Here is a 72,089-nt window from a genome sequence, read left to right on the forward strand (position 1 = left end):
AACTGTAAGATTTAGACATGAGAGGTTTACATTTTATAAATAATTTAGTCAAAAAATTAAAAAAGGTGTGTATTTAATTTATTTACACTTTTTTTACATATGTCGATATTTGAAGAGATATTTTAGCGACTCGAGTATGAAGTGGCACTATGATATGATTTGATTTGATTTTTTACATGTGTAAAAAAGTTTCAAATTATCAAAGTAGAGTAATTAATCTCATATAGTATTCTGCTTTGTATCAAAAGAAAATAATTAATAATTTTTTTATGAATGGTTAGTCAAAAAAATTATGAATGGAGAAAATAATTAATAATACTATTTGGCAATTTGACTGATATAATGAAAAGATAAAGGTGTGAATAAAGTTAGCTTAAAGAAAAATGAGATGCATTTGATTTTTTTTTTAAAGGAATAAAGCATTTGATATATCCCTTAAAAAAAACATATAATATATATGAATTAACAACCCCTCAAAGAAGAAAATATGAATTAACAACTTACTTAATAATCTAGTCAAAGTTCTCCCCTTGAAAAAAAATCCAGTCAAAATTATAAACAACTTAACTTTTTGGCAGGGAAAAAAACAACTTACTCTATATGATATTATACTAAATAAACAAAAACATAAAAAAGAAGATAGGCATGAACAAAATTTAGATATATTTTATTAGTTGCTTTATGTATGATTCTTAATATAACTACCCATGATTTTATCAAATACATAATTTTTTTAAAGTTTGTTATAATCATAAAAAATGTATTTTCAATGAAAAATCATACGGAAATACTTAAGAAAATAAGCATAAAGGTGTGAAAAAATAGTGATGAATAAAGCATGGTATCACTCCTTAAAAAAAACATGGTGTCATTGTATAAATGTTTATTCATACAAATAAACAATTCATATTATATCCTTGTGATCCATTATCTGATAGCGTTGTAAAAAAAAAATATAAAAACAAAAAATATTTATTATTTGAGCAATGATATTTAGACACAAAAAGTTGATAGTGTACACTATATAAAAATACATTTAATTCAATTAATGATTTAATTGTAAAGGAGAGAAGAAAATAATGTCAATTTTATATGTCAACATAACATTTTTGTTACTTTTTTTATTGGAAAAATTAAACTTAGGTACTATTACAATGGGGAAGTAATCCTCTAAACTTAAGATTTCACTTCATAGATTAAAGTGAGTAATATAAATTCTTGATTGACACCTTGTGCGGTTGGAAGCACCTTTAAGTATATATATCTTTTTGATTTGTTAAAAAAAATTAATAATTCATATAAAAAATAAAAATTGACAGTACTCTCTAGCCCCTAGAAGAATTAAACGTGTATTTGCAAACAAAAACAAAAAAAGAAAAACACGACAAGCCTCGACACATTTTCCACAAAAGATCTATGTATGTGACCTCGAATGATGAAGTTATGGTTATACTTTCTCTGTTTCAAAATGAATATCGTTTAAGGTTTTTACAAATATATTAAGAAATGCATTAATTAAAAGAAGGTTAAATTGCATTTTTGGTCCCTTAACTATTTAGGTAGTATCGCTTTGGTCCCTTAATTAAAATTCGATTTATTTTGGTTCTTTAACTTCTCTCAGTTACACATTTTGGTCATTTTCGTTAGTTTTAATTCAAAAATGTTAGGTTGACATATAAAATGCCCCTGAGATATTCGGATTTTAAATTCCGAAATGATTTTTCACTGATTCGGATATTATAATCCGAAATATGCTTATTTATAATCATCAATCAGAATCTCTGCAATTTCAGCAGTTTTAAAACTTTGCTTTTAAAAACAACCAAAAAACAATGTAAAAAATGATAAAAACCTGTCAAATAAAATCATAAAAATACCACCAAAAATTTCTAAAAATCAAATAAAACTAATGCAAATTTTATGAGAATATGAAAAATTAAAAAAAGGTCTAAACAATGGAATTTTGAATTTTTCTTGATTTTCTGGGGAAGTTTCGGAGCAATCGGATCAAGTAGCCCGAAAATCGGATTTTTGACTAATAACAACTAACAATGACCCAAAATATAGGAATGGGGGTTAGGAAGCTTAATATTGTTCTTAAAGTGACTATCCATGTTACAAACATGTTCAGAATTTGTGCTGATATAATTCAGATTATATAATCCGAACTGTTTTTCCCTTGAAAAGGGGTGTTTAGAGGGTGTTCGGATTTTATAATCCGAAAAAAATCAAGTAGCTTGCCCTACTTTTTGAGGTTTTCGGATTATAAAATCTGAATTGGTGAAAAAACTCATTTTTCACCCTATAACAAAGGAAAAACTCAGTTCGGATTCTAAAATCCGAAAATCATAGGGGCATTTTTGAAAAATTTACAAGGCACGCGAGAATGATATAGGGTGGGAAAAGTAATAGTCAATTGAATTTTGGAGGCTCGTCAAGGTCAAGGCCCGTTAAGGTTCAAACAAGTACTTACAAATCACTCATCAAATAAATACTCATGTCGATAGCAACTAAAACAACTTACATTAACATAAATTAATATTTTTCAAGCATATAATATTAGCCCAACAAATTGTTAGCTTTTAAAAGGATTTAGTATCAGTGAGAGAAACTTCATCTTCTCTCTAAGTTCTTTTCTCTTTCACTCGTTGAAGATGGTGGTTTTAGGTCATTTTTTTATATCTAAAATCATGGGAGTGGATCCTCTCCGGTGGAAATCTCTCATGTTTTCTGCAGTGGCTCGTCATCCACCTTTAATTACACTCTCTCTCCCTTTTTAATATTACAACACATTATCTCACCTATTTAATGGAGGGCCTGGATTACACATAAGAGAGAAAGCACCAGAGAGACAATCTCCTCCCTAAAATCATCTCTCTGCATCTTTTTTTTCCTCTTTCTTTCATTCTAAATAAGCGATTTCCACATATATCAAGTTTTTTTTTTTGTGATTTAGTCGTCCGAGTGCAACGTTGTGTTATTCGTTGTCTTGCGCGTTGCTGTTTGATTTTACGTCTTATGGAGGTGTTCGTTTGGTTCTTATTGAAAGATCAACTTCAGTCAATCATAGATTCAATCAATGATTTGGGCGTCAACGTTGCAGATCCGGAAGCATGAGTGAGTATTCTGGTGATTTAGATTTTATCATATTATTTGTAGACGTTTTGTCGTTGTATGTTATCAACTTGGGTCCTATGAGTTTGTTCGCAGATTCACTCTTTATATTTTTAACGATGTTGACCATGTTATTATATCTGATGTATTCTATCAATTTGAATGAATAAATATCATTTTGCTTTTGTTAAATAAAAGGATTTAAAACCATAGTTATACTATTTGGAAAAACAAAATCATGGTTATAAGTTTGAGTTTCGCTACTTCTCTGGAAAAAAAAAAAAACTAATTTGATTTTCGCTATTACGTTTTTATGTAGGAGGATGGAAGAAAGGAAATCCCGCTGCTGCGTTTTTGGGAAGAAAACAAAAAATCAAGGTTAGTATTCTATATTTTTCAATAATTTATTTATTTTTTGAATAAATGTTTTAATATTATTTACAGCTTCCAAAAAAAAAAATACAGAATAGTAAAGTTAAATAATATTTGCCTTTTTTTTGTCAATTTTTTTTTTCTTTCTCTTTTCCTCAAAATTATTTTGCCACCTTGCATGCGTTTTATACTTTGAAACTTTAGTATTTATTTATTCTTTCAAAATTAAATAATATAATAACTTTAAAACACATATACCCCCGTGCCCCCGGAAAAAAAAACTTTAAAAACTGAGAAAAGGTTCCATGCAATTTTTTTTTTTTTTTTGAAGAAAAAAGGTTCCATACAATTATAAAGTAGAACTCTTAACAATGAGTTGATACCTCTTACAATAATATTATCATATTAATTTACTCTTTTTTAAACGAAAATGTTGGTACTATTTATTTTTTATGTCGGAGGTGGAGGTCAATCCCTTGAGCTCCTTTTTTTTTCTTCTAGAAAATTCCTTGAGAGTGCCTTTCATATTAATTTACTTAATATTGATTATAAATATTTTCAATTAAAGAAATTAATAAAAGTAAATAAATCTTATATAAAATAATTAAATAAATCATTGAAAATAAAAGTGTGTTGACTTAATTAAATAATTTTACTTTTTTAATATATATTATTCACAATAAATTACAATTCAATTAATCAAATTCATCATATATGAAAATTAATATATAAATTAATTAAGAAATTTAAATTTTAAACTACCATATTAGTCAAATTTTTAAATATATTAATTGATTTAAAATATAAAAAAATATTTCATCTTTTTTAATTAAGTTTGTCAAATGTCCTATTTTAATTAAATTTACCAAATATCATATTTGTATTATTAATCAATTAAAAATATAATAAAATATTTAATATTAATAACAAAATATTTAATTTACTATTTGAGAGTAAAATTAATGAAATTATTAATTTAAGAAAATTTTTAGAATTTTGAATTTATAAAGTAATTGAAATTATTAAAATAATTTACATAATACCTATTGTATTCAATGAATATTATTATTTGTGTTATAATTTGTTTTGAATATTTTCTATATTTGATTAATTTCAAATATATAAAATAATTCTTAAATTTCATCAATTTTTTGTTTGACTCAAAATACCTAATTTGAAATGGTTTATTTGTTTAATAAAAAATTGCTTGGCTTATTTTTATGTTTCCAATTAAAAAATTATAATCAATATTGACTAAATTAGTCTTGAAATGTTTTTTTAGGGATTTTCAATGAGGTGCAACACAAGGATTTCCCACGAGATCACCCATCCTAATATTACTTTCACCCAAGCACGCTTAGTTGCGGAGTTCTGATAGGATCCGGTGCATTAGTGCTGGTATGCTCGCACCTATTAGTCTTGAAATGTTAAATACCCAAAATATGCTTCAATTTAACTTAAATTGCTTGGCTTTATTTTTCACTTCTCTGTGGACTCTCATGTGACCACTCAAGGCATTAGCCCTTGTAAAAGTTAGGTTACAAAACTTACATGCATGAATATCCCTATGATCCATAGAGAAAAAGCAAAATGTGTGTGCTTGGGGTCTAGGTGAAAAAACTTGATTTTTTCTCCCCTAAGAACTGTAACTTGATAACTCACTAGGCACAAACAAACAAAATTTATAGAATTTTGAATTCATAAAGTAATAGAAATTATTAAATTAATTTCTATAATGATACCTATTAGATTCAATGAATATTGTTATTTGTGTTATAATTTATTTTAAATATTTTCTATATATGATTAATTTCAAATATATAATATAATTATTAAATTTCATTAATTATTTGTTTGACTCAAAAGACCTAATTTCAAATGGTTTATTTGTTTAATAAAAAATTGATTGGCTCGTTTTTTTTTCTTTCCAATTAAAAAATTATAATCGATTAAATATTTTAATTAAAAATGTAGTCAAAGGAACATGTTGACTTTCTTTACTAAGTTTTAATTAATTATTTTAATTTAATTTAAATATAATAAATTATATATTTTGTTTGACTCAAAATATTTAATTTATTATATTTAAATTAAATTAAAATGTTTAATTATAACTTATTAATATAAATTAGAAGAAAAATATTTATATTTAAAATATTTAATTTATTATATTTAAATTAAATTAAAATGTTTAATTATAACTTATTAATATAAATTAGCAGAAAAATATTTATATTTAAAATATTTAATTTATTATATTTAAATTAAATTAAAATATTTAATTAAAACTTAGTAAAGAAAGTCAACATGTTCCTTTGACTACATTTTTAATTAAAATATTTAATTGATTATAATTTTTTAATTGGAAAGTAAAAAATGAGCCAATAAATTTTTTATTAAACAAATAAACCATTTGAAATTAGGTATTTTGAGTCAAACAAATAATTAATGAAATTTAATAATTATATTATATATTTGAAATTAATCAAATATAGAAAATATTTAAAATAAATTATAACACAAATAACCATATTCATTGAATCTAATAGGTATCATTATAGAAATTAATTTAATAATTTCTATTACTTTATGAATTCAAAATTCTATAAATTCTGTTAGTTTGTGCCTAGTGAGTTATCTAGTTACAGTTCTTAGGGGAGAAAAAATCAAATTTTTTCACCTAGACCCCAAGCACACACATTTTGCTTTTTGCTCCATGGATCATAGGGAAATTCATGCTTGTAAGTTTTGCAACCTGACTTTTTCAAGAGTGAATGCCTTGAATGGTCACATGAGAGTCCACAGGGAGGAGAAAAATAAGGCCATGAAAGAAATGATCACTACTCTCAACCAACATGAGGCGAAGAACCAAAAAGTCACCAATCCAAGTCCAAGTCAAGGAGGAGAAGAAATTGATTTGGAACTAAGACTTGGTCCAACCAAGGCTACTCCTAGCACTAAGTTGGACCTAGACCTCAAGTTATAAGTCTATGAAGAATGTTGTTCGCACATAGTGTTTGGCTAAAAAACACCAGTATTTTATCAATATAACGCCATCGGGAGTTAACTGCCGATGAATTTTTAATCGGCGGCAGTTAACTGCCGACGGGATTTTTTGTCTTTTACTTGTGTTTTTCAGCCAAAACACATGTGTCAACAGCAATCTTCTAAGTTTATTTTATTTTTGTTGAAATGGTCTCGAGTTTTTAAATTATGCAATAAATTATGGATGTGTTCTTCAAAAAAAAATTATGGATGTGTTTACTGTTTTTTTTAATTATGTCTTCAGTTGGATAATATGTGTGTCGTATTTTGAGTATGATAATGTGTGTCGTATTTTGTTTCTCAAAAAAATGTCACTCTTCTAATATTTTTGTTGAAACCCACTATTTTCTTTTGATGGAATTCAAATTTCCTGCGATAGGGATTCCATTGATACATTAATGGGTGAATGAGTGGTATCATGGTATGCCTGCAGCGAATCTAATTCATCTTATGAGTGTCGATCTCAACTCATATAAAAAATGTTTGTTCCACCTTTTATCGGGCACATCTCGGGTTTAATATATCTACTGCAAACGTTTTTTTTTTTTACGAAGGTAAATTAATCCACCAAAATTAATATCGACTATATTAGCATCGTTTTTAAATTTGAAGCATTAACTGGTTTCGAAAGGGTTGTGTAGTTAAGAAGATGGTTATTATTACTACAGATTTAAAAGAGATAAATAAGCCTCTTTAAATTGTTTGAATATTTAAAGAGATTAATTTTTATGAGCCAGACCACCAGAGGGGAATTAAACAAAAGCTTGTATTTGAATGTTTTTGTACAATTTCTGTGAAGCTATGTAATAAAATTTGCATATCATCAATTGAGAAAAGACTGATGTGAGATGAATTATAACATTTATATTTCCTTTTTACCCTTGTTTTTTTAACCCTCGTTCACAAGAAAATAAATCACGGCAATTGATTGAAATATAAGTCTGTAATGAAGAATTTTTACGTCCAAAAATCGCAGCAATTTTTTTTAAAAAATAATTCGTCTTTGTGTGTAGTTCATTAATCATTTGAGTTCAATCACTAAGTTTTCTTACCGTTATGTAAATTGCACAAATATAATATATTGAAATGGTTAATTTCGATTCATTTATTCTAACTTGTCCAATGCCTTAATTTTTTGGCTAGCTCATTTTAATTAAGCGTTTTGACCTTCGGTATGTGCCCGAATGTGTATAAACACGATATAGGTCTTTTTAACTCTTATTTTAGGGTCCGTTTAGATTGACTTTTTTTTTGGCTTATACAAAACAACTTATGCAGATAAGTTTTTATGAAAAAATTGTTTATGAAGATACAATTTTCATTACCGACAACTTACGAAGGAACATAAAGTCTACTATTTTGCTTTAGCTATTTTTAATAAGCTCAAAAATAAGTCAATCCAAACAGGGCCTAATACTCAATTAAAAATAAATTAACACGTAAGTTCTTTGTGAAGGTTTACTGATGTGCATCGCAACTTGTCCAACTTTTTTATTTGAAAATAAATAAACACATGAGGTTCTTTGAGGGTGTTTACAGATCTGCGTCTCAGCTTGTCCAACTTCCAACTTCTGCAACTTAAACTTCAAAAGCTTCATACCTTAATTGATCTCCAATCAACTAAATGATAACATATTCTCTTCATGTTTTATCTTAGTTTGTGGATGTAGTACCATCTTTACTTTCAATATATGCTAATTTTGCTGTTACAAAAATAAATAAATAAACCTATAATTCTACAGACATTTGTACTCTTGCAACATAAATAAAAGATTCAGATTATTCTAATAAATCAAGTAATGAAATAGGCATGGTCAAAAACTGCGGTTAATTTCACTAATAGCACAAGGGATTTTGCCATAATGGCAATCTCACTGGTGAAAATCATACATTCTGTTCTGATGACAATCCCTGCAGTCAAGCAAATCAGCACTATTTCCACATGTCCATATTCAACAAATCAGTCACAACCATCCAATTTTTACCAACGAATAAGACACCCCTTAAATCACTTAAAGCTGTAGGTGTAGGGAATCCAAATCCGCAATAAACAAGCCCCAAAATCAATTGTGCAAACATAAAGACGAACATAAAAATTGATACTTCAAATTTTCCATTTAGCTCCAGCATACTTACAAGGCAGAAGAAAGTAAAGCAAAAGGAATCAATACTAAAATTGAAAATACCATTGTATGTAATCTGAAGGAAAAATACTACTTAAAAGAGTTGTTTTCAATATTTGACACACATAAATTCATCAAACAGCATCCCTTCAGCACAGTTGACAAAGTAAGACAACAAAACAACTCTGAAGCCATAGAGATGGAAATAGGAGCATTCCCCAACATGTTCTTGAATTCAGAAGGATCCACAAAGCATTACACATTATATATTGCATACTGCAAATGCAATATGATCCAACAACTATACGATCTTGGATGCTAAAAGTAAGTTCCTTCTGGAGGCTGGACAAGCTTCCGGTTATGAGGGGCTGCCATTTCTTTCTTCAGCTGGGTCAGTATATCCTCCATGCTGTACTCTCTTTGCCAATTTGCAAGAAGCCCAAATTTCTTTGGTTCAACCTGTTTCATATAAATCTTGATTACATCTCTGATAACAATGGATTCAAGGTTATTACCAAAAAGCAGAGAGATTGTGTTAGCACAGTTTGCAACTTCATATACACATCAACAGCATGAACAAAAAAATATTTAGATGATGATATGAAAGCATGTGGAAATTGTAACTGATACCACTCCAGTTTCATGGTTAACACAAGTCATATTGATTCGTGAATGAAACCGAACACTTGGCGGCTTTTCTGGGTAATCTTTGTCACAAAACAGCTTCAATTGATATATTCTGCCTTCATGTACAGTCTGAAAGTAAGAGATAAAAGAAAACATTATATGACCTGAAAACCACCTGTTAAGTACGCACAAAATGAAAGTAGATACAACAGACATAAAAATCAATTCTGTCCGAACTTTCAGATTTCCAGATACACCAATATTTCATATTTCTTTACTGTGCTGCATTAATGAAGCAATGAAAAGACCCGCCAGAACATAGGAAGGGCATATGTATTGTATATTAAAAAAAAACCAATAAGTAAGAAGTGTTCATGTGCTTGCTGCAGAATTGTAATCAAACTTTCAATTATGATATTATGCTTGCTGCATTTGTTGAATGATTGCCAGTGTTCATGTGCAAATACAGAAGTATAAGCTCACAAGCAACTAAACACAGGACTAAATCAGAACAAGAACTCAAAAAACATGCCGGTGTAAACACTTCGCATAAACTACAATTTTCAAGGAAATATGCTGTAACATATGTTCTGTTGCTTCAAGCTGGAAGTAAGAACTTGAGAATATCCAACTTCCACATAAACTGGTTCTATCAAATTAGGCAAATTGATGCATTTGAATTTACTTGTTCAAAGTTCAAACGCAATAAAAAATCTGATATTACGAACACCTAACAATGGATGCAGAGAAGTTACAGAGAAATACTTACATTATGGGGGCCAATGATGGTGCCAGTCCAAGAGCGCATGTAAATGTCATCACCATCATCCATTCCATAGCTAACAGTGCCATCGCCAATACCTTTTTCACCTCGTTCAAGCTCCTCCAGCAATCTGAAGTTCCTTGGAACTACATTGAAGCGCACACACTTAAACTTTGAAACAAACTAAATATAACAATCTTTATCTTTAATTAGCACAAAATCATACTACAAATTTAAGTATGGGAGTAGTAACTATGCATTGTACATACATGCATGTCAGTAATGACTACAAAAGAAATATAACCCTTTCTCCATGTTTTAACCACACCCAATTCGAAATCCTAAAACTCAAGGGCCGGAACAAGTGCACTCGTACTTCAATAAGTTCTTCAAACGTTTAAAAATTCTTATTCAAGTATTACAAAGACATAATTAACTCATACAACAGTTAGAACCCTTTACATTCACAAGACATCAAGAATGGAATTTTCAAATATGTACTGCCTCAGGATAAACACATGATGTGTACAAAATATTAGCCGGAAACAAGAACAACCAGAATTATAATTCAATTACAGAAAACTTGCACAAAGGCATGAAGATCAATCCCACCATTTTACCATTTTTCTTTTCAAAGTATCATTTCAAAGCCTCATCACACTTATCTCGTAGCCGGAAACTCTGAAGTACGGATACTTCAAATTAATGATCCGTCAAAGTGTCTGACACGCATCTGAATCCGAATCCTAACACCAACTACACCGACACATGCAGTAACATTCATTGATTTCTATTTCTTTAAATTATATCGATGTCAATGTGTTGTATAATTACTTCATAGCTTAAACTTCATACAGAAACATCAAAATCACCTCAACAAGAAACTACTAAAATCAGTCTCACTAAACAAAAACAGCAATGAAATATAACACAATTCACAAGCACATAAAAATCCAAAATGATCGAACATTTCAATTAATGTAATTATGATAAAAAAAAATAAAAATTCAAGACAATTATGACAGTAATCTCATCAACCGAACAAAATTCACAGCTCGAAGCTTCAATCACCGATCCAAAATTCCATCGGTAAAAAAAAAACAAAAAAAAACCCAAAATTAACAATAATTACATAAATTAAAAAAAAAAAAAAAAACTACATCGATGATTTTAGGTCAACGGAAAGAATCGCGTATCAAAATCAACAGAGCAAGAAAAGAAGATTGAAACAAAAAAAGTAAAAAGCATAATTGAGTAAAAAAGAAAACGGCGATGAGTTTGACATGTAACTAACCGACGACACTGGATCCGGCTGAGCCAAGCGTCATGGATGAATTTTGTTGAAGTGAGTGTTGTGGATCTGATCGGAGAATCTGTGACTGAGAAGAAAAGAAGAACGCGAATTGTGGAGAATAAACAAAGAAGGGATTGAAATAGAAAAAGAAAATGGAGTGCTGATCGGGTTAAGATTTTCTTGAAATTTGGAATGGTCCTTTGTACTTTTCTTTATGGACCGGACCTATTAGCCCGTTTTGTTTTAGGCCCACTATTTTGGAAAAATATACATTCTCACCCCAACATGATGATGTCACATGTGCACATTTTTATGAATAGTATCATGTACATGGAACTGAAAAGATTAATTGTTTGAGTTATGTAGGATTATGATGAATGATAAAGCTCTATTTAAGGATTTAACATTGATGTAATAAATAAAATCAACGGGACACAACACTTGTAACTCCATCTAAAATCCAGCTAAAGGGATGATGAACCAGTCTTACTCTACCATGGACTTAAGACACAGAAGACCAGGACAAACCCCCAAGACCCCACTCAAACAAGACCTATCAAGGCCCCCACACAATGGGAAAATCGACTCCTACATGGGATAGGTATCACTACCCACTGATAATAGGAACAAGGGGACTAAGGGTGGCTCCTAAAAAACCAGTACCACAAGAAACTGGATTTGTCAACCAATTGCTCTTCATCTGAAGTCTTATTAGAAAAATACAAGATCATTATGGGTTATCCAGATGGACCAGCCAATACTATGTCAGATCAACAAAAGATCCTGCTTAATATTACCCCCGACTAGGACAAAAAACATCTCAAAAAGACACATTGGACCCCTAAACAGCACCAACTCTCAACCTAGCCAACGAAAATTCTTATACCAAACCTCAAAATCCATCCATATGTATCATAAAGATTATTAACATACCTTTTCGACACCACGTAGAAAGCACAACGAGATCCTATTGGATCGGAAAAATCTATGCCTTAACAAATTAGCTCTAGTTGGAATCCTATTAAGAAGAAGCAACCAAGAGAACACCTAAAATTTTTGGGGGGGGGGGGCTCTTCCAAACCAAAGGAAAAATATGTGACAACTTAGACACCTTGTCGGTGGCCCCTAGAGACCGGCATCCCATCAAGTGAAGCCTTCCAAGATCAGGAGTTGGAACCCAGTAAAATGGGATGCATGCTCCCAAACAAACAAACGACACCTCCATCTAAACTTCTACACCTACACACCATCAACCGCAAGCATCCAACGCACCAAACAAACACAGAACGCTGGACCAAGATCATGAATAACATAGAGACCATTGCTTGGAGGGTAACATCGCTAACCAGACATCTTCTTAGAAAGAAATCAAGAGGAAAACCCTCACCACACCATCAACAAACCAATTTGAGAGGAGATTCATTCACCCATCTATATAATGTTTTAACATGCGTGTAAAAAATCATTCGATACTTTAAGTTTAAGTATATTTAAACAAAGAAGAGAGATATTTTGACTCCAAGGACAAGTCTATAAACTTACTCCAAATTTTGACCTTCAATTCCAATATCAATTAATGGATAGGATTGAACAAGAACAGCAACAACAACAACAATAATAGTTAGGATGAGGTTTAATTCTTTTCTCCACTTAAAAACAATGCAAACTCACGATCATCATTATCGACTCAACCTCTTCTTCATTCCATGATTTGAAATCAATTTTCAAATCATGGTTATCTTTAGAGTGTCTCAAAATTTTATTCTATATAAGTGGTTTTTCAAACTTCCATAAATCTCAAAAAGTACTTCTTTCGTCAATTTTTGTTTAGATTCCAATAGTTTCATTCTTCTTCTTTTCGGTATAATTATTGAGGCAATAGATTATGGAATTCATAATATGAACGAGTTATGCATATATCGTACATATGAAAGAAAGATTTGAAACTGTTTTGTGATAAAGAATTGAAATAACCAAGATGCTCGCAAGGGTATGCAAATTTGTGGAGTGTGTTTAGAGGAAGGAAGGGTAAAAGTGGTGCATCTTAAATAAATTTTAAAGCGTTAGATTAAAAATAATTAAGGACTTAGATTTGGAATAAATCTATAGACTTACACTTCAGTCAATATATCTCTCCCCTTAAACAAAATTTAACAAATACTAAAATCATCTGCTGATTTTTTTTATTTTATTTTTTATAAAAATCAATACTTGTAACTTTTTTATGGGAATTAAAAACGAAATTTATCCTATTTATTTGAATTAATGGTTAAACACTTATGCAACACCAAGTAAACGAAACGCTGACTGTCCAAAATAAAAAAATAAAAAAAAAAAAAAGGAAAAAACGAAACGCCGCAGTGTACTTCACCTCCAAGTTACAAAAGCAACATTCCTTCTCAGTTAAGTTCTCACATTCCATTACTTCACCAACGCCTCTTCATTCCTTCTCACATTCCCCATTCACATTTTGACGATTCTACCCTCACCTCACCCGTTCAACTTAACCGATTCTACTCGTCTTAACTCGGAAGCGTGATCGAGTATTAGTTCATAGACCAAACGCACACTCTCTTACTCTTCTAGAAGGTTCGTTTCATCACTCTTTTCGCCACACTTTCTCTATGTTGTTAAATGTTAATCACCGCATTCAACTAAACATGTTCGATATTTTCCTGCCTTGTTTTTAGGGTTTATCTTTTCTTACTATTTTTATTCATGCATTTTAACCTCTTCGATCAAAATTACTCTTCCATTTTTTGTCATTGTAAAATAAAACCAAAATATGTTATATCAAGTTCGTCTATGCATACATTTTTACACTGTAGATGAAATTACTTTCATGTTTGTCGTAGTACTGACACCTCTGATCAAAGACGTGTTGTCTGAGTCTGACATTGACATGACACCGATACATACATGTAATTACGTTCAAATAATTTATTTTTTCAAATTATTATTCGTGTCGATTTGTGAGTTATGTCTGTGTTGGAATGGAATTCAATATTTTTTTTCTATGTACTAAATGTGTTTGTTTATTGTAGATGTCATTGTATATCGGTAAACTGTCAGAACGTGTTCGGAGAGATGAACTTGAGCGAGTTTTTGGTAGGTTTGGGCGTTGTAATGTTCAGGTGAAAAAAGAAGGTTATGGTTTTGTTGTATTTGATTTCCGTTCAGATGCGGAGAAAGCTTTGAGAGAATTGAAAGGTAGAAAGATATGTGGGGAGTTGTTGACTTTGATGTGGTCTAATCAACAGCCGGAGTCAAATTTTGCAAAATTTGATAGGGGTGGTGAAAGAAAAAGAAATACCTATGAGTTGCAAGGTAGGAGGATTTTTGACAGATTGGGCGAAAGAGAAAGGAAAGAAGGTTTTGATGGATGGGGGAAATGGAATCCCAATACGGATATTGTTGAAAGGGGTAAGTCTGTTGAAGAGGGGGAATATCGTCAAGATAGTTTTAAGTACTGCGATGTAGAAGAAAAAGATCGCCGAGGAAACTTTCCAGATGAAGGTGGCTATGTTGTTCCTAACCAGGATCACAATGGTAGAGGGGCCGAGCCAACTCATGACAAGGCAACTGACTGTGGGAATGCGAATACTTTGGAATTTGATCGCTACAAACCTTCCCGTGGCTATGACAGAAAGGATGACAAAGAAGATTACTCTAGTGGTTCTCTTTTAGCAAATTCCCAAGAGAATGTGGGCAGAGCACGGATTGGTGAGGAAACCTTGAATCGTCCAAACAGTTCAAAATTAAAGCATACTGGTTATAGACGTGGAGAAGCAGGTCATAAGATGCAAAATTGTAGGAAAGAACACTCTTTGCGGAGAAAATATAACAGATTGGATGATGAGCATGCTGATAAAATAGACAAAAAGCGTAGAGTTGAAGATGACATTGAGTCTGGATGGGGTTCTTGGGTGAATCCGCAGTCAAATGGAGATGCTTTATTGATGAGCCACCAAAGAGATAAGTGGAGGGTGTCTGGTTCAAGGAATGACTGTGCGCCATTGAGAAATGAATCATCCCCGGTAGCAAAGGACACTGAGGAGTATGAAGGAAAAAAGCAAAGCAGAAATGAAACAGAATCACCTAAAAGATCCAGGGAGAAGAAGATATCAAGGCGATCAGTCTCATCCTCTTTGCTATCAGATCACTCTGCATTTCGTTCACTTACACATTCTCAATCATCCAAATCACTGCCTAGGTCTACTTCATATTCTAGATCAAGATCAGTGTCTTCTAGATCACATTCTTCATCTTCAAAGTTAGCATCTTCCTCAAAATCTCAGAATTGTAGAGGAAAAAAATTGCATTCGATGAGGTCGAGCTCCCCTACTTTGTCTGTATCACTCAATCAGTCTTTACCGTCTTCTCCAAATAAAATCCAGTTTAATTCAAAAAGCTCATCCATTAATGGCGCTGCGCTTAAGTCTGTGGATCATTTGGTTGCTCGGGGACAAGGGATTGGGAGTACAATGGAATTGGAGAATTTACAATCCAAGGACTCAGATATTGCTGTAAATGGACAAGCTGCAGTGTCCACTACAGCGGTGGATGCCAAGGAAAAGGACCAGCACGTGCAGGAGGACAATAATGAGAATTTAACCAAACCAGTTATTGCAGAGAAATTGTCTCCCAGAAGGGTAAAATGGGAAGAGGGCTTTCAGCATCCTAGAACACTAATAGCGGATGATATTCCAACTGAAGTTCAGAAGCCAACTCTGGAAACTCATATTACTCCCCGTTCTGGCTGTTCAACCATCATATCTACAGAGGAAATGTGCATGGTTCTGAATAAAAGCGGCCTTGAACTTCCAGATGGCCAGGACATAAAATTAACAACAGATGACTTCTTTGGTGCTGCTCGGTTGTGGCCTTGGTATATTATTTATTACCGTAGGTTGAAGAAGGGCCCAATTTCAATTGAGAACTATGCCAGGCGGGTTGCTCAGAATCAGGAATTTGGCATTGTCGATAAGTACATAAGAAGTAGCAGTGGATGGGGAGAATTCAGTCCCGAGAACTCCTGATAGCTGACACTGACACATGATGCCCTGTTAGATTTGCCCAGGTAACTTTGCAAATCATACTTTAAATCATCAAATTGCCTTGCTGACTTCTAGTATCCATAGTTAATGTTTGTAACAAATAGTAGTATGCTAAATGTTTGAATGATGGTTCCGATTCTGGAAGGACATGATATCTACTCTATTTTTATCATCATCTGTTTGTTTTCTGTGCTTGCTTAAGGCATTCATCTAGACTCGCTAGTCGCTACAAGTATTTAAAAAACTAATCTATTACAATTTCTTGATCCACTTTACAGTTTCTATGTTTTTATCTGAAATGGTTATAACTTCTATTGCTTCTATTTGTTTGAGTAACGATAGCAAGGAATTTGTGGTAAGAAATTTGATTATGTAAGCTTAAGTAGTTAATGAGGAATGAGTTATTGGTTAAATAATTTATGGGTTGCAAGAAATTTTATTACCATAGGTCCATAACGGATACAGTGCAACTAGTTGGATGATATGCCTCTTCCGAGGGCAGACCTAGGTAGTTGGAGGGAATGTAGTTGGGGAACTTACGGTGGCCGAGGTGGTGATTATTTTTGTTGTTTTATGGGGCACGATTCACCTCAATCAAAGAAACTGAATTTATCTATTTACACCTCTGAGTACTTGGTTCTGATTGTTGTGTACAATTGATGTGGTATATGGGGTGCCTAAGTTTCAAATTGAGCAGTATGGGATGCTTAGTGGAGTATGTAAGTGGCTTGGTTCCTGTCCCTTGATAGCTACTCCTGCCGTTTCTTTTTAGTTGTCGTTTTTAGAACTTTTTAAACATTCCAAGACACTTTTGATAAAATTATTAATCTTTCCTCAATGATACCCTTACTAATTTATTATTTCATTTTATCTATTTCTTTCTCACAATAAATAATCAAGGGTATTATTCACAAAACAATAATTAGTTTTACATTGAACTTTGAAAATGACTCGGAAATTGGAGGAGAACTCTTCCAAAAATGCAACAATAAAAAAGGAACGGAGGAGTAGCTTTTAAAGGAGGGTTCCCCAGTACTTGGATACTTATTAGTTGCAAGTGTCATCCATTGCAACCACTTTCGACAACCCAACACCTCATAATTCTCTAATCCGCCATCTTATTTATCCATAAACAAATTGCATGCTTATAGAAAAAGGAACAGAGGGTGAATTTTGTTTTTTATCTTGTTAAGAATACGCTAACCAAATATAACTTTGTTAAGATTTGTTATTCAATTCACAGTATGAAATTAAGATTTGATCATGGATAGAGGTCACATACGCAGCAGCTGTAGGTGTTATACTAACCTGTCAAAAACAAACAAGACAATAATTGTTTTGGTGCACTCTTTTGTTCAAATGTAGTTTTTGTGATTATTTTTTCCGCTTTTGATATCTCAACCATTTGATTAATCCAACTATTAAAATTTGTGCTCTAAAGATTGTTAGAGGGAGTGCCAGAGAGTAGTTGGACTATTGAAAAATTTGATGTTAACATTGCTAGGAAAAAGAGCCAAGTGATAAATCTTCAACTTCTTATAACAGATGCCTAAGCCGAACATTGGTAGACTTTTTTTTTTTTTTTTTTTTGGTAAGGATTTCCCAAGAATTTGATTGGTTTCTTTTGCAAGTAGATAGATCACTGAGGTTTCATAAGTCATTGTCCAAGTGAATACTCTGAACATATGATAGGTATTTCCTATTTGGAGCAAGTTATGATTTCTTAGATTCAGGGGGCATGTATTCATGGCTTCAGATTTTATGTAGTCTATTATTCTAAAAAATGAAATCCAATGTCTAAGACATGACATCTTATCGACAACCTGATGATTTTATGTTGTAATCTAAGCATGTAATTGATATGCCTTTGTATGCAATCTTGACATCCTTAGAAATCAGACTCAACTTATTTCATCCTTAATAAATATGCTGTGACATGTAATCTGATCAATGAAGTGATGACTTGTTTGTACTTTTACAAATTATGGACATGAATTTATTGGTATCAAGGGACATTTAGTGAGCTTTTATGTTTGCAGGTTGGGCGTGTCATGGAGAGAAAGAGGTGTGCTCATCATCCAAATTTAATCACTTGTCTGGTATACTATTACTATAGCTGTTTTCTTTCTTTTATGAGGAGGGTGGGTTTTGGATTAAATATTCGTAGCAAATCTACGTGCTAAGTATAAATCTCATGTATATGGGCATCCCCTTGTTATTTTGATTAACATGATATGTTATAGAAGATGGAAAACACATTGGTATGGATAATGCAAGGGCGAAAATGTGTTTGACTAATGTTTACCAAAAAGTATTTGTTTGCCATATGACTTATAAACACTAAAATGAGGAAAACCAGATGTATAATGAAACGTATAAATAATATACTATATAACTTTTCTGGTGGGATTTGAACTATGTCACTTTAGGTTACAAAGTCAAACTGCCGACACCTCTTGGACTACTATAGTACTCCTATGCATCTACAACATGTATGCAAAATAGCAAACTTAGCTCTAAAGTCAGACGATTTTTGTTTCCACAATTGTTCTGTTAATTTGAGTTTAGGGAAAGGCAAAAAAAAAAAAAAACTAATAAAAACAATGTAATATTACAATTATTAATAATAATAACACAAAAAAGTTAAGTAGATAGATACTAATGCTTATACAAAAATAGATTGATAGATAAGGTTTGCCAAAAAAAAAATATGTATAGATAGATTTTTTGTTCGTAATATGCATGGATAGAAAGATGAGGATTGTCCCCCGTAAAGTTAGCTCAGTTACTAAAAACATTGCATTATATATGCCGGGCTATGGTTCGAACCACAAACATCCTACTTATTCAAAAAAAATAAAATAAAGGTGAAGATTACACTAGCCGATATCATCAATTACCATTATCTTGTGTAATGATTTATATGAGGCTAAGGACTAGTATCACCCTGCAATTCTAGGACTTTACTCGCATTGATGACTGGTTTAATGCATTGATGTTCCTTTTTCGACCCTGTGTTTTGGTATAGTAGTTTTGAAAAGGAAGGTAGGGAAGGGTTATGATTTTATGATGCGGACTTCATTTTGTTTGGTATCATTATCATATCAAGGAAATGAGACGGGTGGATTAGTTTTCTGCGGTGCTCATTAAAATTTGTATTATTTTCATTTCTTCTCACTTAAGGAAAAGTGAGGCGGAAAATAAATTTTTGTAGTATTGTATTATTTTTTTATTTATAATTTATTTGTATTATTCTATTTATTCCTAGTATAGAAGTTTTATTTGTATAGTTTGTTTTTTTTAAATGATGATTTTTTTTTTTTTGAGGAAGTTTTTTAAATGATGATAGAAGCTCGGTATTTAAGTTGATTATGTAAGCTATCTTGAGGATTTTAACAAAATATAAAGAAAATAGAAATGAATTTGCAAATACTTATACTCCTCCACCTTTACTTTTTAATTGTTGTATTTTCAGAATTTTTTTACTTTTATTTACTTATCATTTTCAAAGATCAATGTAATATTTATTATTGTTTTGCCAATTTTACTCGACAAATAAATAGCTGTCTTGACGTGTTTAAAATACCATAAAACGATAGCTAAAAAGAAATGAAGATATTACTTGATAACCATCAAAACTAAAGTAGGCAGGGCTCGATTGGTGAGTTAAGAGATAACCTTCAACACCAGTAGATAGTTTGGTTAGTGAGTTAAGAGAAATCAAAGTAGTATTAACTAGGAAGTTCATGGTTTAAACCCTCAAAACTAACATGACTAACCAACATTTACATTAAAAAAATAGGGTCTTGCTAACAAGTGCCCTTATGGTACTTGTTAAAGATTCAAAAAATGGAAACAATTGATAAATAATATATAGGAAAAGCTACTTTTTGATGTTTTAATGTGTTGAATACATAAATTTCAAGGCAAAGTTTTCATTCTTTCAAAAAAAAAAAAAGACAAATTTTTCATTTTAAACTTCTTATCAAGTGTCCTGATCGCATTTTCCTAAAAAATATATCTTTTAGGCTTATCTTTTGTTCCGTATTTTTTAAGTCTTTAGCTAAATAAACCCCTTATAATATTTTTAGTCGATGTTCAGTTAGTTGATGCCCAAAAGTGAATGAGGGAGGCCCTTTCTTCTCTTAATTCCTTTTCATTTCCCTTATGAAATCGACCTAAATTGTATGTAGTTTCAGTTGAGCCATTGGACCCTCCTCTTGATGACCTACCCCATTACTTTACTTCTCTTAGCTGTGATCCTTTGCCAAATTGCACATCATTTATTAATGTTAATCACAAAATGATTACTTGAGTAGATAGATGATACGCAAAACCAAATTGAAACAGATTAATGGAAGGAAAATAAAAATAGATGTAGGCTTGTAGACAAGTGTGGACAGTGAGTTTTTACTTTTGATTTGAGAGGTTAAAATCTAAAGAAAAAAAAAATGATGATCATAGCACAAAGTAAGGTTGAGAAAATGGATGGAAAAAAAGGGTGTGGGCATTTATCATAGGGAACAAAATATCTCCTTCATTATTCTCAACTGTCTCAATTACTCTTGCATTTATGTGATTTAAATGGTCTTAATAGAGTCGCCTTTTTTTTCAATGCTTGGAACTACCCAACCGACCCTCTACCATCCTTCAATTCACCTAATTGATTATCCCTGTCTTTCAATTCAATCCTTCAATGACATTTTCTATACTATACTTCGTACAGCACAGCACATATTATTATGACTTTCATGCCTTTCCTCTCATTATACTTGTGTATCATGATTGTAACTTATAACAGCTTGGTCTTCAAACTGTGTCTTTGTGTTTGAGTTATCCTTATTGGCAAAACTTGATATTTTGACCACCTTGATTCATGGCAAGGGGAAATCAAACTACCTATACTCTCTCCGGTCTCATCAATTATAAACAACATTTCACTTTTTAGGTTCATATACAATAGTTAATCGATGAATCTAAAAAGGGATTTTGTGCTTATAACTGAGACCAGAAGGAGTATATAATATGGATATAATTTGTACTTATATTATCAATTAAATTGTACCATGTAAAAAATATGAAGGTGATTCTACTATGGTGATTTTTTTCACACTGCCCATCATTGTCACTGCTGGACTTTAAGATCGATCTTAATGGTGATTGAGATTTATATCCAAATCACTGTTGATAGATTATGCATAGGATTAGGATGTACTTCTTCAATTTTTTATTTTTTTTGAAGCTCGGTATCCGACTGAATAACCAACTATTTCTCTAATCTAAATATACAAAAATGTATATTTTTACACTTAAATTGTTAGCAGGCATACTACAATACTAGAAATTCATCTGAGTATTCTCCTGCCATTCGTTGTCAACCATTATATATCCTTAGAACTTCAACTTACATTCATATTTGGGTCCCATCCAAGCTTAGGATATAAACTTAGACACTTTTATATTATTAGTTAATCTTGCAGAAAAGTTACGTGTCAAAGTTGTTGACGTTCACTTGAGTCACACTATTTAGCTTCTCAGGTGGTCAATTTTGTAGTGGACCTAGCTGTATACATCGGTTAGATTGGTTTACCAGCCATCATGCTTCATGAGATTTTACAACAACCAAAATGTGGGCCATACAATCTATTTTAACTGGTTACAAAGTACATTAGATCTACATGCTCTGTCACACAATATAAACTTTTGTTGCAGCTGCTAATTTTATCTAACTTTTTAACCAATGATGCATCATGAACACCTCTCTAAAGTGTTGTGCCAATATATTTGACATGTTTGAGACACTAATACATCGTGGACACGTATTTCACATCTCTTAACGGTGTTCAATTAAAGGGTGGTAAAACAAATTTTATTCGTCTTAACCTTTAATCTATGATACATGGACACCTCTCTAAAATGTTGTGCCAATGTATTTGACATGTTTCAGACACTAATACATAGTGGACACGTATTCCACATCTCTTAACGGTGTTCAATTAAGGAGTGATAAAGAAAGATTGGTGACTAGGATGTAAGAGTTAAAGAGTGAAGTCATTTGAAAGTCAAAGTTTCAATAACTAACAATTGTCGATTCAAAAAAGAGTGTTCAATTAAAAATGCTTTTTGATTTAGACACCTTTAGATACGTCTTAGACACGCATCAAGTAACTGAGTTGACACTTCTTTTGACCATACTACTTTTTAATACACCTAATCTCAAATTAGATCTTTTACTTTTTGAGGCAATTAACAACAGGCTTTCTTGGTTGGTTGGAAGAAACAGTAAAATATCAAAAAGAAAAAAATACAGTAAAAAAATAATGATACATAGGTTGAATCTTCATCTAAAATTTCAATAAACATACTAAGATGGCACCTGAAAAGGTCAAGTCCTATTACATCTTTGCTGCTAAAAAGCAGAAAAGTTGAACCCAATCCCAATAGAGCTAAATAGACTTCCCTACCATTCCCAAATTTCTGACTACCTTCCCTTCTAGATTCTATATATAATAACTTGAATAGTGCTATTTACGCTCCACTCTTATAACTATCTGCTTTTCTTGCTATAACAAGATTTTGTGATTATTTTCCCCTCACAAGTAGATGTAGGGAATGGCAAAAAGTGGAGTGCAAGTAGCACTATTCATAGAATAAGACACATAAACAAGGATTAAAACTAATAATAGAAATGAAACATATTGAAATGGAGATTCCTAGGTTAAAAGCTAACATGTCCTACTAGCAGAAGAATGCAGAACTGGCAAGAGGGTAACCTACACTTAATGCATGTTTGGATTGACTGTGAGTTTTTTTTATAATCACTGTGTGCTACCGTAATTTTGGCAAAAACTACATTTTGAAGCTTCAACCAAATGACGGCGCTACTGTGATTTCGTTAAACTCACTGTAATTCCAAACATGCAGTTAATTCTTCCTTTTGGAGTTGTTGTTTTCATGATGGAAATCAAGTAAAACAGTGCTTTTGCATTTAGGGCACTTTGGATCATCTTCAGAAAGCATGACATACATAAGACAACGAGGACAACCAACCAAAACCATGGAAGTGGCTTCAGGGCTGTTAGAGTATCTCTGCTGCTGGTTGTTTCCATCTTCTTGGTTTAGCTCAGTGGAGACACATGAGCTTGGTGGGGATGTAGGTGATACTGTTGCTGATCTTGTTGGTGATGACTCAACTCTTCTGTGGTCAACCCTTGGTGGTGATAGGTTAAGTTTCAAGTCAAGTTTTGGACCACTTCCATTTCTTCGACTCATTGTTTTTGCCCCTTTTTCTTTCTGCAAAAGTATGTTACCTGTTTTGGCACAAACCAATAAGCACAATATAAAAGGAACACAAAAAGAATCCTAATAAAAATAACAAAGAAAGAAAAAATAATCACTGACACTAATTTTGTCATGATCATGTAGCTCGGTTGGTGAGTTCAGAGACACTAAAAAGTAAAAGGTTCAGAGGTTAAACCTTGAAAAAAATTTAGTTATTTGTTATATATCTTCTTTTAAGAAAGAAAAAAAAGATGATCATTGCTAACTTCGGTTGGTGAGGTAAAAGACGTTAAAGAAGTTTTAAGTAAAAGATTACGAGTTCAAAATCCGAAAACTAACATAATTATCAGTTTACTAACTAATATTTGATGTATAGATTTTTTTTTTTTGTTGTTATATGTACCTTAAAAGAAGGTTGAAGGAGGAAAGTGTTGCTAAAGGTGATTAGAAAAAGCTCCGGCAGCAGCAAGAAAGTGAACTGTGTGAAGTGGTTGGAACATGTAGGCCATTTTATATAAGAAAAATTGAAGGGGGTGAATTAAAGCTTAATTAAATTGAGGGAGAGAGGTGGAGGGTATAGGGAGTGAATGAATTAGAGAGAGAGGAGAGAGAGAGAGAAAGTGATAGAGCTGAATTGAATTGAATTGAATTGTTGGGTAGAAGAAGAGTGTAAATTGTGGCCAGGAAATGTATTAATTGTTTGGAAAAATCCCAAGAAGTATGCAGAATGAGGAAATTTGGAGTAAATATTGCAATTACAAATTGCAGTGTGAGGGCCTTTCTTTTCATTCATTGCTTTATACAAGAGTGAGTGAGTCGGTGTTTAAGACTCTTTCAGAGCAATTGTAATATCAATACAGCATAGTAGCATGGGAGAACACACTATTGCTTTTAAAGCTAATTAATCCTCTATTTCAAATCACCCACCTACAATATTTAAAGAAGCAATGCAAATATTCATGTCTATTAATAATACTTAGAATCTCATATTTAAATATTCAAACATCAACCCAAGAACATTTGGATGAGATGATTCGAGTTTCTTTCAGTTTAGTCAGAGATACTGGATTCGAATCCAACTATGAAAATGTCGTCAATTATAATCATACACGGCTCAATTGATTAGTCTCTACATTTACGCGCAGAAGATATCCTGTCCACACCAACAAAAACACAATCTCCAAGAAAAATATCACAATCTAGTGACTGAATTATGACAGTATTAATTTGATTAGAAGTTTTAGATACAATTATTTTTATTTTATTTTTAAAATAAATATGGATTTTTTTTTTGGTTTTGGATTGAGGCGTTGAGGAAAGGATTTGTTGTTTGGTTTCTTTTAACAATGTAACTAGATTTAACTAAGCAACTATTTTAGTTAATGGAATTCTTATGGTTCTGAGTCTCTGATGTTCTTTTGAGGAATATTTAGTTTAGTTTTGATTTGGTTTGTAAAGTACAAAACATGTGTTGAATTGTTCATCGCCCGACAGACATTACAAGATCTCCTTCACGGGCACTGAATGGACCATTTGTTGTTTTGAAAAACACTGTCCCAATAACCAAACACTGAATTTTTATTTTGTTGTCTTTTTTTTTTTTTTTTTGTAAATTTTATTCACGAAATTGTTTATGTAGCAAGAAACCAAATATAAGGTGCACAATGAAAAAATGCTGCATTGGTGCTCAAATGATTGATCATTGTCACCGCCACGCCACCATTGTTATTAGGATGTTCTTGTGTCATTTTGTTGTCATTACTAGCCTTCTCTTATTTTCACCATAATCCTTGGGCCAGCAGATGCCCTAATTGAACTCACATCAAATACCTTCCATAGGTTGACCGGTTGAGGTGCTTTTCCCATTAGTTTTCTTGGTACCCATCCCTTGAACTAAGGGCCTCAAAACAGTAAGTTGTAAATCATAAACGTCACCTCTAGGCTCTAGCCAGGGACGGATCAAGACTTTTAATATTGATGTGGTTAAAATATCAAAGAAATTATATATATACTAACAAAGCGAATTAGTTGCACATGAAGTGCAATAGCAAAAATGTTAAAATAACCGAATGTTGAACCCAAGACACGATGATGGTAAAAACACTTTCTGCTAGGTCAAGTAAGAATACATGAAGCAAAATACAAGTGTGGCTACAACCACACTATGCCTTATGGTGGGTCCGCCCCTACCTCTAGCAAGAGCATTTTTTTTATTTTTTTATATATATATTTTTTTAAGCTAAACCAACCTATTAAAATTGACATCAAGAGGATCAATTCTAAAACCTTAAGAAGAACACACTTCAAAGTTCTAAGCCAACACTAACATGCTAACCTTAGTGGATTCGGCAAGAGTATGATAATAAGGTGACAAATCACTTCAATCATGTTCTCCTTGACTTCCTTTGAGTTTTAGTCTAGTTTTATTTTGTGATAATAGAGTAATGATATTTGTACAATCATTTGGTAATATTTTTTTTTACAATCTTTTTTTCTCTCTTCTCATTGGTCAAAAACAATAGAAAAAGAGTAAAAACATAATGTAAGTATTAAAGATAGTTGTCCACAAGTTGTTACAGAATGATTGTACAAATATCATTGCTAGTGATAATATAATGTAGTAACTAGTGTTGGATGAAATATATGACTTTGAATTTCACTTGGGTGTCATTAGTCATTGTTGTCTTTGTTACCATCCCACGACCAATCATTTTTTTTTACAAGTTTCAAGTAATTGTCATCTCTTATTTAAATAATTTTTTTAATGATTCATTGATCATTTTCTCTCATCTTTTTTTGAACAAGCCAAAATGGAATTAATAAGAAACCATAATCTATCCAGCACAAGGTGTGCCAGAGAGATTACCCTAACATACAATCAGTCAGACAACAAAAGCGTCAAGCGTCAGGCAAAAACTAAATTATAGACATCAAATAAAGACGAGGATTCGACCTCCAAAACTGATAATCAAAATCAAAGGTAGCGTGTTTTGATTTCAACCACCAATACATTTGAAGCTTAATTCTCTCAAGTAAAGTTTGAATTGACTCCACCTTTTGCTGGAAAATTTGACCATTATGTTCTTTCCAAATAGTCCAAATTGTAGAAGCCCAAAAAACAGACATCATAAGATGATCCCTTTTAGAGAAACCGCCTAAAGCACAAAACTGATCCCTTTGGCTTTGTTCATGAAATAAAGCCATGTCCCACAAAATCGTATCCCAACCATGCGGCCACCAAATTCCTGTTGGTGTAAGCCCTAGAGGCCAAGAGTTTATGTTAAACATTATTTTATGTATCATGACTTTTATTATTGAATAATATATGGCACTCTTTATTATATTTGTGTAATGATAATAAAGTCCTTAGAATAGATAGTTCGTGTAATAATATATTAAGTGTGACTTAATCATGAGATTACATTATCATAAAGAACGCTATTCTTAAATGTATCCGTAGTCAAAGCTTTAATATGAATAAAGGATAATAATAAAGCGTCGAGACTATTAAGTACGTAGACTGATGACCGCATCTCATGGGTCATAGATATGAGATATTAAGTCTATACATAGGTATAAATATTAGGAGTAATATTTATACTAATTGACCCACCGTGAGAATACTACATAGTAAGTTATGCAATTGTCATAAGATATTCTCACAATGATAATAGTGTATATCGCTCTTAGACCTGAAACCACTATGATCCCTAGATGTGGACTCAAGTGCTTTGTTGCCATTCTAACGTTGTCTGTAAAAGGATAACCATAACGTTGGTTGATGGGTACTTGATGAAGCATGCTGAGCGACATGAGTGTCCTAGATGGGATTTGTCCCTCCTCATAAACGGGAGATATATCTTTAGGCCTCTTGATGAAATATGACTGTAAAACTGCATGGCCATGCCGAACTAAGTCAATATAAGATATTGGACTTATTCGTTATTCAGTATATTTCGGAATCAAGAAATATAAACATTGATCTATACAAGGGTGACAATATCTATGCCTTGGGATCAATAAAGATATCGAGACAAAGGAGTAATTGTACACATGAGTATTATCATGGAAAGGTTTCGTCAGATCACTTGACATTCTTGTCACTTGGGTAGCAATGATGTGTTGCTAGATACCGCTCATTGTTTATAATATTAAATATTAGATTTAATATTATTGCCAACGTGACTAGAACCTATGGGGTCACACACAAAGAACAGTCAAAAGAGAAATATATAAATATGACTTATATAAGGGGTGCGTTTAGTAAATAACGCTAATTAGTTAGCAAAATTACTAAACTCGTTGTTGGGCTTACTGAAGCCCAATAGTGACTTCTGACTTGCAGAGCACACTAGAAGTTCTATAAATAGAACTCTAGTGCTGAAGTTTTTGGTTACACGTTTTTGGAGCAACCCTTCTTCTCTGCACTTCTGATTCCTTGACTAGCACCGAGTTTTGGAGGAGCGTTGTTCGTGTGGACTTGCTAGAGGCTTTGCTGCTTGCTGCTTGCTTGGCTGTGATCGAGTTTCCAGTTTCCAGCTTTCAGATTCCACACTTCGAGGTAACAATCGAATCACTGATTCATGTTTGAATTTCGTAACGATCCAAGGAAAGAAAATCGAAAATTTTCCGCTGCTTCTACTCTGTTCTTGTATTCAATTTTCCTTCAATTCCATAATCTACTGAAAACATTACATTGGACAGAGATTTACATTAGCGTGAGTTAACTCACGCATGAGCATTTTGGTCTTTTCAGTTGAAAGCGAGCAATTTCTGTTGGGTAAAGAGCAGAATTCAAAACTTTGGATGAGTTGCGTCTACAAGCCTTATTAGGATATGATAAAGCCTCAACATAAAGAGTATTACTTTTCCCACCCTATAGGATTCTCGCGCGCCCTGCGTTTTTTCCAAAAATGCCCTTGAGGTTTCCGGATTTCATAATCCAGAATGGTGTTTTCCTTTGTTATAGGGTGAAAAATGGAGTTACGGATTTTTCCGGATTTTGTAATCTGAAAACTTCAAAAAATAGGGCGCGTTACAAGATGTTTCCGGATTACATAATCCGGAAACCTCCTAAACACCCTTTTTCAAGGTAAAACAGTTCGGATTATATAATCCGAACTATATCAGTACAAATTCTAAACATGTTTGTAACATAGATAGTCATTTTAGGGACAATATTAATCTTCCTAACTCTCATCCTTCTGTTTTTGGGTCATTGTTACCTGTTCTTAGTCAAAAATCGGGTTTTCTACTTGATCGGATTGCTCCGAAACTTCCCCAGAAAATCAGAAAAAATTCAAGGACCATGACTCCCCTAGAAGGGACTTCTTACGGGACTTCGCCCCTCAAAATCCAAAATTCCATCGTTTAGACCCATTTTTAATTTTTTTAAATTTTTCATATTCTCAGAAAAATCCGAAAAAATTTGCATTAGTTTTATTTGATTTTTAAAATTTTTTTGTGCTATTTTTATATTTTTATGATTTTATTTGACAGGTTTTTAGCATTTTTTTACTTAGTTTTTTTGTTGTTTTTAAAAGCAAAACTCAAAACTGCTGAAATGTGAGAGAGTCTGATGACTGATTATACTTAAGAATTGTCCGGATTATAAAATCCGAAATAGTAAACATGAATCCGGATTTTAAAATCCGAATTGCACAAGGACATTTTTGGAAAAAACGCAGGGCGCACGAGAAACCTATATGGTGGGAAAAGTAATACTCCAACATAAATGGTGTTCACAATCACATAGTATGCACTTGCATATTTCACCAACAAAATTATCACTAGAACAAAATTCAATCGTAGTACATTCTTATAAAATACTCACGCTGGTATAAATAAGTTGATTCCTTACCAACCGGATCTACATTCATCCAATACCAAAGTAAAATGTATTTAAACAAAAGTACCCTTCTTTAATTATATTCATTGACTTCATGTTAGGCAAAATGTGACAGGCGAGGAAGGATTTTCGATACATAAATATAAAGGGTCTTTTCATTTGGTTTGTCAAAGCATAAATGAGGGAGAAAAAGAATGTGAGAGTGATTAAGATATTTCAATGGTAGTTGTTCTGCAATATAAATAATTTACACTGGTTGTTCCCCATGAGGATGAGACTAGTTACATAATGCCAGGTATATAGTTTCTGTTACCAAGGAAGGGAAAAATTACAAAGAAGAAAATCATTTGTTCAGACATATAACTGAAATAAAAAATACATTTTTTGAAACAAACTGAAATAAAATATTTAATATGTCAAAAAAATGAAACATTAAAAAAATATTTACTTAATAAATTTTTGGCTTAAAAAATATTGAAAATGTGGTATTTAATGTGCCTGTGTGCAAGACGAATGGAGTACGTGCGAGGAAGACGATATGATGTGAGGCGGTTTAATAACGACCAGTTTTGTTTGAGGCACATATGCGGAGGATTCACGATGCAGATGCCTCAGGAGTGAACTTTTAGAAAACTTAGAGACTAATGGTTAAGTGTCTTTGAGTGAGATTTTTAGGTCGAGAAACATATTTCGAACACATTGGTAGTGAAATTTTAGTAGAGGAATGATCAAAACTTTCTATTAGAATCTCTATATGGGTTTTGAGTGACTTGAAAAATGGGTAGAAATTAAAAGTTGTTCTTTTTATGCTCTTGGATCTAATTTCATGTAACTTCTTTGCATCACTCTTTTTATGGTGGATTGAAGAACTACTCTTCCCCCATACGTAGGTCATATTGGGTCAAAATGAATAAACAAACATTGATGTGTTGTTGCTTTAGTCTCTTATTTATGTTCTTTGATTATGTATGTTGATTTGTTTTGAACTAAGTTACTAGGTGTGTTGTTGTTGATTTGTTTTGAGACTGTTTAGTTATTGGTTGCTGTCGATTTTTGCTCAACACGTCCCAGTTTATTGGTATGATTTAAGTATGAATTCACAACTCGAGAAATACATTTTCTCCTTTCATATTTCTTCGTCTCATAAAAATGTCACATTTGTAATTTTTTGTCTCAAAATAATTATCACTTTAGAATAACAATGCAATATTTATTATTTTTTCCGCTAAAACACCCTTATCTATCGAACTTCATTTCACTTCTCTTAACTACTCCACTAACTACAATTAAAAAATATGTTTAGTAAATGATATCAATTTTACCATTGAAATCAACTCAACTAATTATTTTCTTAAGAATGGGGTACAACTCAATTGTGATATTTAATCTAAGATGAAGGGAGTATCTAATACACCCTCCGGTCACTATTATAAATAAAAATTTATATTTTACATTCATTCAATTAATGATGTACGTGGTCTTTATTATAAACCACATACATCATTTAATGAATGAATCTAAAATGTTGATTTTTGCTTATAATAGTGACCGGATGGTGTAGTTCCTACAATTGCTGCACCATGCAACTGATGTAGAGGATCCAACTCCATAAATATTTTGGGAAGTTGATGCATGATAAATGTATCTTTAAACTTTTGACATAAGGTAGAATTGAGAAAATATAACTTTAAATTGTAAAATTGACAAGCAAAAAGGAACAAAAAAAGTTTGTTTATAAAAGGGTGAACACAACACAGGGGTATTCATGTAGTTTGGTTGATTATGCACCTCTCATTCGATCAATCAATGTCATCTCATATTTTTATATTAGTTTATTTTAAAATAAATTCAAATGTTAAACAACCAAACTTCAAGGTATTTAAGAATTGGACAAAGATCCTTTAAAGTAAGTAAAGTGTAAAGTGAGAAAATCAAGGGTTGTTATTGTAACAAATTCATGATTTGTTTTTGACAGAAAAGAGCTTATTGCATTTCATTAAATAGAATGTCAGAAATACAAGATGGAATGTTAGAGTAAATATGGAAACTAGGATTAGACAGAGCTTCCTTAACTAAGTTTTGGGCAACCCCGTTTGCTTGGCTCTGAATGAACTTCAAGTCTGAGTTTGTTATCAGTTGCTAACATATGTCTACAATCATTGATGATAACCATATAATTTGAAAAACCGTTGCTTCCTCCATAAACACTATCGTGGTCAAGAACCCCATCGCTTTCCTCAAATCAATGTCAACAATCAGTGAAAACCATTATGTCTTTGCAAGGACAAAGCGTGCCTCCTCATCTCTTATGCATACACCAATGCCAACCTTGTTGAGAGAGTTGAAATGTCTACCTTTAATTTGTTAATCAACGTTTTTTTTAATGACAATATATGTATAATATATGTACGGGTTAGGGTTTGATTCCTAGACACCCTACTTATTTCACCATAAAAAGGTTGAATTTATAGTCACTAGACTACTTGACAGAAAAAGGGAATCAAACTCCAAGCGGTTCAAGGAAATAATAATAAAATAACAAACACAAAGCACCATATGTATTGCTTGGGATTTTGAAGCGGAGGTTGTGTTGGGACGGGTATGTAAATTTTATCGCGAAACCTTTTAAAATAAATAGAAATAGCACATGCTTATAATAAAATAAAGGGTTAATTATGTTTCTAGTCCCTATAAAATAGCGACCTTGTAAGTTTAGTCCTTACTTAATTTTAATAGCATTTTTAGTCCCTATAAAAAAAAATTTACTTATAATTTTAGTCCCTGCTAAAACAAAGTTTGATTAATTATCCTTAAACTCTTAAATTTTTGAACAATTTTTTTGAGACAAGATTAGAACACTATGAAAGGTTCGTTTACTAAAATTTAGAATTTTCAGACATGAAATGAATTAAATATGAATTTTTTAAAACGACAAAAGTTAAAGATAAAAAGTAATAAAATCTGGATGTAGAAATCAAATTTTGCGATAATTTTTTGCGGAGGAACTTTTAGTAATGTTCTAAACATGTCTGCAAAAAATTGTTCAAAAATTTAAGAGTTTAAGCATAAATTAAACAAATTTGAATTGAGTAGGGACTAATACTCAGGGCAAAAAAACAAAATTAGGGACTATAAATGCTATAAAAATTAAGTAAGGACTAAACTTACAAGGTCGCTATTTTATAGGGACTAGAAACATAATTAACCCTAAAATAAATCAAAGTCAAGAAGAATACGAGGTTCTCATCTTGTCTAATTAAGTTAGACAAATATTTGTAACTAATATAATATATTACACAATTATATCTAAATTAAATTATTTTAAGGTCTTTTGGAGCCCAAAATGTTGAGATACAACACCTTAACTTGGGCTGATTGACCCTTGGACCGACCTTATTTTAAAAAAAGGCTTAAATGCAATTTTAGTCCCTCAATTTTTTTAATTGTGCAATTTTGGTCTCCCTAGTTTTTTTTGGAGCAATTTTAGTCCCCATATTTAACTTCCTTTTTGATTTTAAAGTCCCCCACTCATATGTGGTTGAATTTACTTGAAGTCTATGATGGTAACATAGACCTTTCACAGCCAATCATTTTCCCCTTTTCATCTCTTCCATTCAATCTCATCTCCTTCCCCTTCACCGGCATCGCCCTTTCCACATTCGACTCCAGTGAACCTCTCTATGTCTCCGACAACACCCCTCTGTATTCATCAACAACTGCCATCCCCACCACCACAACAACCTCTGGGCAAGTTTACCAGAGAACATATTATGCGCCACATTAAGCTCCTCCAAACTCACCGCGCCGACAAAAGCATCCAGTTACAGACCCACCAACTGATTAAAACCCACATCGAAAACCATGAGATTCTTCAACAACGGTAATCATGACTTAAACAAATTGTTCAAGAAATTGATTTCGTTTAATTAGACATGTTTCCTATACTCGAAGGAATGCATCCTTGGAATTTGTTGTTTGCAAAAACGACAACTGAAACATGTGAGTTACCAAGATTTTCTAGAAAATCAAATGCAAAACGGTTGTCGTTCATGAAAATAAGGTCTTTATCAAATAAAACTTTTGAAACCCTTCCTTCAAATAACTCTTTTGAAACCCTCCCATAAGTTGTTTTACGCTTACAACTTATATGTTGGTGGAGTTTATGTGGAAAAGTGCGAGATCTGTTAGAAGACCGAGTTCATCCGGTAAATAACCGGCAATGTCGGCATGGTTGAGATCAATACCGGTGACTGTGCGTATACTTGGGTTTTCAAGTGCTTGATTGCAAGTAAATCTATACTCTGGAGAAATTTTACTTGCTTTGAATTGGATAATACCTTTTTCTCATTATTAATCTATGATGTGTGAAAGACTTTGATTTTGAATCTAATTTCTAGGTTTGTGTTTGGGGGTAATGAGAAAGAATTTGAACCATGATGCTTGATCAGAAAAGAATGAGGGAGATAGGATGGAACGGAAGAGATGAAAAGGGGAAAAAAGTGATTAGGTGTGAAAGGTATATGTTACCATCATAGACTTCAAGTAAATCCAACCACATATGAGTGGGGGACTTTAAAATCAAAAAGGAAGTTAAATATGGGGACTAAAATTGCTCAAAAAAAACTAGGGGGACCAAAATTGCACAATTAAGAAAATTGAGGGACTAAAATTGCATTTAAACCTATAAAAAAAGTGTTTTTGTATAAGACTTCAATATTTGTGTATATTTGGATTGACGTTAATAATGTAAGAATGACAATTAATTAACTACCATAACTTTGGTTCAAAACGGTGTCTCGATTATCCTTTTTGAGGAGCACTAGCAAAATAACTTATTTGTAACAAACACTTTTTAACACATATTTTTTGATTGGTTAAAATTCACACGCGTCTCACTAAATTATGTGGATCGTTTTAAATTTGGTGAGATGCATGTAAATTTTAACCAATAAAAAATCCTGTTAGAAAATGTGCGTTAAAGAAGTGTGTTACTTTTTTTTTATAAAAAGGAAAATAAAAAAAACTACTGGAATAAGACGAAGGATAGAGACCCCTCGTCGACAATCATAGGATAACATCAAAACTAAGGAAGGATGAGGAGTTGGGAACTCTATCAAACCAAGCTCTCTATTGTGACTAGTATTTGCAAGGTGATGTGTACACCCATTAGCCTCACGATAAATATGCTTGATCTCATACTTCCAATTTGATCGCTCCATGAGAGACAATGCTTCAACAAGAAGAGGAAGCAAATGAAGATTATGAATCTTCCGAGAGATGATCATGTTAACCACAACAAGAGAATCCATCTCGATAAGCAAATTAGAGAAACCCAATCTACTTTCTATTCTCAAACCATGTACTGAGCCTCAAATCTTAGCCAAAACAGAGGTAGATTGACCAAGGTTGCAAGAAAAAACACTAACAGAAGGTCCTTTAGAATCTCTAATGAGACCCCCACATGTTGAAAATCATGTACTACTAAAGTAGGACCCATCAATATGCACTTCACATTGATCTCATTCTTCCTATGTTCGACATGGGGGGGGGGGGGGGGGGGGGGATGGAGGAACATATGGTAATGAATAAAGCAAAGATAACACTTAATATTACTAAAAAATTACTTGGGATCAAGGGAAGTTCCTGAGAAAACAAGTTGGTTTCTATCTTTCCACAACAAATTAATCATGATACCAAAGAGAGTAGGCCAGTGCCAGTGATTAGTACTAGTTGAGGACTATTGAAGGTTAAAATTCACCCACTCTGATAATCCAATACTAAAGAAAGTACTCCAATTATCGCCATCCATAGTGATAATTTTTTTTCCATAAATCCTTAACTACTTCAAAATCTCTCAAGACGTGCATTATAGTCTCAAGGGCTTGCATACATCTCGGACAGATGTCAGAATCCGTCATTCCATGATGTTTCGTTTCGTCATTAGTAAGAAGCTTTCCATGGAACAACTTCCAAAGGAAAGTTTGGATTCTAAGAGGCCCTTTCCACTTGTAGAGGAGCTTGAAATTTGGAGAATGGTTCAAGAAAGAATTAGCATCCATCAGAGAATGATAAGATGATTTCACAGAAAAGTACCCTTTTTTTTAAGCCAAAAAGAAAATATAATAAATAAAAAGAAACAAATACAAAGATTGGGGGGCATCCGACCTGACCCAGGAACGACCCATATGGGGATACATCGTGATAAATCAGTCCAAGCGGAACAACTCTAAACTATTCTAACAAAAATACACTAATCACATACGCAACCCAGCGAACCCGCGTACGGGCTCGAAACCAAGTTACAAAAAAAGCGTGAAAAGTGGACATCCGTATAGAACAATTAGAGTTTAAACTTGACGAATAGATTGGCCGTCAACACGGTAACCAATCCAAGTGTCAACAACCCCCTGAAGCAACAACAGGCATAAAATGCTCTTTCGAGCAAACAACGCGTAAGAAATCAGATCGAGGGATGAGTTCAATACGTTAGCAATCAGGCCCTTTCAGGTTAATCCAACCAGACCCTTTCGGGTTTATGAAACTCAACCACTGCAAAATAGTCCCAATCTGCCACCACCCCCAACCTCTGTTGTACAAGGAACAGGAAAACACATACCAAACTGCCTAAACCGTGAACAACACAAAGACGTGATGAAAACCAGCCACCTATAAACACCAGATGGGAAGGTCCTCATTACCAGAAAAAGGGGGCTTAATACTAGCAATTTTAGAGCAAATATGAGGGGGAATGATTTGATTAAATAAATTCCAATTCCAACCTTCAGAAGAAGAAAAAACATAAACTGTGAAGTTACGAAAGTATTGAGGAATAAAATCAACCATATTTGATAACTTACCAATTCCTGGAATCCAATCGTCATGCCAAAATCTAATGGATTGACCATTACGAATCACCCAAGAAGTACCATTTATGACCAAAGGCCAACTCTTTGATATACCTCTCCATATATGAGAAGCTTTAGATCCACACTGACTGAAAGGAATAGTTAAATTACCACAATAATATTTTACTCAAATGATTCCAACCCAAAGAGCATCTGTTTTAATCATCATATCCCAACCCAACTTCATCATGTAACTCATGCTAACACTCCTAAGACTACAAAATCTCAGACCACCATCTTCTTTAGGAGTACAAATCGTTTTCCAAGAGATTAAATGACATTTTCTAACATTAGAAGTCGATATCCACGAATAATTTTTTTGCAAAGTCGTTCTGTTAGAGCAGAAACAATGTTCTATTGCGTAAAAAAAAATGCTTATTCAAATAAGCTGTTTTAGCAAGATGAGAAAAATAGAAAAATAAAACTGTAAAACTGAAAGCGAAGAATCGAGATATTATGCTTGCAATGTGAATCTCATCAAGAAGTAAATGTTCACATTACAGAGCCTTTATATAGGCAAAACTAACACTTATTTGTAACACAAGCTATTTCACTAACTAACTAATTTTTGTAACAATTTTTTTTAACTAACTAGCTTAGGTGGCAGTTATGAATTATTTTTTAACACTCCCCCTTAATTCATGCAGAAATCTTCAAAATCCTTAGATGTATACTCACCTCCACCATCTGTTCTCAAAATCTTAATGGATTTATCACTTTCTTTCTCCTCTAAGACTTTGAATTTTCGGAATATATCTAAAGCTTCACTCTTAAGCTTGATAATATACAACCAAATCATTCTTGTAAATTCATCAATAAAAGTAATGAAGTACATACTACCACATAGAAAAGCTACTTCAAAGGGGCCACAAATATCAGAATGAATTACTTGTAATGTTGCACTTGCTTTTTTAGGTGCCGCAGAAAAATGGCAACCTAGTTTGCTTGCTCTTCACACATATTTCACATGTAGACTTTCTGATATTCAACTTTGGTAAAACATGCACCAATTCCTTAGAGTTCAATTCACTAAGACTTCTAAAGTTCAAGTGGCCATACCTCACATGCCATAAAGCTTCAACATCTTCACTGATTCTTGCAGACATACATATCATCTTATCGCTTGAGATGTTGCATCTATAGGTTATGTTCTTGGACAAATTAGACTTCAACACTAAGTTCTTATTTGCATCAAACAGTTTCAATGAATCACCATTCATAGTTATTGAGAACCCCTTCTCCACTAATTGACACATGCTCATCAGATTACACTTCATATCTGGAACATAGAAAACATCTTCAATAATGATTTTTCCAGCATTATTGCTCTTAATCACTATATTTCCACTTTCTTCTGATGCAAGCTTTCTGCTATCAACTAACTTGATACTGATTTTCTTGCTAGCAACAAAATTTGTTAACCATTCTCTTTGATATGTCATATGATTGGAGCATCCAGAATCAAGATGCCACTCTTCACCTTTGATCTTATCTTCAAGAGTAGTGACCATCATCAAAACTGTATTGGGATAATCTCCATGAGCTATATTTGCTTCTTCTTAAGTCTTTTGATCCTTCTTGAACCAACACTTATCATCAAAGTGTCCATAATTCTCACAATTGTAGCACTGAACTTTACTTTTGTTAAAATTATTCTTCTTGTTCTAACCTTTACCAACACTTCCTCCTTTTGAAGATTTAGTTTTATACTTAGCTTTAGATTTCCCATTATTTGACAAGTTTCCTTTCCTTTCTTCTTGAAATTCTTGCAATTTCCCTCTTTCTTGGTTGTTTGAGATTGAGGAGCTTGTTGTACTGATCTCTCTGAACCTCTATCAATCACCAGTAATTCATGTGCTTCCAAGGAACTTTGCAATTCTTCAATCTTCATAGTTTTAACATCCTTTGCTTCCTGAATTGCTACTACTATGAAATCAAACTTTGGACTTAAGGATCTCAAGACTTTCTCGACTACCATATGATCTAAGACGTTTTCACCACAATTTTTCATTAAATTCACAATCTCAATAATCATCTTGGAGAAGTAATCACTTACTTTATGATCTTTCTCCATTTGCATCTTCTCATACTTTCTTCTATATGACTGCAACTTGTCTCGTTTCACTTTTTCTCCCCCATTATGATAATTCTCTAGTATATCCCAAGTTTCTTTGGATCTTGTTGCCTTTGAAATCTTCTCAAAATGTTGGTTATCAACATTTCGTTGAATGTAAAACAGTGCCTTACAATCTTTCTTCTTTGCTTCTTTGATGGTCAATCTTTGTGCTTTAGTTGGATTTGCCCCCAAATATTCATTGCCATTCTGCACTAGATCACTCACATCTTGAGCCCCAAATAGAGATATCATCAAATCACTCCATCGTTCCCAGTTCTTGCCATCAAGAACCAGAATGTTTGATCCAAAACCATTGCTATTCATCTTGCTTTTTCAAGAAATCAATGCTCACACCTCACTCAGTGTTTTCCAAGAATAATTCCCCTCACACTTCACTGGTGTTTCCCTTTGAATTAACCCAGGCTCTCTATACCAATTGTTAGAGCAGAAATTAGGTTCTATTGCGCAGAAAAATGCTTATTCAAATAAGCTGTTTTAGCAAGATGAGAAAAATAGCAAAATAAAACTGTAAAACTAAAAGAGAAGAATAGAGAGATTATGCGTGCAATGTGAATCTCATTAAGAAGTGAATGTACACATTACAAAGCCTTTATATAAGCAAAACTAACACTTGCTTGTAACACAAGCTATCTCACCAACTAACTAGTTTTTGTAACAAATTCTTAACTAACTAACTTAGGTGGCAGTTATGAATTATTTCTTAACACGATCAACTTCATCGCATATGGATGGATATAGGTATAGAAAAAATATTCACTTTCTATCCCAAAGAAGTGTATTACTAACATTATTCTTCTTATATTAATCATTTATAGGCATGTGCGGGTAATTGATTCAACTTGTAAATGTATGGAGCATTGAATAGAACATTTTGAGTTCTATTATACTGGTGCTTATTTATAGTTAGGTCATCTATAAGTAGCTATTGCTAAGGCTGGGGACGACTACATATATTTAGTTACTTATAAATGAAGCACAACATTTTTGCCAAGACTTGGTTTTTTTTGGGCATTATATGAAATTTATACATAGGATTTGCCTCCTCTAAATTGAGTATTTATTGGAAGTAATTAAAATGAATAAAAAACATTGATATTTTAACCACTGTGATTTGTTATACATGTGCATAATGTTATCAATAATTGATATTTGGCACTTTATTATCTAAAGTAAGTTAATAATTTTAGAGAAGATTGATCCCTTGAAATTTATTTAAGCAACCAAATATTTACAAACATACACCTTTTCATATTATATATCAAATCCTTGAATATATTTTTTAGAGGCTGAAGTTATGGTGCATGAGTGATTTCCTTATGCACCATGCATAAGGACACCACAACCGTCAGATTTGTTTAATGTTCCAGATCTGCTGGACCCCATTAAGCATGCACGTGAAGGGAGGAGGTCATAACATCTCATTCTTCTCTCTCTAACAAACATGTTACCCTCTCCTTTCTCCCAAACTTCATCTTTCTCAATTTTTTTCCAGAAAACCGGTTAATAAACATGAAGATTCCGGCGACGGTTGAGTTTCCGGTGACGGAACCACCGCGCCGGAATCTTAAACTTAATCTTTTTACGTCTTTAGAAACCTCTTCTCATCCTTGTTTCAAATCTTTCTCTGTTCTCTGAAAACGGTTTGTTGTTGTTGAGATTCGAGTTTCAGATCTACGATGCTTCATGATTTGGAAGGAGATTTGAACTGGTTTGATATCGTTTGAACGCCGATTTGTGGTTTTGGTGAGTATGTTGTTGTTGTCCGATTTTGCAAAACGTAGATTCGAAATTCGGCTTTGAATTGATGAACGATTTGAGTTTGTGTGTTTTGATTTGTGCTTGTGTGGATTGTAACGATGATTTTTGTGGTGTTATGTGAGTTTATGATTTTCTCGAAAAATTGCTCATGAACATTGTTTGAATGTTCTTGAGAATTTTCGAATGAGTTTGATCCGTTTTTTGGTATGAGAGAGGGTTTGAATTGTGTTTCTGGAAAGAGTTTTTTTAAGAAGACGAAGTTGAGAGAAGAGAGGAGACCGATCAAAGAAAACCATTAAGTACATCTAATGATTTTGGAGTACAACTCACATAAACCATTTCCACAGCAAAATGGTTTTGGAGTCCAACTCACAGAAACCATTTCCACTGCAAAATGGTTTTGGAGTCCAACTCACATAAACCATTTCCACAGCAAAATGGTTTTGGCATTCCGGTACAGTGATGATGACGGTGATGATGATGAACGACAGTGTTGATGATGAGATTGAAGATTCTGGAAACCATTTCCACAACAAAATGGTTTTGGAGTACAACTCGCAGAAACCATTTCCACAGCAAAATGGTTTTGGCATTCCGGTACAGTGATGATGACGGTGATGAGATTGAAGATTCTGGCATAATTTACAATATTCAAGAGAGCAATATTTTGAGCTAAAACAAAACCAAAAGTTATGGCTAGGTGTTAATGATCATTCAGCCTTGGAAACATCGAGCTGCAATTCTTGTTATCATTATCACCATGGACTACTTCTTCATTTGTATCATATGTAATTATATTTCTCGCAATCAATTATTCCAAACTCTCCAACAGAAGTGGACAAGTTAAAAGCAGAAACCAATATTGGACATGATTTTAGCGTCACGTTCTTCAGATTGAAAAGATTTAGGCTGCTTTTGAACAACCTTTGTAAATTTTGACAACACTTGATGGTTAGCTCCTCTAAATTGTTCATAGAGTCAAATGAGATGGGACCATTGCATAATTCTTTTAAATTTTCCATTCCCTCCAGATATAGTTCAGCTAACTTGGAGAATACATGTACACTTGGTACTTGAGAATCAATATGTTCAATGTATATGAGGTATTGTAGTTGTGAATCATATTTCAAATGAAGCTCAGTTAGATCATTCATACCATGATCTATTCAAGAGAGCAATATTTACAATATTTTGAACAATATTCTAGGGTGTAGAAAGCAATTTTGTTGGGCTAGGTGTTAATGAGCTGGACTTATGCAGGAATTATGCATGGTTCATAAGTTATGACTTATGCATGATAACCACACCCTTTTTTAGAGGTCTAGTTATCTAATTATTAATTTCTTCAATTTTCCATCCATCCTGTAAAAAAAAAAAAAAACTTCAACTTTTCTAAAAAAATAAAAACTTCATCAACTAACTAATATAGCTAAGGATAAAATTTCAAAAGGTTATATGTTTTTATTTTGTTAATATTTTTGATAGGCTCAAAAGATTGTTTGGTGATTCTCTGTATTTTCAAACCTTTAATATATTTTTCACCAAATAGAACCGTTTCTTCATTCACCAAACTCAATCCTATAATTATCAACTACATGTATTTGAGTAGTAACATTGAATTAGTTATCTGTCACACATTTATGCGCATACAGTCCGTGCATGTTTAAATACCAATACTCATCAATTTGTACCAACAAAAAACGTGAAATGAATAATACCACCATGTACCTTCTTCTTCCAATAATAATAGTCATTTAGCGTATGTTAAAGGATATTAAAAAGCCAACAAATACTTGAATAAAATTATAGATTCATCAAATTATTTTTATCAATTATTGAGTATTATATATTTTACATTTTTTTATGTGAATATGATATAAAATTCTCCCTCAAATATGACCACTATGGAGGGTAAAATTCTCCCTCAAATTTTTTAACGTTACTGCATTTCCATGGTTGGAATATATTGAATATTATTCTTCATCATAAATAAATTGTAAAATATAATGAGTTGGGAGTGGCACACTATGTTAATTTTGGGATAACATTATAAGAAAATAACGACACTTAATTTGAGATATTTTGTTATTTCAAACTACAATTATTTTGGGATGATAGTGAGAGTATTTTTAATGTACAGCATGATTGCTGGGTGCAATGAAATGAATAGCTAATTAAACCAACTTTTGTGGCAATTTGAAGTATCACTTAGTTGCAACAGTACGAAAAAATGAATGTTTCTTATCAGTTATCGATCACAACATTTTTTCATAGTATGTTATTATTATTTTCAATAAGTTGGTATAATTATTAATTGAATGTAGAATGTTGTTGGGGATGAGGCCAATGGTTATTGCTTAATAAGGTGCTATATTTAGTAAGGATAACCATTCATACTGCAAAGAGTTGTATAATGGACCGGTCCGGTCGCTCTGATCCAACATACCCGATTGTATAAGTGGGTTAGATCGGATCAATTCGCTTAGTATTGAACTATAAGCTATGTGCGTCATGAGTCACCCCAATCCATTTTTTCCTTAATTTGTTGCATTCACTTTGTTCTTTAGTTTGATGCCTTTATAAAATTGTTAACTCAGTTGGTAGAGATATAGCATAATATATACATGGTCGAGATTCGAACCCTAAACACCTAACTTATTCAGCTTAAAAAAGAGAATTTCTATCCACTAGACTACTTAACCGAAAAAATATTAAAATCTTATAAGTTGGTTCTTATTCAAATTTAACTAGAGTTTTAGCCATTTTGAAGATTAGTACCCGACATGCACTATTTGATAAGCAAAATTGTTTAAATATATACGTGTCTATACTTTTTGACTTGGGTGATAATTTGATCAAGAATTTGTAGTATGAGGCATTGAACTTGAAAGCTAACTTTGTAGTATAAGTTTTATTTTATAGCAACTGCTAAGTTGTATAGCATTGACAGTTTTTTATTCGTATGCCCTTAAAACAAGTATACCTCTATAAAACATGTGTACCTCTGAAAACATTGAGGCTTCAATTTTGTTATTGAGAGTATCCTAATTTTAGAACAAGTATTTCTTCCAAATTTTTTAATGATTTGAAAGAGGTCGCGGAAAAGACATTTACCTCATAATTTTATTTAGCACGCTATTGGAAGGTTATATTTCATCTCTCTTATTAAAATTGTACTTTTGTTGAAAATATGACAAACCTCTTTTATTTCGATTTATGATTATTTATATATATATATATATATATATATATATATATATATTATGTCACATATGAATTTGCGATAATTTTTTTGCTCAGACTCTATAAAATTCCTGGCTCCGCCACTGTTGACAAGGATGCCAAATTGTTGATTTGATATTCACATGTGGACATTTTAATTGAGATGGCATCCAAGTAATGAATGAGTCAACAATTATATATTAATTTACATTTTTGATTATATTTTAATGGATTAATTAAAATAAATTTTCCATTAACCTAATTAAGGATAAATTAATTATTAAATTGAACTAATTAAAAAAAATCAATCATCACTTTAACTTTCTTAAACATAATGTTTTTTCACTTCAACCCTTTCACTTTTATAAGAGTGTTTATGATATCATGATCATTGTTGACCACTCATACAATCTATGTAATTGTTTTGTAGTTTAGACAAAGATTATACGGCGGTCATTTGATATCAAATACGACACAGTTTCTTTATATCATAGGAAAAAAGGGTGAGAATAAGATAGGGTGAGAAAATTAATGCTCAACCTCAACTTGATAATATGTTAGGAAATTAGAAAAGCATATCGAATTGGGCCGGGTAATCAACCAACCACGCAAGCAACCCGTTTAGGTATTATATATATATAAAGTCTTGAATTTGATTTGAATCTTGAAATCAGAAAACACTCGCTCATTCCTTTTCTTCTGCTTCGTTCGTTTTCTCTCCCTCGTTCACTTTCAGGTATTTAATTTCATTCCATTTTTAACCTTGTTCATAATTTCAGAAATTGAACCCTACATATTCGAATCTTCTCAGAAATTGACTTTGTTTTGATGGAATTAACCCTTCAATCAACATAAATATTCAAATCTTCTTGGATTGGTGGATTAGGGTTTAAAACCTTTAATTGTTTTTTTTTTTTTTTTTAAGGCTGTGAAAGCTTTTGTGAAATTGAATGTGTGTTTTCATATTGATTGATTCATAATTCTCTCTCTCGCCCTTGAATTGATCAATATGTTTGTTATGTGAATCCGTGCTTATTAGGGTTTAAAACCTTTGATTTGAATTTCACTGTGTTTTCATATCATATAATTAATTATCTTGCCTTTGATGAATAAACAGAAGTTGCTAAGTTGGAAAATATCAATCTATTTCCTGTTAAGAAGCAAGAATAGGAAAGTAAGTTTATTTCTGAGGAGAAGCCTCCTGTGACTACCAAAGTTGCTAAGATGGAATATACCAACTGGTCTCCATTTCTCAAGGAAAACTGCGAACGATATCTTGCTAGGAAGAAAGAAGAGGACAGAAAGTATTTATCTGAAATTCTTAGTCCTGCTGTCAAGACCAACATTGCTGAGGAGCGTCCTGTGACATCCGGCACGCTTTTTGTGATGTCTGACCCATTTCTTGCTGAAAGTAAGTTTGTGCCTTGTTATTTTTTTTTTAAAACATTCACATGTTAAAAAATGGTCAACCTTTGGTGTCTTATTTGATGAAAAATGAACAGGAGTTGCTAAGAGGCTAGAGGAAGAGCCTCTTGAGACGACCAATCCGGTTTGCAACCCTTTTCCTGCTAAGAAAGAAAAGGAAAGTAAGTTCGTAATGACCGAACCGCTTGTTGCTGAGAAGCGTCCTGTGATGTCTGACCCGTTTCTTTTTGAGAAGCCTCCTCACATGTTTCTAAAGATATTTTTTGCTTATCAGCAAAAAGTGGAAAGTAAGTTTGTGCCTTGTACTTTTCTTTTTTACCTTTCTACCATATTAAAATATTTCCATCCTTTGCTTTCTCATCTAATCAAAACAATAAACAGAACTTGCTGAGATGCTAAAAATAGAGAGCATAGAGGGAGAGCCTCAAGTCACGACAGACCCTCTTGTTGCTAAGAAGCATCATGTGTCGACCATGTTTCTAGACCTTTTTATTGCTTATAAACAAGAAGTGGAAAGTAAGTTTGTGCCATGTCTTTTTCTTTTTTAACAGTCAACCATATTAAAATTCATCCTTTGCTTCCGTATCTAATCAAAACAATAAACAGGAGTTGCTAAGATGCTAAAAAAAGAGAGCATAGATGGAGAGCCTTTTTTGACGACTGACCCTATTCTTGCTGAGAAGCCTCCCGTTCTTGCTTATCAGCAGGAAGTGGAAAGTAAGTTTGAGTCTTGTCTTATTCCTTTTTGATAAAAAACATTAAAATATCCTCACTGTTTGGGTTCTTATTTGATCAAAACAATGAACAAAAGGTTCTAAGAAGAAAGAAGAGGAAAGTAATACAACCAACATTGCCGAGAAGCATACTTTGACATACTTTGACGACAAACCTGTTTCACAACCTTCATCTTCAAGTGATACAGCTACATGAAGGTAAGTTTGAGTCATGCCCTTGTTCTTTTTTGATCAAAACGTATTAAAATATCCTCACCTTTTGTTTGTTATTTTGATCAAAACAATAAACAGAACTGGCCAAGGAGGGGCGCCTTTCAAACAACAAAGAGGACAATCCTTTTGCACCATTTGGATGATGGGATCAAAAATTTAGTGTATATCTTGATTTTTGTTCAAAGTATCTATCCCTCTTCCTGTTTATTTCCGACTGTCATATCAGTTATAACAAAAGGTAGTATAGATTACAATATGCAAATAAACCAAGATCTTCACAATCACCACCTAAATTAAAATGAGGAAGAACTAAAACTCAACTTTGAAATTACCGCATTGAGTTGAAAATAAATTATTACTTAATTGTGCTTTGAAAGATGCAAACCTGAAAGGTTATTCCAAAGAACTGCTTTAATCATGGCAACTAAATCAAGCATAACGCAAAATAGAACTATTTTGATATCTGGTCATGATAAAATATTCTGTTAAACATGTTTCTCAACTTTAAGCATGATTATTAGGCCAATTTTGATGAATAAAATTGGCAGGGTTAGTTGATTGTATGTTACTTAAGGTGCTATTTTAATTGTCTTTGAGTGAGTTATTGTGTATGATGTCTTATATACATATAATCATTTCACCTAATTAATTATCTACATCATAAAGTTTGCAGCTATAAAAGGCTCATCATAAGCAGACAAGTTAGCAGCCATAAAAATATTATATCCTTGTTAAAAAAATAAAGATATTATATCATGTAAACCATGGTCATTGGATATAAAGTTGCAAATACTATAACTAAAACACATCATAATATTTGACATCCATCTTAATCCTCATTCATGAAAAATCATTACACATTTTGCTTATTGTTAATTGTGCTAATTTCATCTGCATAATTTCATCCTACATTCTTAGTTTCTATGTGACGTGCTGAGATCATCCTACATTCTTAGTTTCTATGTGACGTGCGGAGATAATCTTTGCACTTAATATCATTACCTATCCCTACATGTGCCTATGCATCTGATTGTTGCTGTGACACTTCCAAGGCTGCGTCGAAATATATATCATGAGAATGAATGTGTGATAAAGTCTGACAACAATGTTAGTTATGAGCAATCCCTACTCCTGTTTCTGTCAATTCGGTTTTCAGCACGATTGCTTCTTTGATAAGCATCACTCCAGAACAATTGCAAGGACTTTTACTGTTAATCTTGTTAGTTCTCATCACATCAATGTTGCATCTTCTTCTCAAGGTAAGGTTTCTATTAGCTGAACCGTCGATGCAAAAGTGAGCCACCAACCATATTATCTCATCTTTCCATTTTTTTTTACTTTCACCATAATGTTTCCTTTTTTCTGTCTGATATCGATCCAAGGACCACTAATGGGCTGACTGCGTAAATGCATGAGTTTGTGACTGCACTTGTAGTAGACATTCCATCATTTTAATAAATTAACTCGTCTCATCATGCTATGAAAATAAATACATGTGTAAATCATCCTATCGACATAAATAAGCCCCAATGAGAATTACTTAATTGTATTTACAATCCCATAGGGTGAAATACAATCCAAGACTCACTAGACATATTTTCCTTTTTGTCATGTTTCGGTTTAGCCTTCTCAAGCATGTAAAACTAAAACCTAGTTGAATTGCTGGTAAATCCATTAAGATAGAAAGTAAATCTAACAGCATATTCAATCATATTAATAAAGTAACTGATGTCAGAATACACAACAGTAAAAGTATGTTGAGCTCAGAATGTTGAGCTCAGAACGTTCTGTAGCGGCAGTTAGTTAGTTTTAACTGTTTGTTAGTTAGTTGGTTAAACACAACTGTTTCTTGTAAAGTGTATAAATAGTTGTAGTGTGTGTGTGCGCGCAAAATAAGAAGTGAATACATATAGTAAAGAGATGGTGAATAAAGAGTATAAAGTGGAAGACTGTATCATACGAGGGAAGTGAACCCATCATTGTAAAGTGAAAATCACAAGTGAAGTGATCAATTTTATTCCACAATTTTTCTCTCTTTCTCCTTCCTTTCTAAACTTCCTTTTCTTCTTCGAAGAACAACAAAGAGTTCTAACAGTGGTATCAAGAGCCTTGGTTGTTTCAACATTTGCTATCAGGAGCCTCAGTTGCTCCAACACATCTGCTTATGGAGAAACTGTTGAAACCACAACTTCTTTGTGAATACCAACTCGAAAATCTTCCTTAGAAACACGAGCTATGCTATTTGTCCCGACAAAAGACATCCCGAATTTATCACGAATTACTTCCAGCCTTTGGATTGTCCGCTGCACACAAATCATGGGTGCTAGAATATTAAAAAGTGGAGCAGGTGTATTAAGGAAATACCATCGTGATGCGTGTCACGATAAACTTTGTCGCTATAAGTAGTGTTTCCCTAGAAACACTCGAAACACATTAGGCTCAGCAGCAACATCACAAAAAACCCATCATGATATCACCATCTTCTATTGAATCCAACTGCAAATGTCTATCGCTTTTTTTGTCAATCATAGATGATTCAGTTTCGATTAACCTCATAACCAAGTCAATAGAATTGAAATGTCACAATGAATACTAATCATAAAATTTATGGCTCCATAATTAGTTGAAGTTGTCCTCTAGTCCACTATTTTGTTTTTAATGAACATAGGAAGAACGTAGCCTAGTTATATTACAATTTGAAATGGAGTAATTTTCATTTAAAATAAATTTTATGCTCACAATTTGAAGTTACTTAGTATGTCATAAATGTTCACTGCTTACATAATTAAAATCCTAAATCAAAGACATCAAGTAATGATTTGAGAAGATGCAATTTGAAGCAGCACTGATATATATATATATATATATACACAGATTTTGTGCAGATTTCAAACACAGTTTTGTTTCTTCAAAAATAACAGCTTCCACAAGGAAAGCTGGACAAATAATAAACATATTGAAGTTTCCAACTTTTGGACTTGAATTCCTCAATGTGGAAGACAAAAACAACTTGTACAAAGGTTCCTTAATATGTTTTATTATATCTTTAGTGTTATAAATAGGCAGAAGTAAGAGTTTGCTGAGCTGAGGCAACAATTAAAATGGGAAAAAAAATGCAGTTGCTCTCATTTAACTATAAGTGCTTCTTTTAACATTCCTATGAGAATGTTATTCTTTATATACACAGTGATCACCGCGTCATGATAATTTTTTTACAGTTCATTTAGTATTGTGCAAGATTTGAGGCAAACATTATTTGTATAAAATGAATTTTTCAAGGAGAAATAACAAAAGACACGGCATAATTAGTGAAAGTTATTTAACGACTGTATTAGTTTGAGAAAGTTATTCTGTGATGTCATTTGGAGTATCTAATACGCCAGGTGTCTTCATGGAGTACATGAATAGAATATTTCATCCTTTTCTGGATCGTTTTGTGGTGGTGTTTATAGATGATATTTTGGTGTATTCTAAGTCTGAAGAGGAGCATGCCGAGCATTTGAGGATTGTGTTGGGAGTTTTGAAAGAGAAGAAGTTGTTTGCTAAGTTGTCCAAGTGTGAGTTTTGGTTGCGGGAAGTGAGTTTCCTTGGTCATGTGATTTCTAAAGGTGGCATTGCGGTGGATCCGTCGAAGGTTGATGCAGTGTTGCAATGGGAATCACCTAAGTCTGTTTTTGAAGTGAGGAGCTTTCCTGGATTGGATTGGCAGGTTATTATCAGAGGTTCATTGAAGGATTCTCTAAGTTGGCGTTGCCATTGACGCAGTTGACTCGGAAAGGACAAGCTTATGTTTGGGATGCTAAGTGTGAGAAGAGTTTCCAAGAGTTGAAGAAGATGTTGACGTCAGCTCCAGTGTTGATTTTGCCGAATCCGAAGGAATCGTTTGTGGTGTATTGTGATGCTTCTAAGATGGGTCTTGGTGGTGTGCTTATGCAGAATCGTCAGGTTGTGGCTTATGCTTCGAGGCAGTTGAAAGTGCATGAGAAGAACTATCCGACTCATGATTTGGAATTAGCGGCCGTTGTGTATGTGTTGAAGATTTGGAGGCATTATCTATATGGTTCTAAGTTTGAGGTGTTCAGTGACCACAAGAGTTTGAAGTATTTGTTTGACCAGAAGGAGTTGAATATGAGGCAGAGGAGATGGTTGGAGTATCTTAAGGATTTTGATTTCCAGTTGAGTTATCATCCTGGAAAGGCCAATGTTGTTGCTGATGCTTTGAGTAGAAAGTCGTTGCATATGTCTGCTTTGATGGTGAAAGAGTTAGAGTTGATTGAGTAGTTTCGAGATTTGAGTTTGGTTAGTGAATTGACACCGGATGGTGTGAGGTTGGGAATGTTGAAGTTGACAAGTAATATTCTGGAGGAGATCAAGAATGATCAGAAGGAGGATTTGGAACTGGTTGATCGTGTGGTGTTGGTTAACCAAGGTAAATGTGGGGATTTCAGGTTGGATGAGAACGGTGTTTTGATGTTTCGTGATCGTGTTTGTGTGCCAAGTGTTCTTGAGCTTAAGAGGCAGATTTTGGAAGAAGGTCACAGAAGTAGTTTGAGTATTCATCCCGAAGCGACTAAGATGTATCAGGATTTGAAGAGGTTGTTTTGGTGGCCTAGAATGAAGAAGGATGTTGCAGAGTTTGTCTATGCTTGTTTGGTTTGTCAGAAGTCTAAGATTGAACATCAGAAGCCGTCAGGTTTGATGCAACCGTTGTTCGTGCCAGAGTGGAAGTGGGATAGTATATCAATGGACTTTGTTGGAGCTTTGCCGAAGACTGCTAAGGGTTTTGATTCTATTTGGGTGATTGTTGATCGGTTGACGAAGTCGGCACATTTTGTTCCTATTAAGACCGGTATGTCTGTGGCTAAGTTGGTTGAGATCTACATTGAGCAGATTGTTAGATTGCATGGTGTTCCTTCTAGTATTTTGTCGGATCGGGATCCGAGGTTTACTTCTAAGTTTTGGGAGAGTTTGCAAGATGCTTTGGGAACTAAGTTGAGGTTGAGTTCTGCTTATCATCCCCAGACTGATGGTCAGACGGAGAGGACTATTCAGAGTTTGGAAGATTTGTTGAGAGCTTGTGTGTTGGAGCAAGGTGTCAGTTGGGTTGAATGTTTACCGTTGATTGAGTTTACTTACAACAACAGTTTTCATTCTAGTATCGGAATGGCACCATTTGAAGCTTTGTATGGTCGGAGGTGTAGGACTCCTTTGTGTTGGTATGAGTCAGGTGAAAGTGCTTTGTTAGGACCGGAAGTCGTGCAAGAGACGACCAAGAAGGTTAAGATGATTCAAGAGAAGATGAGAGCGTCTCAGAGTAGGCAGAAGAGTTATCACGATAAGAGGAGGAAAGACATCGAGTTTCAGGTTGGTGATCATGTGTTTTTGAGAGTGAATCCTGTAACTGGTGTGGGACGTGCTTTGAAGTGTCGGAAGTTGACTCCTCGTTTTGTTGGACCTTTTGAGATTGTTGAGAAGGTTGGGGTTGTAGCGTATCGGATTGCGTTACCGCCATCTTTGTCGAATCTTCATGATGTGTTTCATGTGTCTCAGTTGAGGAAGTATGTGTATGATGCGTCCCATGTGATTCAAGTGGATGATTTGGAAGTAAAGGATAATTTGACCGTTGAGACTTGGCCGGTTAGGATTGAGGATCGTGAAGTGAAGCGTTTGCGTGGCAAGGAGGTCGTTTTGATTAAAGTGATTTGGGTTGGACCAACCGGTGAGAGTGCCACTTGGGAATCGGAGAGTAGGATGAGGGTTGCGTATCCAGAGTTGTTTCCTTCAGGTAATTTTCGAGGGCGAAAATTCTTTTTAGTGGGGGAGAGTTGTAACAGCCCGATTTTCGCTAGATTTATTTTATTATTTATTTATGTGTGTTGTGTGTGCTATTATGTGATTATTTGCATCTGTGTGTATTTTTGGTTGGGAATTGTAGAATTCGGTGTAGAAGGGTATTTTAGTCATTTTGGACTTAGGGGCATTTTGGTCATTTTGAGAGTAGGGGTAATTTTGTAATTTTGGATGAGAATTATTTTAGTGCTTAGTAAGAGTATTATTTTACCAAGTTACTAGAGAGAGTGTAGTAATCATTTTATTTACCGGTAAGTGACCGTTAGTGTTGTAATTTACCATTAAGTGTGTAGTGACATTTTGGGTGTTAGAATAGAAATGGGTTAGGCCCATTAAGGTTTGAGAGATAAGCCCAATTGAATAGAGCACATATATAAACTCTAGTTGTTGGTGAAAATTAGGTTTCACAACATTTCACATTTCATTTCATTTGGGAAGAGAAGAGATAGAAGCTTGAGAGTAGAACAAGATCAAGGGCTAGAGCTTGAGGAGGGGATTCATCATCTAGGAGCTAAATTGAGGCTTGAATTAAAGACTCTTGGTGTTAGAGGTAAGGGGGTTAGTTTTTGATCATAATTTCATCATTTTTCATTTAAACCCATTTTCATGAAATTGATAAATTGAATCTAATTGCTCTGAATTCGTGCATAATTGTTGTTGTTATGATTGAGAGCATGATTTGTATGATAATTGCATGTTAGTATGTGAATTAACATGTTGAAATGTGCATTTGTGGGTATATTGTGTCCTTGAGCAATTTTGATGAAAAATGAGGTTGTGATGTTGAATTGTGCATGAATTTGTGTTCATTAGTTGTTGTTGATGATTGTTGAACTGTTAGAATCAAAATTGTGTAACTGGAATCGTTGTTTATGGATTCATGAGGAGATTTGTGGTTATGTTGGTGTTTTGAAAGAATTTTGTGAATTTGATGAAATGAGCTATGTTGTTGTTCTTAATGCTTGAATCATGTTTGTTTAAGTGTATTGAACCTGTTTTGACCCATAAACACTTTCTGGATGTTGATTTGGGAGTTGGGGGTTTGAAAATTGGGATTTTGGGCAAAAATGGTGTAAAAACCCGAAACTTCTGAGAAATTTCGCAAGAACGGCGCTAATAGCGAAACTGTCTGGACAAGTTTCGCTAATAGCGAAAATTTCGCTAATAGCAAAATTGTCTGGGAATTTCGCTAATAGCGCAGATTTCGCTAATAGCGAAATTGCCCAGAAACAGTTTTCTGTTTTGATTGTTTTGAGCTTTGGGGGACCAATCCAATACTTCTAAAATGTTTCTTTGGACTTAATTAACACCTGTTTACACCTTTAATCCTACTGGAACAAGATTTGAGTTGGTTTGGACTTGAATTTATGAAAATCGTCTAACTTTTGTGAAAACGGTCCAAACGTCAATTTTTCCAAAAACTCGTTTTCTCCGGAAATTGAAGTGGGATTAGAGTTGTATATTGTTTATATGATTTTTAAAAATGGATGTGATTGGTTCTATCAAGTTTGAACTTGTTTTGCTTTGAAAATGGAAAGTTTTGTAAAAAGTGGAAAAGTGATACGAACTTTGAGTTTTTCTTGAATTCGTCGTTTTGGCCGATGAAATGCTTACGTATCCTCTACTGCACCTATAAGTGACTTGTGAGAATACATGGCATAGGCAATTGAGCTTGTAGAGTTGGTTTTGGTTCATAACTTCTATTATTTTTAAATGGTGACTTTTGGAGACGAACTTAGTAGAAATGAACCTTGATGAACTAAAGTCTTATGAATCTTTTGTGAATGGTCACATATGATTAAATAATTGTGTTTGAATGATTGTGGAAGGTTGAGAATGATGTTTGTCATAAATTGTTGTGTTATTCCATTTTACTTGAATTATGTGATGTAAATGGAAATGAATTGTAAATCAATGTTGATTTATGTGATGATGACTCTTATGTGTATTATGATTGTTGAATGTGTGGACATGTATACTTGATAATGCAATGTTGTTGAGATAGTCAATGTAATAGGAGGTGTACTTTTACATTGTCGTTGTTGTGGTGAAGTTGTGCATTATCGGGTCGTTGTTGTATGTCCATGCATCATATCATATTGAGTCATATGTTGAAATGTAAAAGGAGGTGTACTTTTACATAGTTGTTGTAAGAGGAGGTGTACTCTTACATGTAAGAGGAGGTGTACTCTTACATAGATGTGCGGTTGGCATCTAATGACTGTTGTTATGGTACCACATGCATATATGTGTCGAGTACATGCGCATTGCATATTGTAATGTTATCTTGTTGTTGCATGTGAATGTTGATTGTTGATGATAAGTGTGTTTGATGAATACATACTTGTGAGATTTGGAATTTAATGGTTGATGAGTTGTGACATAATTGAATATGTGACTTGATGAATTTGTGTATTGGTGAAATTTGGTTAATGTTGTGATTGTGTGGATTGGTGTATATGTGCATTGGTGGATTTTGTTGACGGTTGTGAATAATTGAACTATGTTCTAATTGTATGTCTCACTTGTTTGTGCTTATACACTTGGTGAATCAATTGAAGATAATTATTTTGATATTAATGATGATGTGAGATTTGGATATGTATATACACATATGATGTGGTGATTTCATTGATGATGATGATTACTTGCTTATAACTTTGAAATGATGAACTGTACTTGTTAAGTTAAGTATGCTAAGTGAAGAACGAGGTGAGTAATCCTTTCATTGATTGTTATTGATAAATGATGAGCTTGTGTCAATGTCTTGATTAGAGATTGAACATGTCTGTTATGCTATGATGGCTTGAGGTGCAAGTAATGGGGGATATTAATCATATGATGCTAGTATTCTAGGAGGGACGGTTATGTATATGTGATATGTATGAATCCTTGAATGCTATGTTTTTATATGTTGATTATGATTAATGTAATGCTTACCCCCAGTGGTTTCAACCGCCTACCTGTCTGTATGGATGGGTAGACGTTGTGCAGGATTAGTCGCTTGGTGAGTTGCTTGTTGGATGTTTGGATAGCGGGAGCTAGCCTCCGTTATCATTTTGGAGTTATAGTATAGGGCTCTGATTAGGTTGAGTCAGTGTCTTTTGTTGTGTTGGACTTATTGTATTGTTGAGGTGTACTCATTGTTGAGACTTCGGAGGATTTTATGTTGATGTCGATGTATGACCATGGTATATGTATTGATGGAGATATATGTTTGTATTCCGCTGTGACTGTTGAGATATTATTATATATGCATGCTGGTTGTTGTTTAGATGAGACGTAGCGTCTGTTTCTTGAATATTTGTTATATTCGCGTGTTTTATCGCTTTAATAGAAATAGGGCGTTACACCCTCCAACATGAATACTAACATAGCATACACATATTAACATGAAAGTTATGTTTAGCATGAATTAGCTACGAAGCAATATTTCATGGGCATTTTACCAATCGTTGGAAATGAGGAATTTTAGTTATGGAATTCCGGCTTAGTTAGCCAAAACTAGTTATTATCAGAAGAGAATCAAAGACATACTGATAGGGCCAAACCGCAAGTGCACGGCCTATCGAAGTAATAGTAGTAAGAAGAGTATCGTTCCGCTAGGGAGTTGTGAGTTCAATTAACTTTTTAGAGAATGATTAGAAGAGAGAAAAGTTTATAAAAAGGGGGGGTTTAATTGCTGAAAGTAAATAACAATAATATAAAAGAGCCTTGGGATTATTGGTTTATCATAATAACAAACCCTTCACTAGACAAGACTTAAACATCTAATTTCATGGTTTACACCTTAATTTCTAAAGACCGGTTTCCCTTAGCCCCTCACCTTTCCGATGAAAGTCCGGTGAGAGTTTACTTCTAGTAACCAAGCCTATTTCGCTGACTTGATTACTAGAAGATGCATAGAGGATTGAAACTACTCTTTGTCTCAATAATTGCAAAGACTATTTCACTGTTTTGCAATTATTGTCTAGATTCACTTGTTCCAACATCAAAGCTCCGCTCTCGCTTTATGAATTGATGTTTGGGATGATGGATTAACGATTATCAAACCCTCCGCTTTCGCTTCCACAGTTTGATAATTGTTAATCCACGTTAAGACGGTGAATCTAGATTAGAAATTAGGGTTACATAGAAATTAGGGTTTAAGCTTGGTTTGTTTAGGATTATGTCATTAGACTTATCAACAATCCCAAGACAAAGAAGTGTCTACTCACTAACGTTCATTGTAGACATAGGGGAAGAAGAGAGAAAGCAATAAAGTAAAAGAACGATAATATAAAAGTGAACTTTTATTCCAAGAACAAAAGATGAATGTTTATGATGGAGTGCTACTCTATTTATAGCTTTACAATTGACTTAGAAACTAAGCTACGATAAGGGCAAAACAGTAAAGCTGCAACAGAGTAACTTGGGCTTGAAGAAAAGCAGCAAAAGTGGTCCTGGAGGGTGGCACGGCCGTGCCACATGTTGGCACGGGCCGTGCCAAGCTTCTGACTTGGTAGAGACATATTTTTGTCTCGTATCTTCGCATTCTTGTACTGTATTTGCTCCAGTCCTCTTTCTTTTGCTCCAAGACACCTTCCACCATATATTCTTTCCTAAAATATAATAAAATGCAATTTGAAGTAAAAGATTCAAAAAGGAAATAATATTAAAATAAAATAAAACTAAATCTAAATAAAACGATACTAAATAATGCATTAAATTAGACTACTCTATGACTCATCAAACTCCCCCACACTTGAATCTTTGCTTGTCCTCAAGCAAAAGGCAATGGATATAGCAGCAACTAAAAGATTATAATGGCAATACTATTAAGAACACATGTCTCAAAGAAAGGTTTTGTTTCAAGTATACTAATTACAATTTCAAACATTCCTTGTGAACCTATTCAACCTAACATCAAATCTCAATTGAGTGTGTGTGTGCAGTCCAACCCTTTTCTTGCTCCTGTATAAGACAGATATTATGAGGAACAGGTTCTATCCTTAATGCTAAAGTAACCGAGAAAAGTCATTTCTTCATTTCATATAAGAGTGATGGGAATTTAAGTTAAAATTAGATTAGATTAACAATTAAGCACAAGGGGCTGCAGATGCTTAGGGGCTATCTATCCTCGTAGGAAGTCTTCTCGGATGTAATTGTCCTTTCCCCCTAGATTCAAAATCACCCTAAGCAGTGCTGCAAAATTATTATTTGTTTCATCTCCGCGTAGGAAGTCTTTTTGGATGTAATTGTCCTTTCCCCCTAGCATTGATGAATTTGTTTCACTTTAGGTTCAAATTAGGGAGTCACCACCACAATTAGGAAGTTAGGGATTGTCCTTTCCCCCACATGTTGGTGCCATTCTCCCGCCCCATTATAACTTTAACAATTTAGCATATAACAATAAAGCACAATTGATTAATTTCCCACACAAACTTATACTACTTTTACTCTAAAGACTTTAAAGGGTCTAAGTTAACACGAAAGATAGAACGTGGTCCTTAAAATACCTAATCATACACTTGCTCAAAGATTGCAACCGGGTGCTTTTCTCATTGGAGAATTTTCACAATAAAACAAGATGTGGGTATAGCAAGAACACAAGAAACACAAGAAACTGCTTTCATGTACATGAAACAACCTTTAAAGAAGAGACAAAAAAAAAAATTTATGCCATATTTTACATTGAAAACAAGCTACTAATCATGCCTCTTGCTATAAAAACAAAATAAAAGAATAAAGTTCAAGGGAGTTTGGGAACACTACGACTCTAGACACTTTATTAGGCCCCCCCCACACTTAGGAGAAGCATTGTCCTCAATGATTCAAAAGAAAAAATAAAAGAAGAAGAAGAAGAGGAAGGAGAAGAAGAAGAAGAAGAAGGAGTAGAAGTAGAAGAAGAAGAGGAAGAAGAAAGAGTAAAGGAAGAGGAAAGCTCACAATTTTGTTGAAGTTCATAAAGTAGACCTTTGGAGGTGAAGGTGTTGTATCATGTTGTGGAGCATTTGATTGTTTTCTTCATTTATTCGATTGCTCCTTTGGACATTGTTCCTTTCAACACCTTATCTTTGTTGCTTGGTGCTTATTCTTTGAACTTTGGTTTGCATCCATGCCCGCCGTTCATCATTATAGCTTCCACCGGTTTCTTGTTCATGGTGCAAGTTTGCACCTACCTCCTCTTCATTACCATCATCATCACGATCATTATGTACCTGTGGGTTAGTACCAACATAAAGCAAATTTTCCACCACCTCCGGATTAGTTATGTCCGGATTAGGTAGAATAATCAAACAATAAGCTCTAATAATTCTCCATTCATATTGGTAATTGTGAGTAGGTTCGTGGGTTCTAAGGACAAAGTAGTGATAGTATATAAGTCTAGACAAAAGTTTCCCTCTATCCTCTTGATCCCTTGATTCACACTCACCCCAAACTTCCTAGCAAGAAAAGTGATGATTCCACCTACCATTATATCACTCTTATCATCCAGTTTCTTTTTAACAATTGAAACAAGTTAATCAAGCAAATAATAGCAAATGTTATATGATGGTTATAAAGCATAGCCCACAATAGCTCATTAATCCTCATCATTCCTACCTCTATCCTACTTTATATGGTGTCATGGTGCTCTTCCTCTTAGTGCAAGTTAGCACCTTCTCCTACATCATGGTGCAAGTTAGCATCGTCTCCCTCATCATCATCTTGCTCACTAAGAACCTGCACATCATCAACAAACAACAAATTTGCTTCCACCACGGTGGTAGTCCGAGATGGGTTAGGAAGTAAAAACATGATAGGCACATTAAACTTGAGTTGGTGATGGAGTGGTGGACGAGGTTTGATGAAATTTATAGTAATGAGGGTGCCCATGTTAAGTCTATTGTTTCCCTCAATTTGTTTGATCCCCTCATCCTCACCAATGCCAAAATGCCTACCTATGTATGTAATGATGCCACCCACCACTATATCTCCTTTACCGGCCGGTCTAGTACCGACAACGTCTAGGGTAATCAATCAGATAAAAGCAAGTGTTGACCGGGTGGTTGTAGAGCATTGCCCATAACATGAACTGCTCATCGGTTCTAGTGTTCCCAAAAGGCAGCTGGTTGGTAGTTATCCGGTTTTAGGCTAGGGTCCCAAGAATCATGAATATACCCCTCGTTTGCAAAACCTAAGGTATCACAAAAGTGCTGTAGAGACATATCATAATTAACATTCATTAACCAGAAAGAAACTCTATGCTTAGGGTTATCAAAATCCAACTTATTTTTAGTAAAAATAATTGAGTTGAGAAATTCATAAGTGAAATTTTCATAAACCCGCATAGGTTTCAACAAATCAGTCCAACCTAGCCTTCCTATAAGCCTATAAACATCAGCACTAAGCTCTAGCATATTCAAAGTATGAGAATCGGGATATCGAGAAGGATGCAAGGGTTTAGAGATTAGAATTTTATACCTGTCCCGTTGCTTGTTGTCTCGAAATTGGATTCCATGATTCTTTGCTTGTGCTTGCTTCTTTGAGGGAGGACCTCCGAAAGAGCTTGCTGGTTTCTTACCACTTCTTCTTGAAGCCATATGACCTTTGGTGTGGATTGGTTTTGAAGGTTTAGGGTTTGGGAAGATATTTGGTGGAAAGGATTGGTTTAGGGTTGGAGTTTATGTTTTAGTAAGGTTGATGGGTTTGGTTATGGAGATTTGTTGAGAATTTGTGGTTGTTAGGTTTAATGGAGAATAAGGTTTTGGTGAATTATAGGTTTGGGTGGATGAAAGTTATTTTTGATGGGAGGGTTTGGATTAGGATGAAGTTTAGAATTGTTTGGTGAAATAATTGAGTGGATTGGTGAAGATTTATGGAGATATGAAGGTTTGAGGTTTGAAGGTTATGGAAGTTTAGAGAGAGATTTAGGAGATGAAAGAGGTTTGTGTTGGAGAATGAATGGAGAAGAAGAGAAAAATTGGGTTTATAGAAGGCTAGAGGTCGGGCACGGCCGTGCCACCCTTGGCACGGGCCGTGCCAACTTTCTGTGGGTCTTGGCCAATTTTTCTTCAAAAACACTGGCACGGCCGTGCCAACCTTCTGGTCGGGGGGCTTCAAAATTTTCAGTTTTTCTTGAATCATACTTGGATAATTACCTACAAAACAACTTAAAACAAAGAAAAACAAACAAAACAAAAGCAATTAAATGCGTGGGTTGCCTCCCACGAAGCGCTCGTTTAAAGTCATTAGCTTGACGATCAAAAGGTTTCTCTATCCGATACCTAATCTCTCACTAAGGGACAATGGCATCAAACTAATATTCTCCCCCAAATCACATGTTGTTCTTTCTATAGTCTTGGATCCTATGTCACATGGTATGGAAAAACTCTCGGGATCCTTAAGTTTAGATGACAATTTGCTTTGAATGATTGCAATAGATTTCCTAAAATGTTCATCTAACTTGGACTCATCAAACCCTTGTGGGAAATGAATTTTTGGCTCATATGGTGGTGATATGTGAGGCTCTCCACTTTCTACTACAACTTTCTCACTTTGTGGCTTTTCACTCTCTACCTCAACCTCAATTTTCTTGGTTTCCACAACGGGGTCTTCTAATTTCTTACCATCCCTAGGTGTATTTATTAGGCTTTTGGGGTTGGTTTCAGTTTGACTCGGGAAGACTCCGGAGGGTTGTGGGGAAGAAGCTACTTGTTGGGCTACTTGAGGGATTTGAGTCTCAAGCATTTTGTTGTGAGTAGAAAGAGAATCCACATTTGCGGAAAGCCTATTGAGAGAGTCATTCAAAATTTCAGCTTTGACTTTAAACTCTTGGTTATGCCTAATGTTATCTAATTCAAAATTTTCTATCAAAAGTTCCAAGTCGGATTTTTGAGAGACTCTTTGGTTGTTTGCAAAACCGGGTGGTGATGTTTGTTGTCCAAAAAGATTTTGAGGGGTTTGAAAAAAATTTTGACTATTCCTAAACCCATAGTTTACCTGCTCGGGACTTCTAACAACACTACCTAGTTGACATTCAACACCAGTGTGACCAAAAATTTCATAAGCTTTACAAGGTGGTGAAAGGGGAGAAAAGGTCCATTGATAAAGGTTTTGAGCCATGCCTGAAATCAAAACAGTTAGAGATAGAATAGAAAAAGAGAAAGAGAGAGAGAGAGAGATAGAGAGAGAGAGAGAAAGATATATTTTTGTTTTTTATAAATATATATATATATATTTGAAACAAATATAAAACGAAAATAGAATAAAATAGAATAAAGTAAAGATTTTTTTTTTTTTGTTTTAAAGAGATATAAAAACAATAAAATAAAATAAAATAAAACAACGAAAAAGATTTTTTTTTTTTTTAGTCTAATCACTATTAAAAAGTTGATCAAATTACAACAACTCCCCGGCAACGGCGCCAAAAACTTGATAGGGCCAAACCGCAAGTGCACGGCCTATCGAAGTAATAGTAGTAAGAAGAGTATCGTTCCGCTAGGGAGTTGTGAGTTCAATTAACTTTTTAGAGAATGATTAGAAGAGAGAAAAGTTTATAAAAAGGGGGGGGGGGGTTTAATTGCTGAAAGTAAATAACAATAATATAAAAGAGCCTTGGGATTATTGGTTTATCATAATAACAAACCCTTCACTAGACAAGACTTAAACATCTAATTTCATGGTTTACACCTTAATTTCTAAAGACCGGTTTCCCTTAGCCCCTCACCTTTCCGATGAAAGTCCGGTGAGAGTTTACTTCTAGTAACCAAGCCTATTTCGCTGACTTGATTACTAGAAGATGCATAGAGGATTGAAACTACTCTTTGTCTCAATAATTGCAAAGACTATTTCACTGTTTTGCAATTATTGTCTAGATTCACTTGTTCCAACATCAAAGCTCCGCTCTCGCTTTATGAATTGATGTTTGGGATGATGGATTAACGATTATCAAACCCTCCGCTTTCGCTTCCACAGTTTGATAATTGTTAATCCACGTTAAGACGGTGAATCTAGATTAGAAATTAGGGTTACATAGAAATTAGGGTTTAAGCTTGGTTTGTTTAGGATTATGTCATTAGACTTATCAACAATCCCAAGACAAAGAAGTGTCTACTCACTAACGTTCATTGTAGACATAGGGGAAGAAGAGAGAAAGCAATAAAGTAAAAGAACGATAATATAAAAGTGAACTTTTATTCCAAGAACAAAAGATGAATGTTTATGATGGAGTGCTACTCTATTTATAGCTTTACAATTGACTTAGAAACTAAGCTACTATAAGGGCAAAACAGTAAAGCTGCAACAGAGTAACTTGGGCTTGAAGAAAAGCAGCAAAAGTGGTCCTGGAGGGTGGCACGGCCGTGCCACATGTTGGCACGGGCCGTGCCAAGCTTCTGACTTGGTAGAGACATATTTTTGTCTCGTATCTTCGCATTCTTGTACTGTATTTGCTCCAGTCCTCTTTCTTTTGCTCCAAGACACCTTCCACCATATATTCTTTCCTAAAATATAATAAAATGCAATTTGAAGTAAAAGATTCAAAAAGGAAATAATATTAAAATAAAATAAAACTAAATCTAAATAAAACGATACTAAATAATGCATTAAATTAGACTACTCTATGACTCATCACATACTCAGATAAGTATGTTAAAGTATAAGCGCCTATACCAGAATACGATATATTGGATATATGAGTATGATTATTATTATGATTACGGTGATTATGCTTATGATTAAAGTTATGAGTATGACTATATTTATGATATAATCAAAGTAGTATTTCAGACAGCGGTTCTAGTTATCCCATGATCGCTTAGTTATGCATAATGAAATCGTATAAACTCAAAATGGGTTGAGTATAGAAACAGACGGCGATCCTAGGTTCCCTGAGGTTGCCTACAGCCTAGGATAGGTGGAACTCACTGAGACATCTTGTTTCACCCCAATCCCTTCTATTTATTTCAAATATATAAGTTATTATACGACATGATGGTTCGTGATGAAGAAGCGGAAGTAGCTGGACCATATAAAGTACACATCAATGGTACTATCTTTGAAGTAACAGGCGAAAACTTCTATGATTTGTTCAGAGAATTTTTATTTATTATAATTTTAATGTATACAGTACCAAGTTTAAATCACATGCTAGATATCCTAGGTGATTTCTAGTATGGGTGTTACATAGACTACCACCACCACTATCAGAACTTTCACCATACATGTTTTTCCCTTAGGGTCTTTTATGTGACACTGTTAAGTAGCATAAATCATGCTCTGATACCAACTGAAGGTGAGAAAAACATAAGAAGGGGGTTGAATTGTGTTGACTTTTTCAAAAAAATATAAAAGTGTTCACTGGTCAAAGTCTGAATCGGATGTAGTTCCGTTCAAAATCTGAGTCTAAGTTTGGTTGTGCAAGTTAAAATTAAAGACTCTTATTTAGTTCTTCAAGTCTTCAGCTTCGTAGATAGGCAAGGATTTAAGAGATGTTGGAGAAGTGTCAGCGCATTAAGAGTCCTCGAGAAACTATCAAATCAAGATGTTGAAATGTTGCATGACATGATTAATGTCGTTTGAAAAGACATTCGGAATCTATTGCGGCAAATATAATTATCCGTTTTGTCCTTGAATTTGACTTAGCACGTGATTCAGAAGAAGACAAACTGTACTACCTGAGTATGATAGGGACATCTCAAAAGAAGACAAAATCTGACGTGTTCTTCAAAGCCTTCTATCCTTCAAAGTCTGGTGACCTTCAGACGTTGATGCTTCAAAATATGATCTTCAGCAGCCTCTGAGTGCAATTCTTCTTTTGATCCAAAAGTTGACTTCTAGTTGACCTTACTTCATAACTTCTACCAAGTCTTTTAGCTTCTCTTGTGATTTTTATGTTTTTATACATGTTCAAACCTTGATAAGTTTTAATCTATGATCCTGAACATTTAAACATCTATTAACGTATTCAATTGTTCTTCATTATTTTGTTATCATCAAAACTTCAAATGCACCGTACAAATTCAGTTTTGTTCCAACATATTATGGCTTTAAATATATATTTCTTTTCTCCATTAACCTAAGTTTTCAGTTCAATTTGGTCTGTGAATTTTAACAACAACTCAGTGTCATACCTTAAATATTAATGCAAGTTTATCCTTTCTGTTTAAATGGTTGGTCAAAGTCATACTTATATTGAACGTGTATATATAGGGTTTAAACAAGTCTACTTCATCAACAAAATTCTTTAGTTATCTTCATGAAATAAAAAAATGTCAAATCATTTCAGCGTAGCCTTATATAATTCTTTAGATGACAAATACATTTATGGTTAACATTTCTTTAGAGGACAAATACTTTCATGGCCTTAATAATTTGTGTTTATATCCTCTTTAAAAAAAAAAATATTAGTGACTTTTAATTTTTCCCTCAATGAAAAAATTAAAATGTATAGAATAAAAAAAAACCATTATCACATTTTATTTCCACCAAAATAATCAAAGATGATGTTACTACAGCTTTAAGAACCAATAATGTTTTTTTTTTATAAAAATATTTAATGGTTAAAGTTAAAAATTTAATGAAGTCTTTATGGATCAACTACAATATCAGTATTTAATGGTGAATGGATCAAAAAATATTTAAGAACCAATAATGTTTCTTTTATAAAGTTAGGATAAAAATGAATAGAACAAACTAATATGACTAACGAAAGTGAAGTTAAGGAACTAAAACTTGCCAACAAATAATTATGAGTCCAGAGTAAAATCACAAAATATGATAAGAGAGTAAATATTATGGGTTCTTAATACCCCCAAGATTCAAGATAGAGAATTTATGGGTTCTCAATATCCCCAAGTACAACATTTATTAGGATAAAAAAAAGGCAACACATTATTTGTTCTTATTCCATGCAAAGCATTCATCTTTGTAAGGAACCACAATATCACTTGGAACTATGGTCCTACATGGTCCTGATTGCAGTATATTCCAATTGCAGGATGTACGGCAATCATCTCTGTTTGCTATGTATATATCAAACCAATGTAACTCTTCATTCCATCGAAAGCCACAATAGAATTGTGTCTCGCCAAAAAAATTATTTCTAAAACTCCAAACAAAATTTTGACCATGATGAAGAATATGTTTCCCAAGATCATCATCTGCAGATTTGCAATGAAGAGTTAAGTCTAGATTGCCTAACAAAGTGTTAGTAACATTCACATGCATTCTCTGAAAAAACAATGAAGAATATGCATTCACTCCGAGACTATTGTGAGTTGATAGCAATGTCAGCACACACATCAAGAGTAATATTTGGTTAAAAAGAGACATTTCGCCTTCAATTAATCTTTTCTTTGGAACTGAATAATATTTGTTATATGAATGTCTTAAAAATTGTTAAAAGAAAACCACATATTTATAGAATATTTTTAGGAATGAATACATATATATAAGAAAATAAATTATAAGTATATTAATATAATTGATATATTTATCAAATGTATTTTTTAATATTTTAATTTTTATAAATTCAATGTAGAGCTATAATATTTAATAGAGTCAATGATTTTCGTTTGACAGAAAAGTTAATGTTTCAAATAATAATTAATATGTTTGACATAATATTAAATATAGTCAGATCCTTTTTTTTTTTTTGAATAAAAAGAAAAAAATAGAGTCAGTTCTTTTTGTTTGATAGAAACGTTAATGTTTTAAATAATAATTAATATATTCAATATAATATTTAATAGGGTCAATGTATTTTTTCATAGAAGAGTCAATGTGTTAAAGATATACTCCCTCCGTTTCAAAATATATGTCCAAGTCAACCACTTCACACATGTCAATGCACAATTTTGACCGTTAATATCTTTAATTATCTAAAGTAAAAAATTATAAAAATTTAATATTTTGAAAATATTTGTCGAGACAAATCAAACAACATCTTACATGTCAATATTTGTATTTGTACATTAGTTAAAAAGTATGGTCAAAGTAAGTCAAGTGAATAGTGCACATTGCAAAAATTGGACATGTATTTAGAAACGGATGGAGTAATATTTGTTAAAAATTCAATGCAGAGGAATAATAATAAAAATCTAAGAATGTAAGAAAATTAATTGAAAAATTTATTTTAATCAATATCATTTTATAAAATAAATGTTTTTTTCTATAGTTTTTTAATAATAAAAATCATAATAATAAATCATAATCTTCAAGTTTAGTTGTTAAAAAAATAATATAACATAATAAACAATTTACTGAAACTAGTGGAAAGACGAGTATTCATGTGCCCGTTTTTCCGTTTTTTTTATTGTGTTAACGTATGTAAATTATGAACGATATTTTATATTTTTTTTAAAGAATGGACATTATTTTATATATAATTTAGATTTTGATAAAAATTATAAGCATAGATATTTATGACTTTTGAATTGTTATAAATCCAACAAATTATGTTTATCTTATTAATGACATCAATAATATAACAAATATAATACAAAAAAACTTCTTTTAATAACACCAACAATATAACATTATTACAGAAAAATTTGTTAAAGGGTATAATTAGAATAATAAAAAAAATCAGCCCAAAAGACTCTATTTTCTTTATTTCTTTATATATATACTAGCGGTTGACGGGCACGGAGTGCCCGTCTATATGCTCTTTTTATTGCGCTAACGCGTCTAAATTATAAATAATTTTTTATGATATTTAGATTTTGATTAAAATTGTATGTATAGATGCTTGTGACTTGTAAAAAATTTTGCTTATATTTTTTATTTAAACAACAATATTGAAAATATAATATAAACTTTTACAATTTTCAATGACACCAACAATATAACATTATTATAGGAAAATTTGTTTAAAGGTATATCTGGAATAATACAAAATCCAACCCAAAATCTCATATCTCCTTTATATATTTTTAAGATAATAGTGTTCTTATTGTAGTCGAGTATTATGATGAAGTTTATCTTTTTTCAATTAATAATTTAAATTTTGTAAAAAGGCTAAAATAATAATAAAATAGATTAAATTAAGAGTAAAATTATTAAATTCTTTTTGTTCGTTTATTATAAGTTAATAATTTATAACATGGACGATATTTGTTCGTTTTGAAATTTTAGCATTTTAGCATAAGGTATATTTGTGATGATTCACAATGAGATACATGAGCATATAACATCCATGAAAACTGAAGTCATCACTATTTGTATAAAATGAATTTTTCAAGGAGAAATAACAAAAGACACGGCATAATTAGTGAAAGTTATTTAACGACTGTATTGGTTTGTTAAATCAACTGTTATTGTTTTTATTTTTAAGAGAATACATTTGCATAATTAGCATGATAGAATGTTGTTAGAGTGTTATTAAACTAGGAGAAATAGAGAGAGAATTTTCTAACTGACTTTTATCTCAATTTTGATTCTTTCATTGAATGAATAATTCTGTTACAGACAACTTTATATATGAAGCTGGGGAATACCTGCTTTATAGCAGGTTGACCTATCTCTAACTGACATATGTCAGTTACATGACATCACAGATGCCAGCTGTAAACAGCTGGCGTTTACAAGACTCAATCTAGTTACATGCTAAATTGTGTTTAACTAGTAGATACACTTATACATCCCCCCTCAAACTCAATGTCGGTCTTCAGCAACATTGAGTTTGGATCGCATTAGATGGAACTTATCTGTAGAGACAAGTTTAGTAAAGATGCCAGCCTACTGGTCTGTACCAGGAATGTGCACAACAGATAATTGCTTTGCCATAACCTTTTCTCTAACAAAGAAGAGGTCAATTTCCATATGTTTGGTCATTAAGTGTAAAATAGGATTGTGAGCCAATAAAACTGCAGACTGATTATCACAGAGAACAACAAGAGAGGAGAATGGAACAGTAAGCTCTTTCACCAAGGTCCGAACTAAAAGAACATCAGCAGTAGTTTGAGCTAAGGCCCTGTATTCTGCCTCTGTGCTAGATCTGGCTACAACAGGTTGTTTTCTGGACCACCAAGAAATGACATTAAGACCAAAGAATATAGCAGCTCCAGAAATGAACCTTCTATCATCAAGATCTACTGCTCAGATACCATATTAAACTAGGAGAAATAGAGAGAGAATTTTCTAACTAACTTTTATCTTAATTTTGATTCTTTCATTGAATGAATAATTCTGTTACAGACAAATTTATATATGAAATTGGGGAATACCTGCTATAACAGGTTGACCTATCTCTAACTTACATCTGCCAGTTACATGACAACATAGATGCCAGCTGTAAACAGCTGGATTTTACAAGACTCAATCTAGTTACATGCTAAATTGTGCTTAACTAGCAGATACACTTATAAGTGTTAATATTTTTAACGAGGCACCTTAGTTATTAAATTCCTTTTGTTCATGAAATTTTAAACTCTAAGTTGTAGTCCTAGTCCACTTCGCCTAAACTTTATTGGGAATGGATATAAACCCTTCAATGTAAGGTCAACTCGTTGAAATCTATCTTAAGGGAGTTTTAGTCCTAGTCCACTTCGCTTAAACTTTATTGGAAATGGACATGAACCCTTTAGCGTAAGGTCAACTCACCGAAATTTATCTTAAGGAAGTTGTAGTTTTAGTCCACTTCACCTAAACTTTATTGGGAATGGATATATACCTTCAGTGTAAGGTTAACTCGCTGCAATCTATCTTAAGGGAGTTGTAGTCCTAGTCCACTTCGCCTAAATTTCATTGGGAATGGACATAAGTCATTCAGTGTAAGGCAAACTCACCAAAATTCATCTAAGGGAGTAAAATATGTCGTAAATGTTCATTTCGAATTTCAAGGATATCATTATTTAAAAATGCATACGATATTAAGATTTCGAGTATTAACATTATCTTCATTTTTACTATGTCGCCTATATTTATTTATTATGTCGCATGTTTATGATGCCATCCTTACTACGTAGACATTTTATATGAAGTCATAATAGTTATCTCTTGCATAGATTAATTCAACTTAGGGGGCTTGACGTAATCATAATAACTAGTTAAAGCACTTTGCCATTTCATGCCTCGTGCTTATGGGATTATGGACCATCAAAATAAGTATCGTTCCACGCCTTTAACATATTTGTGAACTGTCACCAAACATAGAATTTAATGTTATGCTTATAAAGCACTTTGCCTAAAGTTTTAGCCTCGTGGTTGGGGGACTGTGGGCCATCATATGATATATAGCTCAATACCCCGTCCTAAATAGGGGAACATAATAATATTCGGCCAAGGATACAACCATAGGTAAGTTACATCGACCCGTTAGTTGATTTAACATGGGTCGCGCTTATACGTCAAGTCGCCTATTATGCTTCGACTCGTCCAAACATCTCTAACTCCTGGTAACTTCCTTAAACTTCTGAGAGCATTTATATAAATAAGGAAGGAAGGCTTTGAGAAAATGGATCACTTTCACAGATGAGGAAAACATCATCGCCCCTTGTCGAAACAACACCAGTGGGGGTGAGGACGGTCGTACTTCTTTCAAGTACATTCACTAAAGATTACAAATGCTCAATCACACAAGCAAGAGAATTTCAAATGCTCAAGCACACAAGCAAAAGACTTTTAATGCTTAATCGAAAGTAAAAAAGACTTCTAATGCTCAATGATACAATCTAACTTAATCAAATAAAATATTGTTTGGTTTTACACTTGATATACAATCAAAAACAATTACAAATGCTCAATGATACAACTAAGAGATTTCCAAATGCTCAAGCACACAAGCAAGAGACTTCTAATGCTCAATCACAATTGAAAGAGACTTCCAATGCTCAAGCACATAAGCAAGAGACTTCTAAATGTTTACAAATAAACAAGATTTGTTTTTACACTTGATATACAATCAGAGGTGTAAACAATACAATACAGAACATACTCCAAGATTTATAATTTCAAAGACACAAACTTCGATAAAATAAATTATTAAGTGTTATATGCGCTTTTTAATTTGACAAAGTAAGGATACAGTTAAAATATCAAAGTCTTGTTATTGTTCTTCAAGTCTTCAGCTCCTTATATGGGCAAGGATTTGAGAGACGTTGGAGAAGAATGTCAACGCATTAAGAGTCGTTAAAAAGCTTCAAATCAAGGAAGTTGGGTCTTTTCCTAATATGGATAATGTCGTTGATTAGACATTCAAAATTCCTTTGTTGAATCTGGAATTATTCGTTAATTCTCTTTGTCCTTAAATTTCCTTGTTTGTTTCTACACGTAGTCAGAAGAGGACAAACAGTACCATCAGACTTTAATCGAGACAACTACAAAAGAGGACAAATCTGATGTGGTGTCTGGGTCCCTCAAAATCTTATGTACTTCAAAGTCTGATGGTCTTCAGAGTGATGTAGATCTTCAGCTCTTGAGTAGCATCATATCTTCTGATCCAAGGAGTTGACTTCTGGTTGATCATTCTTCAGATCTTCTACCATAGTCTTTGAGCTTCTTTTGTGCTTCTGATGCTTTTATACATGTTTTGATCTTGTTAAATTTTAATATTGGAAAACCAATTGTTCTTTAATACTTTATTATCATCAAAACCTTATAGGAATTGTACAAACCAATTTTGTTCCATCACCTTGATCCACCACCAATACCCTTTAGAGAAACCAATCTAACAAGTCGCATAACATCCTAACAATCTAGACCTCACAATCTACAAAGATCTTAGAAAAAGTGTATAATCTGAAGAAGATGTAAAGGGAAAGAGTTTGGATATTTTATAGTCTATCAATACTAGAAAAGTTCTAAATAACGACGGAATTTAAAGACAAAATTTGATATGTCACTAACTAATACGGAATCAGAGACGAAATTTTTGTGAGGGTATGAATATATATATAAGTATGAGTGAAGAGAGCTGATTTTAGTCACAAAACAACATCCATGACATGAAACATAAAAACCATGATACGATTCAAATAGTGTAAAATAAAAAAATCCGATGATCATGAAGATTGATACGAATCACAAGAACATTAATATTAATCAGACAATTTCTAGATGAAGTTTGAATCGATTCAAACTTCCAAAGGCAAGAGTTTGAATTGTATCGTGAAACCCAATTGAAGATTGATACGAATCAAATAACACTAATACGTATCAACTAGGACAAAACCTTAGACAAAGGGCCCAATTAAATCGTTACAAGGAATTAAGGAAAAACTTGAATCGTATCAAATGATACGAATCAGAATTTGTTTGAATCATATCAAATATCATTACAAGAAGAAAAAAAAACTGGAACCCGAGGGAATGATTGATATGATTCACAACAATGTTGAATCGTATCATATGACTCAAAAACCACTTTGAACAAGACTTTACTTGCAAGAAACTTGTAAACACATTTTTAACATATGACACTAATGTAGAGAACCTGTGATCATAGATTGCTTTGACAACTGAGTTATTTAATCATAAAAACATAAAATATAAACAACATTTAATTAAAAGCATCATCAAAACCTACACAAAGAACCAATGCACAACATTCTCATTCGGAACTTGGTGGTTCAAGAGAAAGGCAAGCGATATGAGCATCAACGAAAGAGGCTCTCTTCGACCTTTGTTCTTAGAGTGCATAATTTTAATTCTTTTGTAATTTGTCTTTAGTCGTCATGAGTAACTAAACACATATTGATTAGGGTTCTAAGATGAACATCTATTTTTTTGTTGGATTTCATTAATTCACGTCTTTTATTCAAATATGTCTTAAGATCTATGTAATTTTTGTGTGCATCAAACTTAATGCTTTCACAACCCTAAGGAGTGTGACATACTTAGGAAGTGTGATCAAACTTAGAAATAGGTTACAGATGTACTTCTAGTTTATCTTCTGAATTGTTGCATATGAATTTTATTCTTTCCCCTTGGTACGATAGGGTTAGACCTATCCATTTAATCTACTAGGGGAAAGTAAGGGTATGTGGTAGAATTTAAAGATTCATAGGTAAAAGTGGTTCCTTTAGAAGACAATTTAGGAGTTTCTTCTATGTTTATGTTTCAATTACCTGTGAGAGTGTAAGTCCATGCCTTAAATAATTGAGCGACCACATATAAAACCTAAAGGATTGACGACCCTTTACCATATACTAGCACGCATGACCTTTATGGCGATTGAGGAGCAACATGACATCTGGAGGGACGTTAGATCCCACTGAACTAACTACTAAAATATAACCCTTATTTTAAAACTGATAATTGTTTACATTAATTCAAGAATGAAAGATAGGGATTCGCATCGTTGTTAAACTCTGCAATCAAATCTTTAATTTTCCATAATCAAATCAAATTTGTAAATT

The 72,089-nt window shown here is 33.2% G+C and overlaps 5 protein-coding genes and 3 pseudogenes across 7 annotated transcripts in view; 2 read left to right on the forward strand and 6 right to left on the reverse strand.

Moving 5' to 3' along the window:
- Positions 1 to 11, reverse strand: part of LOC146955657 (putative CCR4-associated factor 1 homolog 11 pseudogene) — a 1,008-nt pseudogene extending 997 nt beyond the window's left edge. The window contains exon 1 of the transcript XR_015017465.1: positions 1 to 11. This exon is cut by the window's left edge and continues 997 nt beyond it. The product of XR_015017465.1 is annotated as a putative CCR4-associated factor 1 homolog 11 pseudogene (transcript).
- Positions 12 to 4,779: 4,768 nt separating this feature from the next.
- Positions 4,780 to 4,898, reverse strand: LOC146955658 (5S ribosomal RNA; annotated as a pseudogene).
- A 3,719-nt stretch (positions 4,899 to 8,617) lies between these two features.
- Positions 8,618 to 11,449, reverse strand: LOC146955659 (ubiquitin-conjugating enzyme E2 variant 1C). Of its 2 annotated transcripts, none has more exons than XM_085722467.1 (4): positions 11,339 to 11,449; positions 10,051 to 10,190; positions 9,285 to 9,410; positions 8,618 to 9,113 (listed from the first exon to the last, which is right to left on the reverse strand). In XM_085722467.1, exons 1-4 carry the CDS (start codon positions 11,370 to 11,372, stop codon positions 8,973 to 8,975), a joined length of 441 nt encoding a protein of 146 aa, XP_085578593.1. In that variant the 5' UTR covers positions 11,373 to 11,449; the 3' UTR covers positions 8,618 to 8,972. The 2 variants fall into 2 exon arrangements, with proteins under 2 accessions (XP_085578593.1, XP_085578589.1); XM_085722463.1 differs by having other exon boundaries at positions 9,279 to 9,410.
- Positions 11,450 to 13,751: 2,302 nt separating this feature from the next.
- Positions 13,752 to 18,706, forward strand: LOC146955660 (uncharacterized). The gene is made up of 3 exons (XM_085722479.1): positions 13,752 to 13,927; positions 14,383 to 16,418; positions 18,435 to 18,706. The coding sequence occupies exon 2, from the start codon at positions 14,383 to 14,385 to the stop codon at positions 16,375 to 16,377; it is 1,995 nt and encodes a 664-aa protein (XP_085578605.1). The 5' UTR covers positions 13,752 to 13,927; the 3' UTR covers positions 16,378 to 16,418; positions 18,435 to 18,706.
- Positions 18,707 to 22,723: 4,017 nt separating this feature from the next.
- LOC146955661 (protein GL2-INTERACTING REPRESSOR 1) lies at positions 22,724 to 24,216 on the reverse strand. The gene is made up of 2 exons (XM_085722487.1): positions 24,080 to 24,216; positions 22,724 to 23,705 (listed from the first exon to the last, which is right to left on the reverse strand). The coding sequence occupies exon 2, from the start codon at positions 23,665 to 23,667 to the stop codon at positions 23,320 to 23,322; it is 348 nt and encodes a 115-aa protein (XP_085578613.1). The 5' UTR covers positions 23,668 to 23,705; positions 24,080 to 24,216; the 3' UTR covers positions 22,724 to 23,319.
- An 8,943-nt stretch (positions 24,217 to 33,159) lies between these two features.
- LOC146955662 (leucine-rich repeat extensin-like protein 2) lies at positions 33,160 to 34,833 on the reverse strand (annotated as a pseudogene).
- A 3,139-nt stretch (positions 34,834 to 37,972) lies between these two features.
- LOC146955663 (uncharacterized) lies at positions 37,973 to 38,869 on the reverse strand. Its single transcript, XM_085748921.1, has one exon. The coding sequence runs from the start codon at positions 38,867 to 38,869 to the stop codon at positions 37,973 to 37,975; it is 897 nt and encodes a 298-aa protein (XP_085605047.1).
- Positions 38,870 to 44,041: 5,172 nt separating this feature from the next.
- Positions 44,042 to 46,294, forward strand: LOC146955664 (uncharacterized). The gene is made up of 7 exons (XM_085722501.1): positions 44,042 to 44,282; positions 44,664 to 44,957; positions 45,049 to 45,258; positions 45,353 to 45,487; positions 45,578 to 45,688; positions 45,783 to 45,903; positions 45,997 to 46,294. The coding sequence occupies exons 2-6, from the start codon at positions 44,771 to 44,773 to the stop codon at positions 45,899 to 45,901; spliced, it is 762 nt and encodes a 253-aa protein (XP_085578627.1). The 5' UTR covers positions 44,042 to 44,282; positions 44,664 to 44,770; the 3' UTR covers positions 45,902 to 45,903; positions 45,997 to 46,294.
- Positions 46,295 to 72,089: the final 25,795 nt, after the last annotated feature.

This window comes from Medicago sativa, chromosome 1, assembly GCF_051527215.1.
Source record: "Medicago sativa cultivar Bolivia chromosome 1, Bolivia_mono, whole genome shotgun sequence".
Classification (NCBI taxonomy): Eukaryota; Viridiplantae; Streptophyta; class Magnoliopsida; order Fabales; family Fabaceae; genus Medicago; species Medicago sativa.

Excerpts from the sequence above, each read along its gene's own strand:
- LOC146955659 (XM_085722463.1), bottom strand. The coding sequence starts at position 11,372 with ATGACGCTTGGCTCAGCCGGATCCAGTGTCGTCG. Across the intron at positions 9,411-10,050 it reads CCATCATTGGCCCCCATAAT|ACTGTACATGAAGGCAGAAT; the intron begins GTAAGTATTTCT and ends TCTTACTTTCAG. Across the intron at positions 9,114-9,278 it reads ATGAAACTGGAGTGGTATCA|GTTGAACCAAAGAAATTTGG; the intron begins GTTACAATTTCC and ends TATATGAAACAG.
- LOC146955664 (XM_085722501.1), top strand. The coding sequence starts at position 44,771 with ATGGAATATACCAACTGGTCTCCATTTCTCAAGGAAAACTGCGAACGA. Across the intron at positions 45,259-45,352 it reads TTATCAGCAAAAAGTGGAAA|AACTTGCTGAGATGCTAAAA; the intron begins GTAAGTTTGTGC and ends AACAATAAACAG. Across the intron at positions 45,488-45,577 it reads TTATAAACAAGAAGTGGAAA|GAGTTGCTAAGATGCTAAAA; the intron begins GTAAGTTTGTGC and ends AACAATAAACAG.
- LOC146955661 (XM_085722487.1), bottom strand. The coding sequence starts at position 23,667 with ATGAGTCGAAGAAATGGAAGTGGTCCAAAACTTGACTTGAAACTTAAC.
- LOC146955663 (XM_085748921.1), bottom strand. The coding sequence starts at position 38,869 with ATGAATAGCAATGGTTTTGGATCAAACATTCTGGTTCTTGATGGCAAG.
- LOC146955660 (XM_085722479.1), top strand. The coding sequence starts at position 14,383 with ATGTCATTGTATATCGGTAAACTGTCAGAACGTGTTCGGAGAGATGAA.